Here is a 71,062-nt window from a genome sequence, read left to right on the forward strand (position 1 = left end):
GGCCACCAGGGACCGGCTCTACACTGGAGCCAGTAAGTGCCCCCCAAGACCAGGTCACGCAGCATCCCAGGAATCGATTTATTTGGCAAATCCGATTAAACAAGTCATTTTCCACTTAATTGGGCTAGCTTCATACATGCACATATGACAAGTGTGTCTCAGGTTTTTCCAGACTGGGAGGAAAAATAGGTCACATTTATGGCCAAATAACGTCCCCCAGCCTCCTTTGATGGCAGGAATTGCAGTGATTTCCACAACTAAGCTCAGCGTTCCCCAACTCGATACCACTTGCTGCAAGCGTGGGCCCTCGAATGCCTCAGCACCTGAGCCCTGACCCTGAACCTGACCTCTGTCCCTCCTGTGCCTGCTGGGCCTGACTGCTTGGCCTACAGTGTGGACCCTCCTGCAGAGCGGCCTGGTCTGAAGCGCTGGACCTGAGCCCACCCCTACAGACCCTGCTGAGTCCTCTGTGACTTGCAGACCAGGATGGGTCCCCATGGAGAGACAGAAGAGGCTCGTGGGCTCCTCCAGTGTGTTGGGATCAGTGGCGGGCGGGCGGGCGGGGGGGGGGTCTCCAAAGCTCACCCACAAGTCCACGGTTGCCATATCAACCTGAGCTCATAGGTCTAGCTTCCCCTCTCGCCTTCTCTATCACCCAGCTCGGGCAGGGTCATGCTGCCCCCGGGACAACATTTTATGTTTATGAACATCACAGCGCGTGATGGGTTGTCAGGGCCCTGCCATCAATTTTCTCTCAGGGAACCTGTCTGGCCCTATGTAAGTGGTAGATATAAGTGCCACATGTTGGACTCCCAGCTCCCAGTGCAAAGAGAGAAACTGAGGGAGAGGCGGTGACTGCACGTACCCATGGGCTCTGACCGCTCCCCGCCCCCCCCACCCCGCCACCAACCCCCGGCACCAATGTCCTGCTGGATGTAACAGCCTGGCTTTCTTAGAGCCTCTGTCCAGGATGGCCGCGAAACGGTGCAGGGTGTAGGCACCTCAGGGCAGCTTGGACTGCAGAGCCCCTGCCCCAGGCTACCGGTTCCTGGATGCCCAGTGTGTGTGTGTGGGGGGGGGGGAGAGCCTCTGGTCCTGGTCATGATCATTCCTCCACAGCTATTTCCACCCTTTCATTGACGCCGTGTTCTCACCCTTCCCTCCACCTGACTACTGAGTTGGCTGGGGCGGAAGCAGGAGGCAGAGGGGCTCCTGCCCTTGGATGCTCTCAGCCGAGCTGGCGATTCTCAAGCAGGAAGCAGCTCTGCCCTCCACGCTTCCTCTCCACCACCCCCCGCCGCCACCCCATCCCTTCACAGAGCCCTGTGGCTTCGGGCCTCACCTCGGTAATCACCCAGCCTCCGCCCCCGCCTCCTGGCAGGGTTTTATCAAAATCGCCCTCTTCTTCGGCCACAAGCCACCTACCTTCCATCCACCCTTTGGCAGTGGAAGCCCCTTTCCCTCCAAGTAGAAAGTGGTTCTTTTCTTCCTAAAGACCTCCCCCTTTCTCACATTAGGTCTCATCCCTTACATCTCGTCCCACTCACTCCGCCTCGCAAAACCACCCCACAACCCATCCTTCTAGTCATTTTGCTCTCTGGAGCGGCGGCTGTGTCCTCGCAAGGCTCACAGCCGCCACCGCTCCTCCTCCTCAGGGCCACTGGAGAGAGAAGCCCGGTCCAAACCGGGAGGCGGTTGTTTGGTCTTCGAGTAGGAACTGCCAGGGGCTCCATGCCATCGAGATGATTCCTCCCATTCCTGGCTGGCTCATTTGCCCCCTCCCGGCCACTGGAGAGGGACAGTTCTGTGGATAGTGGCTCCGAGCCAGCCGTCCTGCAGGATTCAGGTGGGCAAGACAAACACATGTTCCTTATTCTCCTCTGGCTGAACCAAATCAAGCCTGCATCCTTAGATCAGCCTCTTCTAGGCTACATCATGATGGCAACAGGGGGTCCTTGGCCTGTCACCTTCCTTCCCCAGGTGTATCCAATTCCCTTGTGGCTCTCAGGTGTCACCAGTGCCTTTCCCCTCTGTCCCCAATTCTTCCACAAAGCGTCCATAGCTTCACCATGGCCTGGTTCACACCGGCTCCCCTCATCCTTCTGCAGCCTTGGGAGGACACGGGAAGCTTTGGCTGGCTTCCCAGGCCCTTCTTTCCCATAGGAAACTTGGGGCTCTCTGTAGGTTCTTTCTCTGCCCCTCTCACCCCCACTTGCTATCATCTCTGTGAGGTTATTGGCCAACAAAGCCCCAGAAAGGATGGGGAGGTACAAATCTGCTCTACCCTGGGATCCCCAAACTAGAAAGGAGCTTGCTACATCCCTCCTGCTCCGTCTGTTCCCAGAGCATTTCCCACCATGACCAACCCTCTCGGGTCTCTCTCCTAACTCGTCTCTCTTCCTTTCCAGAACCTTCTAGTCTAACAGAAGGATGGGGAAGAGCTGGGAAACAGCCTTGCTCCGATGGTCTCCTCTATCTCAATTCTTCTGCCTCATGTTTTTGAGCTTAGAAATAAAGAATTCACCCGTTTCTCGGGTCCTTCAGAGATTCCCAAATACTGGGTGATTCATGTCCAGTTGTCTGCATGCTGGGGAAAGCTCTTTGGAGCATAATGAGCAATGACAGTGTTCAATGAGCATCACAAGGGAAAGCACAGAAGCAAATGTGCCACATCGGTCCACCACATCAGAAACGTCGGAACGCGATATCTGCTACTGGGATTTGGGGCCGGGGGTTCCTTCTTCTGTGTAGGTCTTTCCTTCCTTAGATCCTGCTGGTCATGGTATCCTGGCGGACGAGCTGGACCCTGGAAGGCCGGTGGGCCATGATGTCCGTGCGGAATTCTTTGATGACAAAATAGTAGCAGAAGACATCTAGGCAGCAGTTGATGTTGGAGAAACACATGGACAATTGCAAGAAAAAGCTGATGTTCTGCTTAGCTCTACACTCCACAATAAAGCCATTCCGTACCAGGAACTGCAAGAAGAAGCCCAAATGGACCGGAAGAAAGGAGACCACGAAGACAGCCAGGCTGGCTGCAATTGTCCAGATGCAGGCCTTCTGCTGGACCCAGTCCTCGGTGAGGCCCTGACGGCAGACCAGGATGTGAATGCTCCTGGAGGAACAGAAACCCATGACACCCAGGGGAAGAAGGAAGCCGAACACCTCAAGGGGGAAGAAGACCTGGGGACTCCAGGTGCCATCAGACATGTTGTGGAAGCATGTGTACTTTTCCACCTTCCCGTGGAAGCTGTAGATGGGAATACTCCCCACCCACACGAGGACCCAGATGGTGCAACAGATCCCAAAGATCTTCCTGGGGGACCGGAGGTGGCTGACCAGGAACGGGTACCGGATGACCAAGAATCTATCCAGACTAATGAAGGAGATAGTGAAGACACTCCCGTACATGCTAACGAAGTAGAAGCACTCCACGAAGGTACAAACGGAAGGATGGGGAGCCCATACGTTGGACATCGCCATCTTGAACGGAAGGGACAGCACCAGCAGCAGGTCAAAGACTGCCAGGTTGATCATGTAGATGGAAGTGGCAGCATAATTTGGCCACCTCTTCTTCAGGAACGTGCTAAAGCCTCGGATGGCCAGCACGTTGAGGAGGAGGCCCAGGAGGAAGGTGGGGATGTGGACCGTCAGCTGCACCGTCTTCATCAGCTCATCCACATCGCTGAAGGAGCAGCTCCAGCTTCTGTTTAGTTGCTGACTCATGTTCTTTCCTACAACACCAACAGCAGATTAGACGAAGTTCCTCTCGCTCTCTACAAGTGATGGATCCAAGTGACTTTGTCCCACCGCCATTCGTGCCCATTAAGTAACAATTAGAAAATGCAAGAAAACATTGCCTCTAATCCAGCTGCCCAGGTATAACCACTATTACCTTTTGCTGTGTATCATTCCAGACTCTCTCACACTCGCACACACACATGCACACGTGTGTGTCCCTTTTTTCTTTTACAAAAATGGAATTGTGTGTGAACATCTGTCCTTTCCTTCAATCGGAACTCTTTCTGTTGAAAGTAGTAATCACCAGGATGCCTGGGTGGCTCAGTTGGATGAGTGTCCAACTTCATCTCGGATCGTGATCTCTCACGGTTTGTGAGTTCCAGCCCCATATCAGGCTCTCTGCTATCAGTGCGGAGCTGGCTTTGGATCCTCTGCACCCCACCCCTCCCCTGGCCCCGCTGTCTGCACCTCCCCTGCTCACTCTCTCTCTTTCAAAAATCAAGAAGCATTTAAAAAGAAGAAGAAAATAGTAACAATGACATAAACCTGACCCAAACTGGCTTAAGCAAAGCGAGAATTTCACACAGCTGAGAACATGAGAACTAGGGCAGGGCTGACGAGCTACAGCTTGACCGGGAACTCAAATGCTGTTTCGGGGACCCAGACCCTCTTTGCATGCTGTCTGTCTGCTTCCCGCCACCCGCATCCCAGAAGGCTGGACAGAGCTGACCCCACCCCTGCCCGAAGGGCTGGTCACAGACACGGTGACTAGTTGTTCATTGGTTCAGGGATAGACATTTGACCCACCCAGAGAGGACAAAAAGCAACAGTAACTCTTACTTGGGTTTCTAGGAAGGGGGTTGGGGCTCTCTCTCAGTGGGACTTGACGTTGGAAAGACATAAAGTCTAGAGGTGCTGCCGCCCCTTGTTACATCAAGGAGAAAACCAGACAGGAAATGGAGAGACAAGGAAGAAAGGACATTCCCAGAGGGAATGTGACGGCTTGAGTTCTCCACGGGGCAAAGAAAGGCTTTTACACAGGTGGACAATTAGAGCTGGTCTCAAGGACAAGAGGACCAGGCTGCAGTGTGGCTGCACGGGGAAGCTGGTTGCCAACAGACAGAAGATCCCAAGTCAGGGCTTCCGATCAGGCCAAAGATGAGGGTCCAAGGCAGGCCCTGGCCAGGTCTCACTTAAGAGCTGGCCAAATTGGGGGGAGGGGGGCGGGTGCATGCCCTTGTGGACTTCTGTATTGTGGTAGGTGACTGCCTTGGTTCAGTGGGCTGTGTAGCTTATAAACAGCAGAAATCTGTATCTCACAGCTCTGGGGGCTGGAAGTCCGAGATCAGGGTGCCAGCACAGTTGGGTGAGGGCCCTCTTCCAGGGTGCAGACTGCCAACTCCTCTCTGTGTCCTCACGTGGTGGAAAGAGAACAAGAAGGCTCTTCGGGGTCTCTTTTCTAAGACCACTGATCCCACCCACGAGGGCTCCGCCCTCAGGATTTAATCACCTCCCCCAAAGCCCCACCTCCTAATGCCACCACCTTGGTGGTTAGATTTCTGCATTTGAATTTGGGAAAGGGAGGTTGGGACACAAAGGTCCGTAACGGTGGTCCTGGAGCAGATCAAAGTCAGGGCATGTGCAGCCCAGTGGACAGAGAATTCAAATATGAGCCCGATTCCACCCACCCTCCTTTCTCCCGCCCCCACCTCGTGAGCAGATGGGCGGGTGTGGCTGGTCTGAGGCGCTGGGCGTGCCAGGTCCTGGAGCACACAAGGTCGCTGCATGTGGGAGGTCAGTCGCTCTGGGCCACAGACTACTCATTAGGACTCTCCTGCCCTCAGTGACTTCCTGGCAGCAGGGGCTGAGGTCCAAAATGTCGATGTGGCAGGGAGAAGGTGCCAACATAGTCTGTGACCAAGAACCCTGTACTAGTGACCAATGTAGCTATCAGCTGAGCTTGTGTTGTTCTACTAGGTTTTTTTAAGTATATGTATTTATTTTGAGAGAGAGAGAGAATGTGCGCGCACATGCACACGAGCCAGTCAGGGAGGAGCAGAGGGAGGGAGAGACAGAGAATCCCAAGCAGAGTCCCCACTGTCAGCACAGAGACCAATGCGGGGCTTGAACCCATGAACCGTGAGATCATGACCTGAGCCCAAGTCAAGAGTCAGACACTTAACTGACTGAGCCACCCAGGCGACCCTAGTAGTTTTTTTTTTTAATTGAAAAAGTATTCCATGCATTCCATAAGATATTCAGACAATACAAAAAAAGAAAGCAAAGAAAAGAAAAAGAAAGAAACAGAAGCCTCTATTGTACCCCAGGGCCTCAGTTGTCTTTTCCAGAGGCAACCACGGTTAACAGTTCTGTGCATACTTTTTCCAGAAATTTTCCAAAGATAGGCATACACACACACACACACACACACGCATACACACACATATACATACATACATATGATGCTTCTTTAAATTTGGAAAATATTACACCCACAGCTGTGACCTTTGCTTTGTCACTTTGCAATGTTTCTTGGAAATTGTTCCACGTTAACATCGATGAATTGACTTTTTCTTCTTAATATGCACTGTTGTTTCTTGTTGTGAGGAGATACCACAACTCATTTAGCTAATAGCCTACTCACGGACATTTAGGTTTGCTAGGGGTTTTAGGGAACAAAAACTTCCACAACAAACATCTGTGTGACTTATTTCTTTGCTCCACAGATATGGGTAAGAGAATTCCCATTCTGCTATGGTCTCTTAGTATAATTCCCTTGTAAGCGTTTGGGAAGGAAGGATTTGGGAATTTTTGAGACCCTATATAGAATGCCATTTCCAGGGCACTGGGTGGCTCAGTCAGTTAAGCATCTGACTCTTGATTGAGGCCCAGGTCATGATCTCACGGTTCATGAGTTCGAGCCCCATGTCAGACTCCACACTGACAGCAGGGAGCCTGCTTGGGATTCTCTCTCTCTCTTTCTCTCTCTCTCTGCCCCTACCCCAATCTCTCTCTGTCTCTCTCAAAATAAATAAACATTAAAAAATATATAAAAGAATGCCATTCCCAAACCCTCTCTAACTGCTAGCAAAAAAGAATATATTTTTGTATCATCCATGGAGAACTATGTGTTAAACATTTAACATACGTTGCTTGATTTGGTGGTTTCCTTATGTGTTAACTATGCTTAGGGGTTTATATCACAAAAGATGTAGGAAAATGTATTTCCTCACATTTAAAGCTTCGTGCTCCGAGGTCTCTGCGAAGAGCGCCTCCTGGAGTTGTGCAGTGTGGAGCCCCCTGCGCACCTGCTCCCGCTGGAGGACACCTGTCAGAAACACAAGCTGGCAGGCTGCTTCCTCCTGGCTAAAAATGCCAAAATATCCCCAGGCCTATCTCAGAAAATAGCTAGAATAACTTAGAACCAGCAAGAGAAATTTCAAAAATGATGACAAAGGCAGGCCAGAAGAAAAAAAAACAAATCCCGGTCTCACCGGAAAGTGTTGCAACAGCAAACAGGAAGACTCGATTGGCTCAGAGAAGTCACCTTCAATAGCAGAAGCAGCAGTAAGCCAAGAACCACAAGAATAAGAGCAAATATAGGTTTGTGTTTAAAGAAATTCAACGAGGCTGCAAAAAAGAGGAACTCAGGCGTCCGTTTTTTGGCTGGGTCATGCTCAGGCGTCCTCCATGGAAGAATCTACTGCATCACCAGTGGTTCAATGACTACAACTAAAGCAGCCAAGAAAAAAAAGTCAGTGATGCTCAAAGGTAAAACCCAACCCAGCCCCAGCATGTGGCTGAGTCAAACAAACCAAAGAAAAACAAAGGGAGAAAAATGGTCTGACGGAGGCTGGGGCTTGTCTGACTCGATGGCACCAGGTGTATGTGTGGGAAAGAGACACAATTCAGCTATCTGTGTTCTCCGGGAGGACCATCCTAAAGGGCACATTTGAATTACTGACAGACTTCAAATGGCAACTTTTCAAATGGAAATCTTTGAAGTCAGAGAAAGCACTCTATGGACTGTCAAAAAGAAATTAGGTTGAAAAAAAAAAAAAAAACCTTCCAGCTAACGGCAGAGTAAGCAGAGCATCTGAAAAATTAATCCTCTGAATTCCCTCGGAAAGTTCAAGGAAACCATCTTTCTAAAAAAATCTTCTTTAAAAAAAAGATCAGGAACGTCTCTGGAAGAAGATAAAAAGGCTCCAGCCTGCAGCAAGAGATAAAGCAGTCATTTTTCTGGAAGATCAGCTGCCAACAATGGCCAGTCCATTTGTGCTAGGAGCCAGCAAGCTCCCCACACTTGACCTGTTGCCAGGGGCCCTCGATAGTTCCTGTTCCTGCCAACCCGGGGATCCGCACCAACCCACCTGTCCACCTGTTGCATTGAGGTGGGGGGTGGGGGGTTGGGACGCTGAGAAGCAGACATTGAGACAGGATTAGACATTTGAGAGATTTCTTGGGACAAATGTCTGTGTGTGTGATAAAGAGGAGAGGCAGGTCGGACACCTGTGGAAGGAGAGAGGGAAGGAAGCCTTCTGTGGGAGGAGAGTCAGCGCACGGTGAGGCTCTGAAAACCTGCTGGCCGGACCACTGGGGAGCCCCTAAGCTTGGGTGGCCTGGTGGAGGGGTCCCAGGTCAAGCGGAAGTCACCCAGGACTAGTGCCTCTGCTGGGCTCGGTGATTGGCTGGAAGCAACACAAGGACAGTGTGGCCCCAGGACCACTATCACTGTGGAGCTGAAGGGGCAGAGCTGGGCTGCAAGTCACCAGTGCTCCCATGGGGCAGCGGGGTCTCCTGAAGGGGGAGGCTGGAGCAGCCACCTGATAGCCACCCCCGAGGCTGTCGTAATGCTTCTATTTACGTCACAAGCTGGTTAGCGTGTGACGTGCAGTAGTGGGGACGTTCCCAATTCCCATTCCCATCAGGACCATCTATATGTGTTCTCTTTCTTCAGCAGGGATGGTGGGTCTGATGGCCTCACATGAAGCATTTGAACGGGCCCTGGTTCCAGCCTCAGACCAGGAAGGAAATAGAATTGAATGGGAAGAGGTCACGGGTCAAGCAAATCAGATGTGTGAAGAGACCTGAAGGGTCCAAGATGACCTTTGTTAGTCACCGACAGGCAGTGGGGTGCCTGAGAGATGGGGCTGAATCAGACAACAAAGAAGATGAGAACTTGGATCAGAGAAGCCATGTTTTGTGCAAAATTTATGGAAAGAGAGCCCCTCCCAGATGTTCCGCTCACATCTTTAGATGACATTAATATCGAGGCCTACAAACATCTGTGAATAAACAAAGCAAATTCCTTGGAAACCTCTCTGAAAAAGTAATTCACGACAGAAGAGGTTTGAGGGAGAAAATGTGGACACGAGTCTTTCCTACCCATCTGGGTTGCTGTGACGGTGTGAAGAACACAGAAAACTACCCTCAGAAATGTGTGGCTTCCAGAAAGAAATGGACTCCGAGACGCAAAAATTTAGACCTCCGTGAGGTAATGACAATGAAGAATGAAAATATCAAGGTGGAAAGCTTAGGGCAGAGCATTAAAAGCAGGGAACCACGAAGAGACTTCAGTTATGATGATTATGGTTACAAATGTAAACTTAAAAGAAAAGCGCTGTAAAAGAGGTCACTTAAAAAAGACAAGAGGTAGGGGCGTCTGGGTGGCTCCGTCAGTTAAGCATCCGACTCTTCATTTCAGCTCAGGTCATGATCTCGCTGTTTGTGAATTCGAGCCCCACCCTGGGCACAGAGACTACTTGGGATTCTCTCTTTCTTTCTGTCCCTCCCTCAAAATAAATAAATTAACTTAAAAAAAAAATAGTAACAGGGGCACCTAGGTGGTGCAGTCGGTTAAGTGACCGACTTCGGTTCGGGTCACGATCTCGCGGTCCGTGAATTCGAGCCCCGCGCCAGGCTCTTTGCTGACAGCTCGGAGCCTGGAACCTGCTTTGGATTCTGTGTCTCCCTCTCTCTCTGCCTGTCCCCAACTTGTGCTCTCACTCTCTCTCTCTCTCAATAATAAATAAACATTAAAAAAATTTTTTTAATTAAGGTAAAAAAAATAACAAATTTTTTAATTTTTATTTATTTTTTTTAATTTTTTTTCAACGTTTTTATTTATTTTTGGGACAGAGAGAGACAGAGCATGAACGGGGGAGGGGCAGAGAGAGAGGGAGACACAGAATCGGAAACAGGCCCCAGGCTCCGAGCCATCAGCCCAGAGCCCAACGCGGGGCTCGAACTCACGGACCGCGAGATCGTGACCTGGCTGAAGTCGGACGCTTAACCGACTGCGCCACCGAGGCGCCCCAATAACAAATTTTTTTAAAAGACAAGTGGTAATCCCTTAGATCAATTAATGAAGAAGGAAGAATGCCCTTGGGGTGATGGGGGCAGGGATGGTGGTAAGTAACAGGACATGGGCTAAGCAGATATTCCATAAAAGGAAATTAAAGTTATTGTTCCGGGGTTTTTTTCACTTTGATAATTACAGAGAATGTAAGAGGTTTTTTTTTAAACCCTGAAGTAACTAACCACGGACTATTAAAAACAGGATGCATATCTTCAAATCACCAAAGAAGATAGAAACAAACAAACAAATCAGACCATATAGCAAAGGAGTAAATAAACTGGAAAAAGAAACTGAGCAGAGGAATTACAATAAACATAAAAAAGTCATGCTTTCCTTATTAACTAACGTTTTTAGGTCAGCTATGAAATACAACTCTTTGTTGCTTATAAAGGACACACTTAATGACAGAGAAATGTTCAAAGTAAAAGTCCTATGATGGTATAGCAGACAAATCTGGATAAAAAGAAAGTCAGTGGTAACATTCACATCAAGCATTATAGAGTTTAATAAAGCCACGCATCAGAACCAAGGTTATTTAACATTAACAAAAGAAAAATTATGAAGGCCGATAGAGTTATCTTATGCACTGAATAATAGCCTATAAAAGTACATGAAGTCTAATCGCTAGAATCTGAAGGGCCATTGGCAAAGACACGGTGTAGCATCAGACTCTAATGTACTATAAACTTGAACAGATCAAGTAAGCAAGATATAAGTTGGGATGTAGAGTTATATAAACAATAGAATGAATACAATTTGATTAATAGCTCTTGAATTTGGTTTGAAACAGAAATGTAATCTACTCTTTTCTCAAGTATCCAAAAAAAAAAAAAAAAAAACAATTGCCAAAATGAATTATCTGCCTACCAAGAACAAAATCTTCTATTAAAAAAAAAAAAAGCAGAAATTATGTTGGCTATATTCTGACCACAATATATAGAAACCTAGGAGATTTTCTTTCTGTTAAAAAAGGTTAACATCAAGAAATATACTAGGGAAGGAAAATACACAAATAATGTCAGACAAATGATGTTCTTTCTTTATGAAGAGTACGAAAAACATATACATTATCAAGACCCTCAACAGACAAACAGGCAGAGGACACCAACAGTTCCCAGGGGAGGATTTACAAAAACATAAATTTTTGCTCATCATTTCAATAAAGAAGCTGGTAAGGGTTCTGTGAAACAGTCTTTGACATGCTGGTAAGTATACACAGCTTCTTGATCATTCACAGTACCAGTCAAAGAAATGTTACTAATCTCTCATCCGGTGATTAGAAATTTACCTCAAGTCAATTACGAAAACGAAGGAAAAGTTGTGTACGGAAACGTGTTTACTTTAGCATTTTTTTTCTGATGGCAAAAAACGCACAAACTTTTAAATAGAAACAGGAGCTTAATTTCAGGATGGTAAATCTACTCAATGGAAATTTTTTCTGTCTGATTATGTTATGTTTATGCTGACTATGCTAAGTAAAAAACCCACAAACTACAGAACTATACATTCAGAATGACTTCAACTATGATTTTAAAAGCCCACACACAGGGAAAAAAAACCTAGAAAAAACTTTCCATATGCCAAACATTGGTTGCGTTCTAACAGGTAGTGGGTACATAGTCAACCTTTTATCTCCTTCTCTTTTTCTCTCTGTATATATTTTTCTAAGTAATTAGCGGTGACACAAAAACAATTTTAATTTTTGTAAGGTGTAGTAAATGCTAGCTAGGAGAAAAGGAAGAAGAGGCTTTGACTTTCCCTTAAAAGAAGAAAAGTCTGGGTGTGTGTTTGAGGCACGGCAGGGGTGGGAGTGAGGCTCATACAAAATTTAAAGAAATGCTTTGAACTAACCGGTGCTCAGCTGATGAAGCGTAGATCTTGCCAGGTCAAAGATGAACATCTCAACATGCAACGTCTGAGAAACTTGGGAACAAAGCACGAAGTGACAGAGAGGATTGGAAGTCACAGGTGAGAGAGCAGATGCCACCTAAGAGAGGAGAAATGGCCACAGAAACCTGATGTGTGATTTAAAAAGGAAAAGTTTCGGGGTGCCTGGGTGGCTCAGTCAGTTGGGAGTCTGACTTCAGCTCGGGTCATGATCTCACAATCCATGGGTTTGAGCCCCTGCTGACAGCTCAGAGCCTAGAGCCCCTTTCGGATTCTGTGTCTCCCTCTCTCCCTCTCTCCCTGCCCCTCCCCTGTTCGTGCTCTGTCTCTCTCTCTCTCCTTCAAAAATAAATAAACATTAAAAAAAAAAAAAGTTTCATCTGTCCACAGGTCAGCCATTAGGAGTAAAGAGCGATACAAAAAAACATTCAAAATGCTGATCAGCAATGGAGAGAGGGGCAAGGGAAGGGAAGATATTTAAATAAATCCTCCCAAAGTCTGGACAGCTGTTAATAGAAACAAATGTGGGAGTTCAAACTTAAATAGTTTCTAAATTCGATATTCAGGTTAAATTATCTTGTCTATCGTAAAGAAACACAAGGAAGAGAAAATTCACAATAGAAACTAAACATGAAAAAACTGCCATGTCTCTACGTAGACAGTAACCCCGTGGAGGTTTACAGAAATGTAACATTTATAATAAAATTATAATACTCCTTAAAAATGATAATACTCATATAAAAAGGAGCACTCATTTAAAAAAAAAAAAAAAAAGCCCAAACCCAATCCTCTTTTGCCAGTAAGAAACAGAGAAAACAAAGAGACACAGACAGAGTAAAACGATGGGGTAATCTCTGGTTTATCAGGCACACAGAACTCTAGAAAAAAAGGGAGTATGACAAAGTCATTTTTTTTTTTTAGTAAAAATAGAGTAACACATAGACTTTCCAAAGGTAAAAGTTACAATAAATAATTAAAACATAAAACAATTTATGTTCCAATGTGCACAGCAAAGAAACACGTAACGGGAACGCACCAGAAATGCACAAAACAGTGGAAACGGAAATATAATTGTAGGTAGAGACCTTAATGCTCCCCTCTCAGAGTATCATCGATCAAGTGGACAGAGAACTTTTTAAGCTCTGAATAGCCCAATTAAAAAGGCAGATCGGTGAGGACTGAATCATAAATCAGGGGAATAGACTTTTCTTGCAAGAAGACGAGGATCTTTTGCCACATTTATCCCAGGAATGGGCCCCGCCGAGTATGCCCCGGTGGTGCCACCCTTTCTGTTCTCAGACCACAAAGAAGACAGCACTATTTGCTGAGCACCATGATATTAATAATATATAATAGGTACTTCTATGCATTCTCTTAAGTAGTCTCTTAAATAACGTGTGAGTCAGAGATAAAATCAGAACTATGCCACCGAAATATTGGGAAAGAACCAATGTTTATACACAAAACACAGAGGCGGCCACAGCGTAAGGGAAACCGGGGATTCGTAAGTATTCTTGCAAACACGAAAGCCAGCGAGGAATGATGGCAACCAGACCCACATTTAGAGAATCTAGAAGAGGAACACGGGGAGACAGAGGTCTTTGTGCTGTTTTGGTAACCTGGGCACTCTCGGCTGGGGCTGCACGTGGACAGGCAAGGAAGCCACAACCCAGGGGGATCGTGGAAAGGACTGGAGTTGCCCATGGTCTATAAAAGAATAGCCATTTTAGCACCCTCAACGCTCAAGGCACGCTTCCCTGTACGACTCTGCAGAATGGGCTCCAGGTGCCGTAGAAAGAGACCTGTCTCGTTACTGGAGCATCTGACAGCAGACAGAGTGGCCTTGCTGTGTACTGAGCTCTCTGTCACCAGGCGTATGTAAGGACAGGCAGGAGATCCATTTATCCAGAACGTTGTCAAGGGAATTCACGCTTAAGAAAGGTTTTTGGGGGGGGGGGGGGGGGGGTTGTTGTTGTTTTTTTTAACCCTGAACTAGAATCTTCTGTCAATATATTAATGTTTCCTAATGTTTAGTAAAGAGGAGAGAAAATTGTGTGTGAAGAGGGACTGGCCTAGGAGTCCAAAGGCTCCTAGCTGCTCTGGCTGTGTGGCCTCCGTCTGGGTTCTCTCATCCGAACGGCACCGCCTAGCTCTGCGAGCCAGGAGCCCGTGGCCTCACCTTGCCGGCTCTCTTACTAAAGCAGGCTGGCTCTGGGCTGTGATTCCTGTGGCCGCCTAGGCCAGTGTCACACTTGGGGCAGACCCCAGGCCTAGTATGCACAGCTGTGGCATCCAGACCGAGCTGTGTGGCTCAGACCAAGCCAGCCCTCCTCCCATCAACAGAAGAACTTTCCAGAAACACCAGCAACAGTGAGAATGGAACTTTGGGAGGTTTGTGGGCTGAAACGGTCCACCCTCCCCCCTTTTGCTGCCAAACTCCTCATCCTCACGGAGCACTGTGGTGTGAGCCACCTACAAGATGGGAGGGCCAGCCATGGCTGAGAAGAGTTGGTACAGCCTAAGAAATGTCGTTTGAGGAGGAACACGCCCCTGGACCAGTGTCATCCAAGTTCTCGCCTGAAATTCTTGTCTCCTCTGGGAGTGCAGTGTTGAATCCCACAGGCAGAATATAAATATTTATTTGGATGCCATTATCTGCCACTAACAACATAGCATAAATAAATTCATCTGTCTACACCTGAGCTGGGCTTCTGGGGGACACGATGTGAAAAGGAACAGGACACAGGCGGGACAGAGCACATACAATCTCCCTGACTCCAAAGTTTTGCCGAAGCTGCACCCCGAGCCTGGCAGGTTGGAGTGGGGTTCAGGGAGTCGGAGGAGTCAGAGAGGGGTCAGTTCAGGGACTTGAGATGTGGCTGTTCCTGTGCTAAGTGCTCTCCGATGGGAACTCAGTACATTCCTGGACCATTGTTATAATGATGCCCATTTGACAGGTGAGGACAGTGAGGCTCACAGAAGCTAGAGTCTACCCGAGGTCAAACAGATGGTGGGGGGCCTCTCTGACCCTCACGTTGAGTCTCTCCTTTATCTCCCCTCCCCCAACAGCATCACCAGTATCACCGGCAAGAGCCTCCGATATAGCCAGGAGCCCCCAGCTCCCCCTTCCTCACTTTTTGGGGTGCCTGATTCCACTCACCGCCTCCTATTTCCCCTCAGACTCTCGCCTCCCCTCTTAAAAACCTCATCCCTTCCTTCAAGTGTCCACCATCCTGATCCACCTGTATCACCTGACGTGATTTCCCTGCTGTGGCCAAGTGGGGCCGATCATCCGTGTGCACCGTAGGGGTACATATAGGGACCAATCCAGTTACGATATATAACAGCAGGCACAGCTTCCCAGTTGCTGACTGCATGGCCAAGCTCTTCCATCACTCACTGCTCTTAGGAGCCCCAGGAAGAAAAAACCATTATTGTTTCCATTCTCCAGAGGGGTCCACTCAGGCCGGGGAAGTTACTCACGGCCCTGGCCTGCCTGGAGCACCTTGCCCAGGGGCTAGAGGGTGATTCCTGACAACGTGTGGTCTTGGGCTCTTGGTGCTTTCCAGGGCCAGGTTCCGGGAGGCAGGCAGTAGGGCCGGCAGGAGGTAGTGACACGCAAGCCAAGCCCCCCTGGGGAAGGCTCCCGGGCTGCCTACGGTGAGGTTTCCCCACCCCAGCAAGATGCTACAACCCTGAGTCAAATCAGGAGGAAGTTGAGGGTTCGTAGGAAATGTCACTGATAGTCAAGAACAAACCAGCCCTCCGCCTGCTGCTGCTGTTGTCGTGGAGGCTGCTGGGGGCTGCGGCCACCCCTTCCAACTGGGACGCCGAGTCCGGGCAGGTGTGGACGGAGCCCAGACCACAAAGCACCAGCAGGCCTCAGGAAGTCACCCGCCATCCAGGAAAACGAGGTCAGTCCGTGGCCTCTGTGTCTCGATTTTTCTAAGTGGCCCGGGGGGCTGTTACCTGTTGGGGGTCCGGTGCAGCTGAGTGAGCCGTGAGATGTCACTTGTCGTCCCAGCTCGGTCACCAGCCTGCCCTGGAGAGAACCACTTCCCTCTCTGGGGTTCGGCTTCCTTATCAGTGAAATGAGGGGGTGGGACCAAGATGCTTTTCAAATGGCTCTAGCCCCAGCCTTGTCTGGCCGGGGTGGGGGGGTGGTGAGGGGGGGCTCTTTCCCTTGGCTCTGGAGAGGGGCTGTGTGGGAGTCCCTCCCCACCAAGCGAACGAGAATGGGGCATGAGAAACATGTTTCTAGGGGGACGGTCTCACTCTTAGGCCCTCTGATGTTCACTCAGCTTCCAAAAAAAACAGGGAGAAGGGGGTGCAAGAAGCACGGCACGCGCAGAGGTGAGACACAACTGAAGAAAGGCTGGGGGTCACACAGGGACAGCCAGCGTCTGAAGAAGGCTGTCCCGACTTCCAGCCCTTCTGGGGTTCAGGATTCAGAACTGCTGTCCACACAAGGAGTGCGATGGTGCACGCCTTCATGTTGAGGGGACTGGCGGGCCAGGAAGGCCCCAGCCCGGGGGACGCGTCAGCCCCTGTACATGCATCTTCAAGGGCCGGGCAGCAGGGTGGGTGTGGGCAGCCGTGCTGGGCCCTGGCTTCCCACGCCAGGGCCTCCACCGCAACATGGTTCGGCCTTGGGCCACACAGTCCCCGAGGGCCCTTCAGGCAGAGATTTCCCCCGCGCCTCCCACATGCAGGGCTGGGAGAGCTGAGACTCACTCATGGACCCTGGGTGGCTCTCAGCAGGGACCCCCTCAGAGATGGCAGCCGCTCAAGAGAATCTGGGCCGAAACACCCTGACGGATTCAGCTTCGATGCTGGGGAGGGACCGGGAGATCCCGTTAGAGACCAAAGCACGGGCTATTTTTACAGGCCGGGCACGCTGTGACTTTCGGGTGTCTACAGGAATAGAAACTCCCCATTCTGGGTAGTTCATCCCAGCATAGGGCCATCTCTGTAGAAACAACAGCTGTGTGTGACCGTGGGGAGGTCGCCTGGCCCTCCAGAGCATGGGGTCCCCATCCCTGGGAGAAGAGGTTCACAGAGCCAACCATGACATCCTTTTAGGTTGTCACTGTATGACTCTGATCCTGCCCGTGCCTGTGCTATGGGCAGAACAAAGTTCACTCCCTGACCTGGGCCGCAAGCTGGCCTGGGAGTGAAGACAGCAAGGCCCCCATAGGCCCCTGGCCCGATGTAAGCCCCCATGAGTCGGCCAGGCCTGGGCGTCGTGGGCGCAGCTTTGGAAGCTGGAAGCGTCCCGGGAAGGACAGGGAGGAGCCATGCAGGTGTCCAGGGCCTGCGGCGTCGGGAGCCCTGGGAAGGGGTCAGCACGTGGGGGCCCACGGCGGGGGACTCTCCACTCAGCCCCTCCTCAAAGGGAGCCTCGCCCCCTGGCTATCCTCTCTTTTGTAATTACTATTTCTGTTTTATTGCTGTTGCTTTTGATTTAGAATTTTGAGTACGTGCACATGATCCAAATACATACGTAAACACATACGGTAAGATGTCTCTGCCCAACCACTGGGCCCCCAAATCCAGTGCCCACCCACCACCCACCCTTCAGGGTACCCCTGATGACAGCTTCTTCCAGAGCTTCTACACCAACATATGTACATGTATGTTCTCATTTTCTCCCTCTTTTAACACAAAAAAACTGTGTATGACGTAAGCTGTGCTGCATACAAATCATCTCCCACCCTTACTTTTCTTTTTAATTTTTTAATGTGTGTTTATTTTTTTAATTTTTTTTAATGTTTTATTTATTCTTGAGAGAGAGAGAGAGAGAGAGAGAGAGAGAGCAAGGGAGGGGCAGAGAGAGAGAGAGAGACCCAGAATCCAAAGCAGGCTTCAGGCTCCGAGCTGTCAGCACAGAGCATGACACGGGGCTCGAACTCACAAGCGGTAAGATCATGACCTGAGCCAAAGTCCGACGCTCAACTGACTGAGCCACCCAGGCAACCCAATGTGTGTTTATTTTTGAGAGAGAGAGAGAGAACGAGAGGGGTAGGGGCAGAGAGAGAGGGAAACACAGAATCTGAAGGAGGCTCCAGGCTCTGAGCTGTCAGCACAGAGCCCGACGCAGGGCTTGTGGGGCTCGAGGGGCTTGAACTCATGAATCCTGAGATCACAACCTGAGCTGAAGTCATCATGAGCCAAAGATGGATGCTTAACTGACTGAGCCACCCAGGCGCCCCGTCTCCCACCCTTTTTTGAAGAGCTTTGCTAATGACCTTCATTGGGAGCGTGATGGGGGACCCCACCCGAGGCAGGAGCCTGTTTGGGCCAGAGAGACCCTCCTCAGGGGTAGGCCAGGCAGGGACTTGCCCAAGGCCCCACCCATGACTCCCGTCCCTCCATCTAGGTCCTCTCCTCCCCCTGCCCCCGCCCCAGGCCTGGGGAATCACAAATATGAAGACTTTTTTCTCAGAAGATTCCTTAAACCTCCCAGAAGCAGCCACCCTGCCCACCCTCTCACCTTCCCGAACAAATCAGAAGCTTTGGAAGCCTGGTGTGGGGGCAGAGGTGGGAGGTCCTGCCTGCCCACCAGCTGGCAAGCCCAGAGTAGGGGGCTCAGACCTCCAACCTTACCAGTGTCCTGGGGTAGCATCTGAGCTCCAGAGTCACTTGCGTGCAGGGTGAGAAAAGAGCCACTCTGGGTTTGGCAAAGGGCGGCTCCTCAGCACCTGGGGACTCACCACACCCTCTCCTGATGCTGCTTAAATTTCCTCCTTCAGCGACTGAAGTTCTCCCTGTACTCATGGAGCATCTCCTCCAGAGATGAAGACTTACCCACTGGGGGCATCACAGGGTGTAAGAGCTGGGCCAGAGCCATCAGGATGCCCCCCAATCCCACCTGGGGGAGTTGCCCCGGGACCGGGGACGGGGGACAAAGTAGGGACAGAAGATGCTAGAAGCACAGAGAATAGCCTAAGTGCAGACAAAAGGAGGAAGGAAATTGACATCTTGGGTGAGGCCAGGAGTCTCTGTGCAGCTGAAGCCTGGGGACATGGGGGGCTAGCTGGAGCCGAGACTGGGGGGGGGGGGGAGCTGGCCAGACAGGATAAAGGCAGGGGTGCTCAGAGGACCCGGGGAACAAATTCAGTGGACAGGAAACCATCCCATCAGAGAGAAAGCTCTGGCTTTATAGTATAGTGCCTTTCTTCCAACAGCCACCCAAATCCAGCTACGGTGCGATGGGCAGTTCGGGGACTGGACACAGGACAGACCAACTCGGGTGGCAGGGCCAGGGTGGGGTGAGGGCAACAGCAGTAACGGGAAAGGAGTCGGGAGGGGAAGGGGGTCGCCGTCATCTGAGGCAGCCTGGTTCCAGTGAGAGCCTCAGGCAGCCCCAGGTTCAAGTAGCCACAACCTCACATAGCTACTACGTCAGCTTGGCTCCTGGTCTAACTTCTGGAAACCGCACTCATACATTCATCTAGCCAACGAGGATCCATTGATCACGACTCTGAACCGGGCACTGGTGATCAAGACAGACAGTAGCACCTCTCTGAAAAACTGTTTTCAGGAGCTGGCCTGACAAGTGGGGTGCAGGGCTTGAGGCTGCTGAGACCCACCCCCAGCCCCCACTGCCATTATGTCAGCCTCAGTGGTCTCCGGGAAAAAGAACAACATAAAAAACTGAAGGCGGTGGGCAGGGGGTCCCAGAAATGAGGATGCCTCAGCAAAGAAGGGAGGGCAGGAGAAACTGAGGACCAAAAGGCAGGAAGAGGGGGATGGGTCCAGCCCCTCTGTGCCCTCCACCCTCTGATCCAAAATTTCAGGCTCTGCCACAGTTCTGTCCCCAAGCTTGTCCTATGCATTTAGCCTGACTCCACTGGAGCAGAAATGAGGCCCTTTCCTGGGGTCTGAACCCAGTCCCCAAGGACTGCCCCCACGCTGCCCCACCCCCCTAGTTGCTTGAAAAGACAGCTGGGCCGTCATAGCCACCCATACAGACGGAAAATGTTCGGCCTCCTTGGAAGTGGGCACCTGGTGGCTGGCAGCTTCAAGGTCACAACTCACAATGTCGAGGCAGGGTGGAGTAAAACACACAAGGGGGCAGCAACCCTTTAGAACTCACCCCTTCCCCTCCCACACGCCCCCTCCGGTTCTCACTGGAAATGTAGCATTGAGGTTGCAGGCCTGAAGTTCTGGACAACTGGGTGTGGGCTTTCCTTCCGTTTCTGCCACGGCTCTCGTAATTCTTTCAGAGCTCCCTGCTCCCTGCATCGTCCTGCCTGTAGCCATTTATGGCCCGAATTGGGGGTGGGGGGGCCAAGTCCCCCTGAGCAAAGGCTGTCCTCAAGCCAGAGACCGAAATTCCACATCAGGCAGAGAGGGCCCTTCACTGGGAAGGTTGTAAAGACCGTGGGGTTCTGGAAAAGACGGACACACAAAGCCTCCCCTCTGGTTGCACTCAGGGGAGGAGAGGTTCTGTGGTTTATACACGAGAGGCCGGCACTTCTAGGGAGCCTCGGAACATCTCAGGACCCGAAGTGGATGCCCCCAGGTTAACACAAGAGCTTCTAGTTCAGGCTCCCCAATGCCCTGTGGGGGTGCAGGACTTTCCAGGCCTTTCCTCTGCTCCCACCTGGCAATCGGGGCTCCCTGCCACTCCTGCCTGGGCCCTGGGGGCTTCTGGCCTATAGCCTCCCCCTGGCTTCTCAGAAGCCACAGCTATTGGGCTGCACTTGTATGTTTCCTAGGGACATGTTGGGGGTTGGAAAGGGTGGATCCTTTTGAAATCGTTTTCTCTTCATGTTTCCTTTTTTTAAACATTTTAAAAAATTTTTTATTATTTATTTTTGAGAGAGAGAGAATTAAATGTCTGTCTTATTTTTTTGTGACATGTTTTCTCCCCACACCACCCCTCCCGACCCCTCCCCATGGGCACACATTTTTATATTTGTTTTGCTGCATGGACATTGTCGATTTGGGTGTTAATAGTACTTTCTTCTGTTCCCGTAAACTGTCTTGGGCACTTCGATAATGTGTGTACCTTCACTCCTCCACAGTTAGAGTAAGTGTGGTATTCGTTTCCTTCTGGATATCTCTGAATTAATTTTTTTTTTTTTTTTTTTTTTTTTTTAGCCTAGGTTGGAGGATTAAAAACTTCTCCATTACCTAGTGCCCGGCAGGTCAGAGTTACAGGGGTCCCAGCACCCCCCCACCTCCCTGGGGTGAAGGAAACACTCTCACTCTCAGGCGAAAGCCCTTTGTCCCGAGTGCCGCTGGCCCCCCACATGGAGTCCTCCTTTCTGCTTACTTATTGTCATCAAATACCTGCCCGTCCCACCACCGCTATCACCCCAGCCCTGCAAGGAGACTTCATTAATGACAGAGACACAACCCTCCACCATTTATATCGGGAGTCCTAAGGGTCAGTGAGCGATGCACTTTATAAATAAACTCAGTACATTCTCCAAACCACCCATGAGGTGTAGACTATCACTAGCCTCATTTACAGGTGGGGAAACTGAGGTGCAGCAAGGCCGAGTCACGAGTCTACATGCGCCCCAAGAGCACAGAGCAGAGCTGGGGCTGGAAATGGCGGGCTTAGGGCTCCAGCAACCCTTCTTGGCCGAAGGTCAGCCCTTGTGCCAAGCTCCCCCAGCTCCCCACATCCATGACACCTTTGCCTCCAGCTTCACAGAGAAAATCTGGCGAGTCAGGCATGAACCTCAGGCTCTTTGTCCTCAAACCAGTGCTGTCTGCACCCAACCAACAACCTCAAGGTGCTTCTGCAGCTTAGAGGAACTCACCCCCACCTGCAGCCCATCCCACCTGTCTCCTCAGGGGACTCTACTCCCTCAAGCTGTCACTGTGGTTTCTGAGAGGTGGCCGCAGGGCACAGAAAACGTCAGCAGATGTCACAAGAACAAAAATTCATCCTCTCCTTGTTGATTTTGAAGGTAGAAAATTCTCCATGAACTGGGTGGATCCTCATTCTAAGGTGACCAGAAGTCTTAATTTATGCATTAAATAATTTTAAAACCATGGAGAGTTCTGTGAAAACACGTTAAACTCCATCATAGAAGCCATGTAATGTTACATGAAGAGAAAGCTATTATGGAAGGGGAAAATTTTCAGGATTCGTTACAATAACTGGACCCACACGTCTTCTACGAGAAGAGGACGTGATGAATGAGTGTGAATGAATACGAGTATGATGAGGTCCCGAGGCCTCGCCTAAACCACACCCTCAGAGTCCAACTTAAGAAGATGGTAAGACGAGGACAGTCTCCCCGGGCGGCTGAAGGTCTAGCATCTTCCAGCTGCCTGGATGTGTCTGCAGCCTGGCTCTCTTACTGAGTCCGGCCCTCCAGCCTGATCCGGGATTCTTCGCTCCATTCCCAGACCCCACCTCTTTCTGGTCCTTGACAAAAACACACCTATTTCCAGCCCAAGCGCTGCCTCTGAAGGCCTCCGTCAGGGCCTCGGTTTCCTCATCTCTGCAATGGGCACAGCTGTGCTGCAGGCAATTCTCTCTCAAGAATTCTCCGCCTCTGAGGTCACAAGGACAAATCCTAAAGCAACACAGGCCGATGGACCTTAGATTCCAGAACCCTGGGGTCAGGTTCTCACCTGCTCCCTGGCAGCAATGAAGAAAAAGCAGCCCTACCATTACCCTACCCCCCGGCACTCCCCCTTCCCCTGCCCCTTCCCTTGCCTCTTCCCCCCTACCTGCTGCCCTCCAGCCCTGCCTCCTGCAGGCCCCCACTCTGAGCCCTTGGCCCGGCCCTCCTCCTGCTGGCCCACCTTGCCTGGCCAAGCTCCTGCCTCTCACCAGCTGGCCCCCTCCTCACCTGGACGCCCACAAGGCCCACTGTCCCCACATGCTCCCTGGAGTCCCCTGCTGCCCCTGCTGCCCCTGCCCTGCCAGCCCCCCTTCCCCACCCTACCTCCCCTTTTGCTGCCTGGCCTCCCTCTCTGCTCTTCACTCCTCCTTTGCCCTGGACCCCCCTTCTGGCCCTTGTCTGGCCTCCAGCCACCCGGGCAGACTGCTCAGCCGCCCCTACTCCCCTCCCACCCGGTCACCTCCTCCCACCATCTCCCCACCCTCGGGCCACCCTGCAAACCGTCCCAGGGACCTGGCCCTCCTGCCAGTGGGCACCTGGACCTCTCGGGAATTCGTGAGTGGGGCACCTGCTGGGCACAGGGAGCAGCACAGGCCTGGCAGGTGTGGGGCAGCCTCGAGGGCCCTCCGGCGCTCCAGGAAGCCCCCATCTCCAGAGTGAGCTCTCAGCCACGTGGGGGTCTGGCCTGGGTCACCGGGTAGGTGCCCCTCCTCGGGATCGGTCTGCAGGCCAAGGAAGAGGTGACAAACAGCTTCGTGTCCACACTCGAGCCCCTCCAGGCTCTCAGAGTTACCACTGGGAGGGGGTGGCTGGGCTCAGTGGACTCGGGGGATCTTTCCCTGCAGGGCCGTTCCCTGCCCTGGGGCCAGGCGGGCTGGCCTCCCTCATTCAGAAGGGGCAACGGTGCCCTGTGCCTGGTACACACCCTGTTCTCCAAGCCAGCCTCCCCGGGAGACAGCGACCAGGGCTCCCTATGGCAGAGGGAGGCTGTGGCAGCGGGGGGAGCGGGGAGGCCTTGCTGCATGACATTAGGGCATGGGTGCTTACAGGGAGGAGTCAGGAAGGGATGTCTGGGTACTTCGGCCAAGGATTGCCAGGCCTTCCCTAGCCAAGCTTGGCCTCAGAAGTCCCTGGCTTTCGTTTCTGAGGTCATGTCTACAGTCACCTTAAAGCCTCCCGCCATACCAGAGGGGACTCTGGTCACCCCGTCCTGCCCCCACCCCCTTGCCTGACCAGATTGCCACCTGGGGTCAGACGCTTTCCTCGCCCACCTGATAAACTCCCTTTCACCGCTAACAGCTCATTGGCCTTCACGGGGCACGGGCCTGGGCACTTGTGCTGCCTGTCTGGGGGGACCCTTCACTGCCCTGGCTGTTTCTCCTCTGAACCTTTTTACCCAAAAGGCTGATTGATGGCCTTCCTCCTCAGATGACAGGACTTGGTGGCTTCTACCCCAGCCCTGGCTCTAGAATCACAAAACCTCAGTCTGCAAAAGGGGCAGGACCTCTCACACTTCTCTCACCAAAAGAAGTGCAACAATGTCAAAATCAATGCTTGGGTTCTGAACCCCTCTCTCAGCAGCAACCCCTTCCCTGCCCCAGCTCCATTGACTTTTTCTGCCCCAGGACCTTGGGGAGGTAGGTGTGGAAACCAAACTGAGGTGACTGACAGCTGTTACCAGCCTGAATCTCCCACTGAAAGCCCCAACCCCAAGTTCCTGGTGCCAGGGAAGCTGGACACAGGCCAGAAGCAGCAGGAAAACCCAGACTTGACCAATCTGAGCGTGCTGAGCAAAATCCCCAGACATGCCCCAACCCTTGGGCCCCACACAATGCAGTCAGTGAGGATACTTCCTGGGCAAGAGGCAGCTTCCTCTCGGGAGACCCCAGTGCTACCTGGGATGGGGTTGGTGTGACCAGCTATCCCAGGTGTCCGAGGCTGTGGGGACCCCTGGGATACTGGATCTCTAAGACAGCCCCTGACAAACACGGATGAGCTGGCCACCATGGGTCAGGGAGGAAGCTTTGGGGACCGGCCCTCTTTTCATTCTGTGAGTTTCTTGCCCTACCTCACCCCCAGGGAAGGACATTGTCCTGTTGGGGTTTTGGCCCCGGGGTCTCTGCTTCTAGCTGACTGTGCCCAGCATGCCCTGACCCTCTTTGGCTTCCAGAATGCACACGGGCCCCTCCTTTTCTCCACGCAGACAAGTGAGCACACACAGCAGCCTTCACTGCAGCGTCTCCGGGGTCTGAGAGCACACACTTGGGGGTGGAGCGGGTACTTTTCCCCTTGCCCTCACAGAGGGCTGGCAGGCACCCCGGCCTCAACACCGCAGTGAAACACATTTCCAAGAAAAGTCTCCCCGCACCACAGCGAGACAAAGGGGCTGTGAGTCACCTGGGCTGCATTTGGCTGTCAGCATGTGGGAAGGTCTGGAACCTATCAGAGAAGGGGGGCTTCAGGTTACACGAGGCAGCCCTGTGGAAAGGAGGGTGTGTGGTCCCCGGGCCGGCGGCCTCCCCCAGCCCCAGCCGGGCCTCCTGTGCGGATGAGGGGCCCGGGCAGCAAAGGATAATGGGACTCCATGTGTCTGCTCACTATTTTCTCCGTCAGGAAGTCTTTCCTTCTTCATGGCTCTTAGGGAGCCTCAAATGGGCAGCATCCCACTTTGCCATCAAGGGGGCTTTGCCCAATTAGTTCAGTCCCCGAGTCCAGAATCACTGTGCTACGTGTGGTGGTCTTCCCTCAGATCTTCACGGGCTTACAGCCAGAATCATGCACACCCACCCCTAGACACACACACACAGGGGCACGTACCCCCCCACACACGTATACACCCAGAGATACACCCAAACCTAGAAACGCGCACAGACGCACCCGAACATACATGTACAGAGGCACAGGGACCACCCCCACCTCACACACACACCTCCAAGGACGCGCACGCACACATTCTCCCACAGACACACTCGTATCCAAATACAGTAAGACTCTGGTTCGCGAGCATCCTTCGTGCCGGAAACACACTTGTGATCCAAAGCACCTGTACATCAAAGCGAATTTCCCCAGAAGAAATCATGGAAACGCAGATGATTCGTATGATTCGTTCCACACCCCAAAAATATTCATAGAAAAGTGATCGCAATGCTGTAATATAATACAAAATAATAAAGAAGATACAAAGAAAAATAAACAAATTAATCTGCACTTAGCTGTGAAAGCCTCTGTGGCTGGTTGTGAGGGAGATGAGACGAGAGTTGTTGTGTAGGACGACTTTCGCTATCACTAATTCAAGCACCGTTATCAGCTCGGTGGAATCTTTTCCTGCATGGGGGCCATCGTATCAACGGATGTTGACTACGGTACAGTGTTAATAAACTCTTGTCATGTATTTAATGTAACTGGCAATCAGGTAGCGGAGGAAAGGGTCTCTCTCTGCAGGCAGCCTGACCTAGAATGAAGCAAAGTATTCCTAAGCTCACTCTTGTCTGGAAAAGCAAAGGACTGTCCGTAGGTGCTTTGAAGTGACAAAAAATACACTAGTCCCAGTTGTGGGCACCTTCCAACGTTCTGAAAATCACTGATTTCTGCCAAACACCACAGCCTGAGACAGAGCATCCTAGTATGGGAGATGATCACCCACAATCCCTCAGGGAGAGAGAGAGAACCGTTGGCTCGGTTGTGATCATGCGACATTTGGCACCCCATACTACTTGTATCACAAGACGTGGCTTGTTCATCAAGTTAAGATGTATTATAAATGTTTGCTCGTCTTGTGGAACACTCGCAGAACAAGTCATTCGCAATCCAATGCTTTACTGTACATGTATTTATCACATCGCACCAAATCACACTCACACACATCACACAAATGTGTAAGGAGATCTGAAGTCAGAAAAAGTACGCATATGCACACACACACAGAGCTAGCACTCCCAGGGAAGTACACCCTGAACCCCCCTTAGATCCTATGCAGCTCCGTTATTGCACAGCTGACTCGTGGCCACCTGTCCATCCCCCATCGGCAGTCCCAGCATCCCAAGCACCCCATGCCCAGGGCCCTTAGCGGGAGAAAAGGTGACAGATCGTTCAGCAGACCCCCAGAGAGGACAGAGCCAGGGGACTTGCAAATTTGGCCTGAGCCAGCGACACTGACATAGTCACTTTTCCACCGTGTGGCATAATCCAATTACTCATGGCAGGGCCAAGCAAGGAGAAGTCCCCAGACCTCCCGGCTACCTCAGGACGCAGTTGAAAAATTTGAAAATATTCCTTCAGCCTTCATTCCAAGAGTCATTTGGTTTTCAAAGCGTCCCAAACCCAATAAAAACAAACAACTGAAGAATGAATCCTATGGAGAATTACCTATGAGCAATGAAAATCACAGTGCTTACAATAGTGAACATTTGGTTAATTATGGTGTACCTTGCATGAAATGAAATGTATTCGATTTGTAGCTAAATGGAATAATATATAAGCTATACCATAACTTGAAGGAAATACACTTGGATGGGATTTTTTATTATGATGACAACTATGCAAATAAACAAGCAGTTGACAATTTAATGGGAAACACACAGGAGAGAAAATGCAAGCGAGAAGAGGAAATAGTCTTTCCCTACACTTCTGTAAAATGGGCAAATAAACATTAAATCTAGTCACCCACAGAGAATAAAGTCACCATCCCAAGTGTTTACAGATATCTTCTTTGTAGAAGCAGAATGAGTCCTATTTCTTGAGTTTGACGCTGGGGGACACACTCCTGCCAATTTGCCATTTCAGAAAGATCCAACTTTAAGTATGATGTTTCCGGTTCACTGATAAAGCATTAAAGCATTTATGCGTGGCACTGGAGATACACAGATGAATAAAACTTGCTTTATACTCTAAGTCTTCTTGGAGGAGATGGTCCCTGAACTGAGGGTGAAGGACAGGTGGAAGGAAATGTGGATTCCAGTAGTGGTTAGGAGACCAGGGGACCAAAATGAACTAGGTGAGAGCAAGGAGGTTGTTTGTGGAGTCCACAATGACTCTGAGGTTTCTGACGTTGGGACTGGATGGGTCACGGGGGAATTCAAAAGGAGAAGCAGCATTGGGTTCCAGGATTAGACTGGGGAGAAAGTGGTTCCATTTTGGACCCAAGGATTTGGGGTATCCAAAGATGCCACCCACTCTCCATGGAGATATAGAAGAAGGAGTCATCAGGGTAAGGACAGTGGAGAAAGCTTGCAGGGTTGTAGAAAAGAATTCAGAGTGTAAGAAAATAATCTAGGAGCTAACTCTGGGGAAGAGAACTAGTAAAAGGCAGACAGATTGGAACACGGGAAGACAGAAAGGAGCTGGTCAGAGGTAGAAGGCAAGTCACAAAAGGCAAAGGAAGGTCAAGGCGAAGGGCTAGTCAATACATGAAGGAGCCTTGAAGTGAGGAGGGGCCAGTACTAAATCTCGGGAGGGGAAATCAAGAACATCTTACTGACAGCGATGCCTTTCGTGGTCCTACTCACTCAGAGCAGCAAGGAAAGCATCAAGAAGTAGGTTTCAGCTTACAGAAATCAATTGTCTATAAAAACTTTGAGTCCAGCATGATCCCTAAAGATAAATTGGTCAAAGCTTGTCATAACACAAAAATGAATTACCGGAATCTTCTTTAGCACCCAAGTTACCATAGGCTGATTAGGTGGTTTGCCTGGAGACTAAGTGGTAAGTAATATTTATGATGATTCTTCCTATATAACTCTTTGGTCTAAACGTGAGCCAGATCTCAGGTCTCCTAAGCTTGGTAAGAAATTGTAAAACAAGGGCGTCTGGGTGGCTCAGTTAAGTGTTCGACTTCAGCTCAGGTCATGATCTCACAGTTCGTGGGTTCGAGCCCCGCGTCGGGCTCTGTGCTAACAGCTCGGAGCCTGGAGCCTGCTTCGGATTCTGTGTCTCCCCCTCTCTCTCTCTGCCCCTCCCCAGCTCGCACTCTGTCTCTCTCTAAAATAAATAAACATTTTTAAAACCTTTAAATATAAAAAAAAAATAAATTGTAAAACACATGTTAACAAATTAAACACAAACTTAACAAGTTTTCAGTTGGTTTCCTTGGATAAGATGGCCCAGATTCTAGGTTGATATATATTGAAAAATATGACATATATTGGAAACACTAAATAAAAACATAGTATGTAACAATTTGTAATTGTTTGTGTGTGGATTCTGGGTAAAACTGTAACCCATTGAAAAGTCTTGCCCTGGCTTGTTAAAAAAAAAAAAATCACGTGGCAAGAGTCCTCATCCAGGAGAATATGAATGCTAAACTCTCAAAATCTATAAACTACGCAGTGTAGCTGCTGATGAAATCACCAAATAAAACAGAGAATTTATCCAGGAGAGCAAGATGTCTGAATCCTTTAAAATTTGGTTAGTTGTTCTCATATTAGGAATGGGGGGGCTCAGGTAAAACCTCACATAAAAAGCTAGCCAGGCAAGGACTGTCCGAGCTTCCTCTCGAAGGGAAGCTGTCAGGCTGGGCTTCAGACGGGATCGGTTTTCTTTATAAAAGACCATGTAATGCTGTTTACTACTCCTAAAATACACAAGAAGTACAATCAGGGTTCTCCTTCTATAACCAGATGACTGAAAAATGGTTGAGCCAGCCCTGCATACCTTGGCCTTTGGCCCCGTTTCTCGAGGAAATGGTTTTAACAAATATTTCATATCGCATTGAAAAACATTTGCTCGTTCCTGAGGGCGTCTCATCTGAAGGAAAGAAAGGCTGGGGTACTTTAACTGGTTGGTGCTGGGGATACTGGAATCCGGAGGAGAGTAAGTGAAGATTCCAGGTACTCTTTTGGCTTGATCCTCCCAGTTCCGGAAACTATGAAACTCTACAGAATCCCTAGCAGGAGGAGGCTTTGGGCCCTTGTACCCAGGCACCATCAAGGCACTGGGGCAGCCATAAGCTCTCCATGAAGTCTCATGGCCTTGTTTCTTTTTGCTCCTCTTGAGCCGTGAAGGACATCATTTTGGGTGAGAGGAAATAAGGCCTCAACGTCCAACCATTTGTTCATAAGAACTTTGATTCCAGCTGCCTCTCTTCCAGGTCTCCGTAAACAACTCCCAGTTAAAGCAGGAGAGCCTGGCCTTTCTTAAGAGCTCATTAAATGTTACCTCCAAATAGCCCTTGGGAAGGAAAGTCGGCTACGTGATTCCCATGTCCCCACCTGGGCTAGCAAGCAGCGTGCACCTTGGAAGCTTGTCCTAAGAGAACAAGCTTGCAAGATGGACAGCGATGGACCAGCGAACAATGAGCCCTTTTTAGCCCTGGGGCCCGGCTGAGCCTCTGAGAACCCAGCGCTTACATTGCTGGGAGGCTGGGGTGCTCTAGGTGACAGGAGTCCTTCCCCGTGGCTCCAAGGAGCTGGGTCATTGGTTTTCTTACAGGAGAGGACATTGCATAGTTCCTGTTGCACAGGAACTGGGAGGATCAAGTCAAAAGAGTACCTGGAATCTTCCACTTACTCTCCTCCGGATTCCAGTATCCCTGTTGCACAGTTCAGGCTGTGTGGCCCAGCCAGGCAGACAGGAGAGTACAAACACGGATGCCCCCATTTCTGGCTGGTCTAGCCTGTTCTTGCTTCTGTCCTGGGTGGAAAACAGGAATAGCTCTGGCTGTACTGGGGCCTGCAGGGAAGGGAGTTGAGCAGAGCACGGAGGCCAGGAGGCCCGGGAGGCTCAGAGAAGCCCCCGAAGACAGCCTTCACCGCCAGCTGGGATTCTCTCCCACAACACCCAGGAGCCTACAGCCGGCCCAGGGAGGCTGCAGGAGCACAGTCCTGACACAGCAGGACACTGATGGCCGGTCACAACCACAAAGCTAAGCAGCTGCCCTCTGAGGGGCCAGGACCCTCAGTGAGCAGGGTGCTTTGCTCAGTGAAGGGTCCCAACCCAGCACTCAGCACCATACACCCCTCCCCCCCGCTGCCACAGCCTCCCTCTGCCATAGGGAGCCCTGGTCGCTGTCTCCCGGGGAGGCTGGCTTGGAGAACAGGGTGTGTACCAGGCACAGGGCACCGTTGCCCCTTCTGAATGAGGGAGGCCAGCCCGCCTGGCCCCAGGGCAGGGAACGGCCCTGCAGGGAAAGATCCCCCGAGTCCACTGAGCCCAGCCACCCCCTCCCAGTGGTAACTCTGAGAGCCTGGAGGGGCTCGAGTGTGGACACGAAGCTGTTTGTCACCTCTTCCTTGGCCTGCAGACCGATCCCGAGGAGGGGCACCTACCCGGTGACCCAGGCCAGACCCCCACGTGGCTGAGAGCTCACTCTGGAGATGGGGGCTTCCTGGAGCGCCGGAGGGCCCTCGAGGCTGCCCCACACCTGCCAGGCCTGTGCTGCTCCCTGTGCCCAGCAGGTGCCCCACTCACGAATTCCCGAGAGGTCCAGGTGCCCACTGGCAGGAGGGCCAGGTCCCTGGGACGGTTTGCAGGGTGGCCCGAGGGTGGGGAGATGGTGGGAGGAGGTGACTGGGTGGGAGGGGAGTAGGGGCGGCTGAGCAGTCTGCCCGGGTGGCTGGAGGCCAGACAAGGGCCAGAAGGGGGGTCCAGGGCAAAGGAGGAGTGAAGAGCAGAGAGGGAGGCCAGGCAGCAAAAGGGGAGGTAGGGTGGGGAAGGGGGGCTGGCAGGGCAGGGGCAGCAGGGGCAGCAGGGGACTCCAGGGAGCATGTGGGGACAGTGGGCCTTGTGGGCGTCCAGGTGAGGAGGGGGCCAGCTGGTGAGAGGCAGGAGCTTGGCCAGGCAAGGTGGGCCAGCAGGAGGAGGGCCGGGCCAAGGGCTCAGAGTGGGGGCCTGCAGGAGGCAGGGCTGGAGGGCAGCAGGTAGGGGGGAAGAGGCAAGGGAAGGGGCAGGGGAAGGGGGAGTGCCGGGGGGTAGGGTAATGGTAGGGCTGCTTTTTCTTCATTGCTGCCAGGGAGCAGGTGAGAACCTGACCCCAGGGTTCTGGAATCTAAGGTCCATCGGCCTGTGTTGCTTTAGGATTTGTCCTTGTGACCTCAGAGGCGGAGAATTCTTGAGAGAGAATTGCCTGCAGCACAGCTGTGCCCATTGCAGAGATGAGGAAACCGAGGCCCTGACGGAGGCCTTCAGAGGCAGCGCTTGGGCTGGAAATAGGTGTGTTTTTCCCAGGGCAAAGCCTCTCTACAACCTAAGCCAGCCCAGTAGGCCCCATCCAGGGGCCTGGGGGGCACAGCATCCTGGCTGGTTCCCTCCAGGGACATTGCTGAGACCTGCCTAGCTGGTGCTCTGGCGTGGCCCCACCTTCCTGTGCACATTCTCCCTCCCCCAGGAGTCCCTCCGCGGGGGAATCAAGAGGCTCAGCCAGTCTCTGAGCTTGGGTGGACTCAGGAACTGAGATGTCTGAACTCTGGAATTTTCTGGAATGGACAGGGGTCCCATGTTTGTCTCTGGGCATCCCCGGCCCAGGGAGCTGGGGGTCAAGACAACAGAGGTAATGATGGAGTCAAGAAGCAAGAGCCTGGAGAGCTGAGTCCTCCTCGGGCTCTGGGCTGGGACGTGGTGAGCCCGGCATGGGGTGCCCCAGGCCAGCCCTGTTCTGCCTGCCTTCCCCCCCACCCAGGCCCAGTAGTAAGGACAAGTGAGAAGAGTCAGGCAAGAAACCTCTCCGCTATGACACCTTCATCATTTGTCACTCACATAGCAACATCCCTGGGCTACTGGGGTTCCAGGAAGGACCTGGAGAAGACTGCCCAGGGCAGTGATGAAAGTTACCTAAGATTGGACACCAGACGGGGCAAACCTCATGTGGAAAGGGGTGAATCAACATCCCTCCCACATGTGACTTTATGGTTTTTCCTAGAACTGTGAGCTTAACAACCGGGACTAGGAAACCTTGTTTGGGGGTTGGGGGGGGGGGGCAGCTAGTGGACTCACCTCCCAAGAGCAGCTGACCCTCAAGACTCTCCTCTAGATCCTTCATTGTCCCCTAGCAAATGCCCGAGGAATCCTGAACCCCATCGGGCCACCCCTGGGTCATGGCCACTCTGGCCCCACAGGGCACAGAGCTTCTGTCCAACAGTTGTCAAGGCCCCAAGGCCACTGTCGGTCTTCTGCCTGCTCTTTGCTGACCTCCACGCCCCTCCTGGCCTCACTTGCCTCACGGTAATGGCTCCCTTGCAAACACCCCGAGATGCTGGCAGGTCGTTGAGAGGGAGCCCCGTGCCTGCCTCTTCTGTGCCCACAAAGGGAGCAGAGCCCCAGGGGGTTGGTTTGACCGAGCCCCAAGTGGAGTGTGGGGATCCGAAAGCGAGGACGGTGGGGATGCTCCCCCTGCCCAGGTAGAGACCGGGGCAGTGTGTCAAGCCTCCCAGGGACCCCAGCGGCCCAGCCCGGCATGGGAGCACCTGTCTGACCTCTGTGCACCCAAAGGTGGGTGGAAAACCATGAGGTGCCTCATCCAGTCAGCTCTGGGGTTTTTCATCAGGGGCCATAGCTGAACCCTGAGCTTGTGAAGGGGCAGGAAGCCACTGAGCATCCAAGCTGGGAGGAATGGGGACGGGTTAACACAGCCTGTGGGACCTGATGGCCCAGGCCACCTCTGTGGATGTCACTCAGCATGGATCCAAGAAGTCTCAAGGACTGGAGTCTGACCGGCCCCGCACTCCCTACACAGCCTCACCCCCGCACTCATGCAATCCTGGGGAAAGAGGAGAAATCCTGACTTAACCAAGCCCGGGGTCCTCAGAACAGAAGTTAGATCCTGGAAAAACTGAAGGCGCCTGTGGTCCCATCACACCTGAGTCTGGGGACTGGGAGGTGTGCCGGCCTCATGAGCGTGACTCGAATCCCCGGGGAAACCCCCCAAGTTTAGAGATGAAGGGGAGAAAACTCGCGGAGGGGACTGGAGGGGACATGGTTCCAGTAACCACTGCGGTTAGTTCAGAGGGAAACATCCACAGCCCACAGCCGAGATGACTGTGCCACAGCACGAGGGCTCCTCCTCAGGGCGAGAGTGAGGATGCCGGCGTGAGTGGGAGCCCCGAGAATGACTCAGCACTGAATGATGTCAGCCAGGAGATGCAGACTTTCTCAGGAGCGGGAAGAATATAACCGAATGCTCTGTCACAAATTTACATCGGGCTCGCTCATCACGACCCCTCAGGCACAGGCCACTGGCCCAGCGTCGCCACAGAAGGCCCCCCGGCCCATGCTCACGCCAGGAATCCTTCTAGAGGCCCTGCGGGCAACAGGTGCCCCACTAGGCCCCGCCGATGCAGTGCGGTGCTGAATTAAGGCTCCGTCCCAACCGCAGGTGCTGCCTGGTGCAGAAGGGAGATACCTGAACAGATAAGATGCCCCCATATCCTCCTCTGCCAAACGAGGCCTACGTTCTCACCATGCTGCGGGAGCCCGCACCGCTTCCTTCCTCCCCTGGCCTCCAAGGGAAGGACGGACGGTGCCTGCTGCCCCGGCCCCGGGCTCTTCTCCGTGCTAGCCGATCCTGGTCACCAACAAAGCACAGAGAACAACTGAAGAGCCGGAGGCTCAGGGGATCTGTGCAGAAACACGGTGGAGGGCGGGGGGATCAGGAAAGCCCCGCGTTAGGGGGAGGTGGGGTTGCGTGGCTGGGATTTGAGAGACACAGAGCGGGAGCGAGTGTCAGGGAGGTCAGGGAGGCAGCTGCCTGAGGACGCGGCAGGTTTCCAGGAGGCTGGGGGCGGGAGGGGGGGGGGTGGATATCTGAGTATGGATTGAGTGGTAGATGATATTAAAGTGACTTTCAACTTTCTTTCCTATGATGCTGGCGCATGATGGTTGCATTAAAAAGGGTCCTTGGGGCTCCTGGGTGGCTCAGTCGGTTAAGCGTCTGACTTCAGCTCAGGTCATGATCTCATGGTTTGTGGGTTCGAGCCCCACAGCGGGCTCGGCTGCTGGCAGCATGGAACCTGCTTGCGATTCTCTGTCTCCCTCTCTCTCTGGCCCTCCTCCACGCATTCTCTCCCCCCTCCCTCTCTCTCAATAAATAAACTTTAATAAACTAAAAAAGTGTCCTTCACAGAAGAGAGGCATCCTAAAGTACTGGGCTGAGATGTCACGAGGTCAGTGGGAGCGGGCAAAGAGAAGAAATCCATGAAAGAAGGTTGGTAGGAGTTGACTGTGGTGGCAGCTGGTCCCTCGGAGGCAGGGTGAGGTCCTGCAGCAAACCACACCCGGGTCCAGCTGCAGCCCGGGCAGAGTTTCTGCTCTGGCAGAGACACAAGCAAACAGGACTGGCCCGTTAGACCCTCGGGGACGTCCTGGGCCAGTCAGCACCACGCCAGGTGGGAGCTCAGTGTGGTCCTTTCAGGACTCTACCAGGGTTGAGACATGCTTCCAAACTAAACCCCTCCGTCACATACGTGAATGAGCCCCACAAAGTAAATGAGAATCATCATAGGTTAATGATGCTTAACCGTGGTTGACCTAATCTGCTTTCAACTTCACCATATTTGATTTTGGTAGACTCAACTTGCCAACAGCCCTATCACCCTTGTCCGCAACACAGACCCACGCCCTCCACCCCTTTCCAACACCCAATCCAGAGACAAATCTGCGTTTTGAACTACGGCCTGGAGCACCTGCGTGGCGTCCAACAGCTGGCAGTGCACCTGCCCCTCTTGGCCTGTACCACCGTGGTTTTGCCAGTCACGGGACTATTTCACAGAGGCACGTCTTTACGGTTTTATGACTGTGAATGGAAAATGGCAAAGTGAAAGCATTGACACCGGCAGTGGGAAACAACCACGCAGGGAGATGGAAATTGTGAGGTGTGCAGAAGCGGCCAACCTTGAACCTGAGTCAGCTGTACCTGGGACGTAAGCCAGCCAGCCATGCTCCAGTGTGAAGGATAAGAGCACAGTCACAGAGCTCGTGCTGGACTTGACATCTCCAAGGCTTCTTTTTTCTTTCTTTCTTTCTTTTTTTTTTTCTTTTAGCTCATTGCACTGCTTACAATTTATTTGAAGAAGCCCATGGAAAGAGCAATTTGTACAGTTTTTTTTTTCCTGCTCTTCCTTTTCTGAACTCCATTTAAAAAGAGAAACCCCTTTTTTTTTGTCAATTCTGAGGTTTTGCCTTTTTACCTCTTCTTTCCCACTTTTATTTCTTCTGCTCTTCTCATTCCTCTTCCTTGCTTTCCTCTTGTTTTTCTCCTTTCCCTCCCCCAGCCCAAACTCTCAAAACAAAAGTTGTACAGATAACAGCACCTTCCCTTCTTCATATGAATTGAAATTTTGTCTCATATCTAAATAGAGGCTTAATGACATTTGAAATAGGCTTTTCATTATTACTCATCCCATTCAAAAGAGATAGTGTGTATATTTCTTCGCATGTAAGCAAAGGACTGAAAATGAAAATGAGATTTTTTTTTTCATATCAAATTGGCAGAGATTTGTTCAATGGCAGTCCTTAGTGCCGGCAAAACTGTAGGGAGGACATTCTCAGGTGATTTCTGAAGGCAATTTGGCAACATGTATCAAGAGCCTTAAAAATAGCCTACCTACTCTTTGACCCCAAGGAACACAAACATCTGTCAGTTCCATTTTGTACTAGATGTAGTTTGGAGTGGCCTGGAATCTAAGAAGGGAGAGTTAGAAAGAACGTTTCTCCCTTTTGTTGGACCCTGAGAAGATTACACTGGGGACAGAGGGGGTTACTGGACTTCAGGTAGAGACCACATGGTCAAAGGTGAGTCCTCTAGGGGACTGTTAGGCTACAGAGAGGGGGAAGCCTGATGTAGAGTAGCTTGGGCACAGGGAGCCTGAAAACCTGGTGACCACCTTGAGAGTTCTTCACATTGGAATGCCCTCCTGTTATCCCCATACCTTCAGAAATGTATGGCTGAAGGGTACAGCCTGGCTTTAGCTGTGAGATCTCAAAGTCAGCTGGATTCTAGCCATCCCTTGAGCTCTAGGTGAGATTGGCTCCTGGACCTCAAGGGTCTGGGGAAGGAAAGCCCTCCGTGGGATGTTCTGTTCCAGGGACTACAGATGGCCAAAGCCCTCCCAGATTTTCTGCAAGTTCCCAGGGCAGGGGTGGCTGACACCTCCATGAACCCCTCTGGCCACCATGCTTGTTAGCCTCTCCCCAACGTTCTGCCAAGACTCCCCGTCCACAGGCAGTCATCAGTGTTCTGGGCATTTCTGAAGTTTGGGGGCTACAGAGAGATGGGGAGGATTCATGTCCCAGAAACACAAACTTGGCTTCTCAGTCCAGCATGTCCCCAGCTAAAATGGCCACGGCCACTCTGTCCCTAGGGGACAGCCTCAGGCCGGCTTCCACATGGGCCCCAGCCTCTTTCTGGCAGGATTCTCTCACCCCACTGCTTTCCTGACCCTCCTCTCTCTCTCTCTCTCTCTCTCTCTCTCTCTCTCTCTCTCTATCTCTCCCTCCCTCCGTCTCGAGCCCCTGAGTTGTGACCCAGGGTCACACTGACACCTCCACCCTCAGGTCCCACCTTCTACCCTCACAGTTGTCAAGATGCTTCCCTGGCTAAGAGGACACTTGGTGCCAGTTGTTATGGTGATCTTTTCATCCTGTTTTAACTGAGCCTTGGGGAATCGGGGTGATGCCTGCGCCCACCCTTGAGTTCTCAAGGAGAATGGACACTCCAGAGAAGCTAGTTCTGAGGTGGCCAGAGGTGAGGAAGGAGAGACACCAGCTGAAGTGACCAGCAGCAACCAGGAAGATTTTGTGGACCGTGGGGCATTCCTCAGGGTTTCTGAGGTGGGCAGGATAACACCCTCCCCACAAAGATATCCGCATACCCATTCCCAGAACCTGTGAATGTGTTATGTTTCACGGCAGGGGGAATCAAGGACACTGATGAAATTAAGGTTGCTAATCAGCGGGCCCTAAAAATAGGGAGAGTAGCCTGTATTATCCAGGTGGACCAAATATAACCACAAGAGTCCTTAAAGGTGGAAGAGAGGGAGAAGAGAAAGTCAGAGGGGTACAGTGTGAGAAGGACCCAACCCTTTGCTGCTGGCTTTGAAGATGGATGGAGGGGCCAAGAGCCAAGGACCACGAACAGAGCATTCTCTGGACGCCTCAAGAGCCACGAAAATAGGTTCTCCCCTGGAGAAAGCTCCAGAAGGAATGCAGTTCTGCCAACCTCTTGATTTTCACCCAGTGTGACCTATGTCAGAAAATAAATTTGTGGTGTTTTAAGCCACTGAATATGTGGTCATTTGTTACAGCAGCCAAAGAAAACTGATACAGCTTCACAGATGCTATCAGGGAAGAGAACCTGGTAAAAGTCTGTGTATCTTGGGTCCCTGGGACTGTAATGAGAGCATTGAAGGCAAGATGGATCACCCGGGACGCTGTAGAGGTAAGAAACATTCAGGCCACATACACCCCGTGTAGACCTCATCAAAGACCATGAGGTGAATAAGTTTGAATCTACACATGACCAGGTCTCCCAGGTCTCCTGGAGCCACCTGCCCTGGGGGGATTCCCAAGGGAGGTCCTGCAGGCCTGGAGGCTCAGAGATCTGATGGGTAGGCCTCATGGAGCTCACATTAGCCAAGCTCATTCTGAGAACCACAGCTCCCAAGGCTGCAGGACCTTCTGATGAGAAGGCCTTGTTCCACTTGAGCCGAGATCCCCAGGAAGTGAAATCATAACCAGAAGGCGTCTGAGCAAGTTCTGTGATTTGACTATTTCCAACCATGGCTACACAGCCTGACAATCGCGTCCACAAGAGCCTCCCCTGGCATCAGATAGGCTACGGATACCCATGGGCCTGGTCTCCCCCAGCCCACCCCCGACAGAGTGTAGATGGGGCTGCCAGTGGCCCATCCGTGACAATTGTCCTTTTTCAGTGTTCTCACAATGACAGCCAAGCCCTTGTTCTGGCCCAGGAGCCATTCGGTCTCCTGAAGGAAACTTAACTTAGGGCTCTTAGATGCCATTATCTGTTGATTTTAACCCCTAGCTTTCGGACAACAGTCTTATTTCCCTTCTTTCCACGTCATTGGCAGAAGCCTCCTAGTAGCTTCTGTGCACTGTCAACATCTCCCAATTTATTTGTTCTTGAGACAAAAAACAAAATCCTCGGAGAGAGGAGTGTGAGTGTGAACAGCCTGGGCACCCACATGGCCCCAGGTGTCCCCACCCAGGAAGCCTCCTTTGTCTCCATCCCAGCAGGCTGCAATTTCCAGCCTCGCCTCTCTTCAGTGGAAGCCCCCCCAGTGTGGACAACCTAGCGCCTCATACCCAAGATGCTCCTGCTCTGTCAGTCCGGAAGCCTCTTTGGCTGGAAGACCAGCCCCTTCCTCTCCAATTTCCTCTCAAAATCTGTAAACCTCATATTCTCTGTGGTCTCTGGGGCTCTTTGCCATATTTGGTATTCTTTTCAACTGCCCAACAGAAAGCCAACCATGAGATTCTCCCCTGCCCCCTCACCTGTCACACTAAGTGGCTATATAACCTTCGGGGTAAGGTATTTAACTACTCTAAGCCTCATTCTTTAATTCCACAATGATTTATTGAGCACCTATAAAGTGCCAGGCAGTGACTTAGAAAAGGTGCCAGAAGGGCACCTGGGTGGCTCAGTCAGTTAAGCGTCCAACTTTTGGCTTTGGCTCAGGTCATGATTTCGCAGGACGTGAGTTAGAGCCCCGCATCGGGTTCTGTGCTGACAGTGCAGAGCCTGCTTGAGATTCTCTGTCTCTCTCTCTCTCTCTCCCCCTTTCTCTCTGCCCCTCCCCTACTCACACTGCCTCTGTTTATTTCTAAATAAATAAATAAACTTAAAACAAATATTTTTAAAGGAAGAAATTTTGCTAGAAATATAGCAGTAGGCAAACCCAACCAAATCATCCAACCAACAAAAATCCCAGCCCTCCAGGAGCTTACATTCCAAGGAGAGAAGACAGACAATAACTAACTAACATATATACAAGGTCAGGAGGGTGGCAGGTGCCAAGGAGACAACTAAAGCAGAGAAGGGTGATGGGGGTTGAAATGTGAAATACAATAACCAGAAAAAGCTTACTGACAAAGTGAGCAAAGACCTGAGGAAGCCGGCTTCAGTTCCTTGGTTGCAACGCGAGCATCAGAATGGCGTTTACCTCATCAATCGTGGTGAGGATCGATTAAGTTAATCCATGCACAACATTTAGGTTACTGCCCGGCCCACTGCAAATGTTTCACAAATATTAGATATTGTTATGATCCATTACTTTAATAAATGCTTTTTTGAAGGCTTCAGTGTTTCTCAAGCATTCAATGTAGTCTGTGTTGGGAACTCAAAGATGGCGAGCGTGACACGCAAACCAAGGTAGTCTTTCAAAAATCATACACAGGGGCACCCGCGTGGCTCAGTCAGTTAAGTGTCCGACTCTTGATCAGCTCGGGTCTCGATCTCATGGTTGTGGAATTGAGCCCCGAGCCGGGCTCCGCGTTGAGTGTGGAGCCTGCTTGGGATTCTCTCTCTCTCTCTCTCTCTCTCTCTCTCTCTCTCTGCCCCTCCCCTGCTCAAGCTCCCTCTCCCATGCCCCCCTCTCTGTGTCTCAAAATAAATAAATAAATATATATTTTTTAATCGTAACACAAACATCACTAGTCAGCTACCGCACTCTGCCTGCCTGAGCCAGGAGTCCTTCTTAACCTAGTCCTCCAAGACCAGTCGTCAGCAAATAATTGGAACTGGCAAGTAAAAAGAACCTAATACGCCAGTCCCTGATGCAGTTGCAGTTAGCGACAGATTCATCTTTTGAACTCCCTCCACTATCCTTCTCCATGTACTACGTGACAGTAATTTCCTCTGTCACCAAGAGCTGACATTCCATCTCAGTCATGCTTCCTGTGAAATGATAATCTCCATCTGCTTTGAGGGGCAAAGAAAAGAATAATTCGGAATCCGCTACTGACATCGTGTAAGACAATACAAACCAGCCTACGTGGCTAGTCGTCTAGCTGTTATGTGTTATTTCTTCAGGCATTACCCACTAGAAAGATCTTAACCTCCCACTTGCTGCGTTTCCTTGATGTGACAACAGGTCTGAGTCATTGTTAGGAGCACGTATGACAGGGGATCCGATGTTCTTGGGAAGGAAAGCGGCTGTCACACAGACGCCTTGTTCTTCCCACATAATTGTGAAATTTCCACAATATAAACACAGGCTTCTTCTCACTGCACCCTCTCCTGAGCCTGTTTGAGACAGTCCCAGTGCCCAAATATAGCGACACATTAGTAGTATCACTACCTGGGGGCCTTTGAAACATTAGCTCAATGGAAATCTTCTTGGAACTGTAAAGCAAGACCAAACACAATTCAAGTGTAGAGAATGATTACACTTCACCTTTTATGGACCAGATGTTCATAAAGAAGACACACAGAAAAAGAACACCAGGCTCGGTCAGTTGAACGTCCGACTTTGGCTCAGGTCATGATCTCACGGTTCATGAGTTCAAGCCCCACGTCGGGTTCTGTGCCGACAGCTCAGAGCCTGGAGCCTGCTTCAGACTCTGTGTCTCCCTCTCTCTCTGTCCCTCCCCCGCTCGTGCTCTATCTCTCAAAAATAAAATAAACATTTTAAAAAGAAGAAGAGGAAGGAGACACACAGGAAAATGCAACCAGAAAAAATTATGCCTCAGCATTTACACCAAATGCTCTCTAATTTTCCTTAGGAGGGACACCCAATGCCTAGGCCAGTGGGAAGTCTTGTCCTAGCATTCATCTGGAAGCTAGGTTTTATTATGAACTTTTAGTTTTTGTAAATATCAAACTTGCAAAAAACTTGAAAGACACAAATACTTGGTTACCTGTCACCAATTTTATATATATACACATATATGTGTATACCCACACCTTTTTTTGCTGAACACTTTGGAAGTAAATTGCAGACACAAGCTCGCTTTCACCCTTAAATACTTGACTTGCTTCTACAAAAAGAAGGACATTCTGTTATATAACCAAAATACCATCACCACACCCGATAATAGCAGGAACACAATAATATTATTTAATAGTCAGTCCTTATTCAAATTTCCCCAATCATCTCCTAAATGTCATTTATATCCTTTTTGGAAAAAAAATACCATGTGGCAGCCAGTCAAGGTTCCCACACTGTTTAATGGGTTTTCACGTAGAGCTGTCCCTCCACCTCTTTTGGTCTTTCACGACATTGACATTCTTTAAGAGTCTCGTGGACTATCCCTCAATCTCAGTTTACCCAGTGGCTTCCTCATGATATAATTCAGATTAACTATTTGGGGCAAGATGCTACCGAGGTGAGGTTGTGCCCTTTCCTAATAGATCACATCAGGAGGCACATAATGTTAGTCTGTCCCGTTATTTATGAAGCTCATTTTGCACGTCTAGTTAAGGCGAGGTCTGACAGAACTCTCCACTGTTACCAAAACGTAACCTGCCAAGAGATACTTTCATGCCACGTGAACATCCCGTACCCAACGGTGCTTTGCTCAATGGCTTTGGCAAAGGTTGATGATGTTGACTGAATCTGTCATTATGGGAGTCTTTGCAGAATGGTGATTACCCAATTCTATTATTCCTCCTTTATTTATTAGCTGGCATTCCTCTGTGAAGACGCGCTGGAACCTGGGAACCTGGGGCTCTAATTGCCATAAATCCCATTTAAAACGGCAGGAAATCGTCGGCTGGAAGTATGATCAGGCACCATGTCGGTACACGCTTCTTTCCCTCCAATAGATCCATTTATTGAGTACTTTGCTCCCAGCACTGTACAAAGCAGTTTAGGTACACGAGATCATTTAATTAACTCCAACCCCCCGGGGGCTAGCTGGTGTTAGTCTCGTTTTGCAGATGAGGACACTGAAACACCGAGAGGCAGCTTGCCCAAGGTCATCCAGTAAGTGACAGACCTGAGATCTGGAACCCGGACACAACTGACCAAAAAGGCTGTGTTCCTGCCCGGCCACTTTCCTAAACCACTGTGTTATCCTCTTTTGTATATAGATACAACAATTCGGGTAGTAGCTGTCCTTGATTTTTTTGCTGATTCCTAGAGAACTCCTCATCCTTTCCCCCTGAGTATTAGCCATGCATAGTAAAAAGGCCAAAGGACTAAAAATAGTGACTGTGGGATCATGGATCATTTTTATGTTCCCCTTTATACTTGTCTGTATTTCCCAAGGTTTCTACAATGAACACGCATCGACAGTGTGGGCAAATTTCTAGTTGACAGAGTCAGAAAAGCTCTTCTTCAGAGCCATCTGTCCCTGTTAGAGCCAGGCCCAGAGGAGCAACACGTGGACACATGCCTGGGCTTATGTGCTGGTAAGTGGCCTTTTAGTGACATAGGTGATTCGTTCTACACCGAACCAACTGGGGGAAAGAATGCAGTTCAACCGACGGTCCATTTTCCCAGAGTCCGAATCACAGCCTGGCTTTGTGCAAGACTGCAGGTGGCTCTCAAGGACAGAGACTGAGCCTGGGGCCTCAAACTTTACAAGGTAACAGCGAGACAAGGAAACACACAAGAAACACTTTTTGAGAAAGCCGAGCTAAGAAATGCCCTGTCAGCAGAGCAAGAGAAGTGGCCACCTTCCCTAAGGCCAGATACACAAGAAGTTACTGACGCTTCGACAAATTTCCAGAAGGGGAAGTCAGAATCACAGACCACAAAGTCCTTACTCTGAGACAGTTTATAAGATTCTGGGCCTTTATAACTTTCTCACGCTTCTGACGCTTGTTACTGCATGTCTGTTTCCCTATAGTCTTCGGCAGAAGGGGGGAAATGCCTTTAAAAAGGAAACAAAGAAGAATTAGTAGGAAGACGGAACTGCAGGGCAAAACTGTATACTTCGGAATAACAAAAAGCCACCGCAAGACAACTCTTACATGTGGAGCGCTGGGAGGTCAACTACTTCCAACCTCAAGAGAAAAAAACCGCGAACAGGCTGCAAGTCAACAGCTTTTCTTAGATGCATGGGAGAAATGAGGTCATAGGGTGAAGCACCAGCCCGAAATCCGGAGAGAGGGGGGAATACAGAGAAGCGAGACTCACCGGGAACAGAAGTCACCATGGGAGCCGGCAATCCGTAGGACCCCTCAAGCAGTCTGATGAATTGCTAGAGGCTGGGTGCAGACTAGCCTGAAGGTTACAAGCCCCTGGAATACTTTCCCGGGTTTATTTACTTCCAGGAGCCCCACCAGGCTCTCACTGTGAAAGTAGGGAAACTTCTCCAGGCGTCAAGCACGGGGAGGGAAAAGTAACCATTTTCAAACACACTCAGGGAGAATGTAACGGTTTTGAAAGAGCAGAGCATCTTGTTCTCCTTAACAAAGGCCTGAATCCAGGCGAACTGCTTTACCAGAGCCTTATCTGCCCTGGGAGAGGGGCAAGGAGACATTCCAACGCCTCCAGGCTTTCAATCCGCTTTCTTTCGGGCTGTCTCCCCCTCCCTTTAGAGCCCTTAACCCATTAATCACAGTTATTTCAGATTGCCTACCTGGTAATTCCAAAACCATTGTCATTCTGAGTCTGGTTCTGATGCTTGCTTAACCGACTGAGCCCCCCAGGCGCCCCAGTCATAATCTACTTTTATTATACTGGAGCTTGTTGATGTGGTAAATGTAGTGGGTTGAATAATGTCCCCTCCAAATTCATGCTCACCTGGAACTTCAGAATGGGACCTTATCTGGAAATAACATTTTTTGTAGATGTAATTAGCTGTACTAATATGAGGTCATACAGGGTTAGGGTGGACCCTAAATCCAATGATTGATGTCCTCATAAGAAGAGAACACACAGGATACACACAGACACACGGAAAGAAAAATAATAAAGCTATCGTTGAACTGAACAGCACCATCAATCAATTGAATCTAATTAGCATTTACAGAATACTTCACCCAACAACAGCATAATATACATTCTCGCCAAGCTCACATGGAACATTCACCAAGATAGACCACATTCTGAGCCATAAAGCAGATCTAAATGAGTTGAAAAGAATAGAAATCATGTAAGTTATGTTATCAGGCCACAGTGAAATTAAACTAGAAATCGATAACAAAAAGATAGCTGCAAAATCCCAAAATATTTGGAAATTAAACAACACATTTTTCTTTTTTTTAATTCGTTTTTGACAGAGACAGAGAGAGAGAGACCGAGCACGAGCAGGGGAGGGACAGAGAGAGATGGAGACACAGAATACGAAGCGGGCTCCAGGCTCCGAGCTGTCAGCACAGAGCCCCACGTGGGGCTCGAACTCATCAATCGTGAGATCATGACCTGGGCCAAAGTCAGCAGCTTAACTGACTGAGCCACACAGGTGCCCCTAAACAACGCATTTTTAAACAACATATGGATCAAAAAAAGTCTCCAGAACTTATTTTGAAAATACTGTAAATGAAAATGGAACTAAAACTTATCAAAATTTGTGGGATGCAGTAAATGCAGTGCTTAGAGGAAAATTTATAGCATTGAATACACATATTAGAAAAGAAGAAATATCTAAAATTAATAATATAAGCTTCTACCTGGGTAAACTAGAAAAAGAAGAGTAATAGAAACCCAAAACCAGCAGAAGAAAAAAAAATGGCAAAAATTGGAGCAGAATTCAATAAAACTGAAAATAGGAAATTAATAGAGAAAATCACCAAAACCAAAAACTGGTTCTTTGAAAAAAAAAATCAATAAAATTGATAAGCCTCTAGCCAGACTTATCTTAAAATTGATAAGCCTCTGAATTACTAATACCAGAAAAGAAACAGGGGCAGTCAATGCTGAACCCACGAACATCAAAAGGATAATATAGGAATATGATGAACAACTCTATGCCCACAAATTTGATCATTTAGATGAGATGACCCAATTCTTAAAAAGCACAATCTACCAAAACCCAAGTAAGGAGAAACAGATAATATGAATAAGTCTATTCAAAGAAATTGAATCAAAAGCCTTTCAAAAAAAGAAAGCCCAGATGATTTCACTGGTGAATTCTACCGAACATTTAAGGAAAAAAATGATCTAACAGACGAAACTCTGCAAGAATTAGTGATGACTGGGAGGCATTTATTTTATAAACCAAAACAGTTATCAAGAGCTTTCCAATGGATACATCAGAAAGCAGACTGATAGTTGAGAGAATGTGTTAGCTAGATAACTTCTGAAAAAAAACAACTTATCTTTTATAGTGTGACACATAACGCAGATCTAAATGACAATATTAAGCAGAATAACAGATTAGATTGTATTACAATTTTAATCTTTATAAAATCGTTTGGTGTATTTGCATTTGTAACATTAAACTAAATAACCATTAAGATGGGCTGTCAAATTTTTAGTTATACAATTCAATTATACATTTAGACTATGAGTCATTCAAGTAAAAAGCCTCGCTTGGGGATTCTTTATAGCTCAAAATTTTGCAAGGTTGAAAAGTTCCAAAATCATACAAAACAATATCCATGACGTGTTTGATAAGGGATTAATATTCAGAGTATATACAAACCTCCTAAAACTCAAAAAAAAAGAAGAAAAATTAAACAACCTGATTCAAAAATGAGCAAACAACTTGAATAGACATTTCCCCAAGAAAGATATGGCCACTGAGTACATGGAAAGATGCTCCACATGACTAATCATCAAAGAAATGCAATCAAAACCACAGTGAGTCCAGGGGCACCTGGCTGGTTCAGTAAGTAGAGCCTGTGACTCTTGATCTTGGGGTTGGGAGTTCAAGCCACAGGTTGGCTGTAGAAATTACTTAAAAATAAAATCTTAAAAAAAAAAAAACCCGCACTGAGTTCACAGAAGGCATACAGAGGGCTAACAGACCATGAAAAGATGCTCCACATCACTTATCATCAGGGAAATGCAAATCAAAAACACAATGAGATATCACCTCACGCCTGTCAGAATGGCTAAAATCAAAAACACAAGACACAAGTGTTGGTGACAATGTGGGAAAAAAGCTACCTTTGTGCCCTGCTGGTGGGAATGCAAACTGGTACAGCTACTGTGGAAAACAGTATGGAGGTTCCTCAAAAAATTACAAATAGAACTACCCTACAATCCAGCAATTGCTCCACTGGGTATTTACCCAAAGAATACAAAAACACTAATTCGAAAGGCTATATGCACCCCTGTGTTTACTGCAGCATTGTTTACAATGGCTAAATTATGGAAGCAGTCCAAGTGCCCATCAATGGATGAATGGATAAAGAAGATGTGGAATATATAATATACATACAATGGAATGTTACTCAGCCACAATAAAGAATGAAATGATGCCATTTGCAACACTATGGATGGAGCTAGAGAGTATAATGCTAAACGGAGTAAGTCGGTGAGACAAATACCATAGGACTTCACTCATAGTGAAATGTAAGAAACAAAACAAGAGGCTCCTGGGTGGCTCAGTCGGTTAAGCATCTGCCTCTTGATACTGGCTCAGGTTATGGTCTCATGGTTTGTGGGATCCATCCCCATGCTGTCAGCACGGAACCTGCTTGGGATTCTTTCTCTCCTTCTCTCTCTCTCCGCCCCTCTGCTGCATGCTCTCTCTATATATTTATTAAATACATAAACATTTTTTAAAAAGAAACAAAACAAATGTGCAAAGGGAAAAAAAGAGAGACAGAGAGACAAACCAAGAAACAGACTCTTAACTATAGAGAACAATCAGATGGTTAGCAGAGGGGAGGTGGGTGGGGGGAGGAGTGAAGTAGGTGAGGGGAATTAAGAGCACATTTATCATGATGAGCACAGAATAATGTATAGAATTGTTGAATCACTATATTGTACACCTGAAGCTAATATACCACTGCATGTTAACTATACTAGAATTACAATTTTAAAACTTTTTGAAAAGAGAAAAAAAACCACAGTGAGAAAAATTAGAATGGCTACTATAAATTGATTAGCAGAAAAAAACAAGCGTTGAAGAGGAGGAGGAGAAACGGGAACCCTCGTGTGCTACCGGTGGGAAGGAAAGTGGAACCACCCCTGTCGGAAACAGGATGGCAGTTCCTCCAAGAATCAAAAGTAGAATTTCCATATGACCCAGCAATCCCATTTCTGGAAGTGGAAAGACTTGAGGGGGGCCGGGGTGGCTCAGTCCCAGCTGAGCATCAGACTCTTGATCTCAGCTCAGGTCACAACTCCAGGATCGTGGGTTTGAGCCCCGCATCAGGCTCCACACTGAGCATGGGGTCTGCTTGGGATTCCCTCCCTGTCCCTAACCCCCACTCATGCTCTAAAAAAAGAAATAAAATAAAATAAATCTTTAATAAAACAAAAGGAAAGAATTGAAAGCAGAGACACAAGAGATATTTGCACACCCAAGTTTATAGCAGCATTATTCACAGTAGCCAAAAGGTAAAAGCAACCTGATTGTCCATCTATAGATGAATGCTTAAAAACATCATGCTAAGTGAAATAAGGCAGTCACAAAAAAACAAATACGGCACGATTACAGTTATATGGAGTCCCTAGAGTAGTCAGAGTCATAGGCACAGGATGTAGAATGGTGGTTGCCAGGGCCTGGGCTTGGAGGAAGGAATGGGAATCAATGCGTAATGAGCACAGAGCTTGCAAGGTGAAAGTGGTTCTGGACATGGATGGTCGTGATGGTTCACAACAACGAAAATGTATTTAATGCCATCGAACTATACCCTTAAAAATGGTTCCAAGGGTAAATTTTTATGTTATGTATATTCTACCACAATTTTTCAAATAAATAATAACAATAATTCGTGATAAATCCGGCAACCATGTGAACTATTGTCCAAACTGAGACACTTTGGATTGTGGAAGTCGACGCTTTTAACAACTAGACCTGGCCCCCAAAGGGAAACCTGACTGTCTTGGGTAGCCCAAGTGCCCCCCAAATATCCTGCTCTGACCTCAGCTGAAAAATACCCACTTATCTCAGTTGAAAGTGAGTGTCTTTCTTCATTAGAGTAACTAGGGATCTCACAACTAACAATGCCAAGAAATAATTATTCCTGTTTTATAACCTCACGCTTTTAAAATTTGGCCATGAAACTTTTATTTTTTATTTCTCTTTTAGAGACAGAGAACTTGCGAGTGGGGCGAGAGGGGCAGAGGAAGACAGAATCCCAAGCAGGCTTTGCACTCAGGGAGACCCCGACACGGGGCTCGATCCCAATACTCTGGTATGATGACCTGAGCTGAAATCAAGAGTCAGATGCTTTCCCGACTGAGCTACCCAAGTGCCCCATGGCCATGAAACTTTTAAAATAAAATTGCCATAATAATTTTTAGATGTATTTCAGATTTATGGTTTTATCCTAGAAATCCCTTGTACTTTGTGACTCTGACTTTGGTTTTCAGGCTCCGCTGTCAGTATGTGCATGTGGGACACACCTTTCCTTCCTGCCTCTATCCTATCCTTCCTCTTCCCTTTTCCATCTCAATCGCATCTGTCCTTCGAGGTAGGTCCCCCCCAAAAGTCCAGCCTGTCCCGACCCACTAGGTAGAGTTCCTCCACTTTCACACTTCACTGGTCCTTTATTTGGCATGAGGATTACATAAGACCTCGATTACTGAATGAATGTTATTAACATCTGCTTGGCTGCCAACACTGAAACATAACCATAATTAAAATCATTAATCGCCATAAGGAAAATTACCCGAGGCCTCCTCTCTTTAAACCCTTTGGATTTTCAGGAGTTTGGGGGTGCTTGAGGCTGAGGCTTGGAGAAAGAATCTGATCTGGTTCTTGGCCATGGTGGGAACTGACATTCCTCTTAGTGTTTTTCATGTACAGGAAGTGGTAATTCTCACCCTCCCTGGTCTCAGAGCTCTGACTCATTGGGGTCCCCCAGCCCCCAGGGCCTGGCCTCCATGCCGCTAAGGCCCTAAACAGTAAGGTGCCTAGCTGAAAAATTCCCCTGGTGGGGAGGGGACACTGGTCCTGAGAGGTGTTACTCTCCACATTCATGTGGTTTTGTCAGGATGCCTGGACCCCACAAGCCTGGGCCGGGTTACCTTGATCACACAGGTCATTGTAGGTTGAGAAACAGTCCGAGAGGTCGCCTGTCTCATTAAGCATTTCACAGCCCTCCCCCGAAGTTAATAATATCACCCCTGTGTTTCTGTACTCCCAGAGTACATTGTGAGTATGACTTCGTGCAGTAAAAATTTGGTTTATTTGAGGTTTCTTGCAAACGTCCAGCTACCGTCACGCTTAGTATGTACCTAGATTCCTCTCGTATGGCCGTGGATCCCCAGGATCACCAGCTTAAAAGACAACAAGGACTAATCCCACAGGAAATGGAAGCCTCAGGTAGCCCCACGAAACCAAAGGGCAGCATTATGAGAACATGTAGTCATGGGAGGGAATGGAACACTGATACATTTGCAACACGGACGAACCCTGAAAACATTAAGGCAAGTGAAAGAAGCCAGACATAAAGGGCACATCCGTATGATTCCCCTTATACGAAATGTCAAGAATAGGCAAATGCATAAAGGCAGAAAGCAGCTTACGATTGTCAGGGGCTGGGGCGGGGAGAGAAAATGGCAAGCAACCTGCTTAACGGGTGTGAGGTTTCCTTTGGGGGTGATGAAAATGTGGTCACACAACTTTGTGAATGTACCGAAAGCCACTAAATAGACCCTTCAGAATAGTGTTGAGTTCTATGTAATGTGAATTTTATCTCAATTTTTTTTTTAAGTGTGTACTTTGACGGAGGCAAGAGTTTGTCGCAGGAACTGTTTCTCTCTTTGCAATATTTCTTAATCCTCCGGGGTCACCCGTCCTCTTCTCCAAAGCCACCCACATCCCAGAGACGCCTGAGGACTGGAGGCGGGGACAGGAGAGGTCAGCCTGCTGTGTGACCTTCACCCCAATTTGTGCCTTTTGCTTTCCCGCCATTCTCAGAATCTGGAGGTCATCCGAGCCCCAAGAGGACCTAGATATTCCAAATGCCCTGGCGTCAGACATCACAGGGGCCTCCCTAACACCCAGCATCAACTGACAAAAGTCAGCACTGAACAGGTTCCATGTGAAGTCAGAACATTCTAAAACAGGAGGAAATGAAAGTGAGCCCCAGAGGTCTATTTAAGTGGGTAACAAAGTTCCGGGTAATGTGAAAAAGAGGAAATAGACCCTACTGTCTTTGTATAAGAAACCAGAGAAAATGAGAATACGTGTGTGTTATTTTCATGAAAAGAAACACAGGAAGTGTAAGAGAAACTAATGAAAAGGGTTAACTGTGTTGGTGGGAGGGAACAATGTAGAAGGTACAGAGAGGGTGGTGAGACTTCTCTTATACACCTTTCTCTATCGTTTTAACTTTGAACCATATAAATGTCTTATGTAGGCAAAAACCAAAATTAAAGTTTGCAAGGATGGGATAAGGCAAACCCTACCGCAGAGTGTGAACAGGAACAGAACAAAGTGATACTATGTCAGACTGATAACCGCACAGAGCAAGGACTGAAGTCGAGTACTCGGTACATCCCTAATGGGATCTGTTCTAAGAACAAAATCAACTGCAAAAAAAAAAAAATCTTATGCTTTACTTAGTAGGCGTTCTGTTAGTAATGACATTGGTCTTGTAATTCTGAAACTCTCTTATGCATAATATCGTATCAAGAAAATACATATTTGACTGTAAGAGAAAAAAACACTAGTAATAAGTAAAAGAAGTTAAAGAAAAACCCTACAATGTCAAATTTGAGGTGGAAATATCAGTTTGAACTCATGATTGTTTTAAAAATGAATTTCCAGGTTCTGTTCCCTGACAGACACTGCTGTAGCAATGAACACATTATATATTCAATAGAGCCCTGCGCTCTTGTGATCTAGCTAGCTGTCATTCACCACGAATGGAGCCAGGACTCCCTGAAGAAACAGTTAGCTCTAGGTCTAGGGCTAAACACGTACAGCGTGAGCCCAGAATATCCTGCGGTGCCAAAGATGAATGCGATCGTGTCAAAGGGATGACCTACGTGACTCCCCACTGCTCAGTGTGGGATTATATTAATGCCAAAATGGATAACGATAGTAGCAGGTTATAACACATTTTTTTAGTAGGCTCCATGCCCAACGTCGGGCTCGAACTCACGACCCTGAGATTAAAAGTCACGTGTGTGCTCTACCGACTGAGCCAGCCAACCGCCCCATAGAACACATTTTTAAAAATCCATGAATCCACTGTGATTTTTAAGGGGGGGGGGAGGGAGATGGAGTAAATTCCAGCTACTAAATGTGGAAGGAAAAACCCCCACTTTGCAACCTCCGTTGTGGTACTTGCTTTGGGCAAGCCTCATCCGTGATTGCCAGGAACTATTGGGTGAACGGGATACTCCCTTGATGTCGGGACCGTGTGAGGATCCCATGAATTACTGATTAATCGCAAAGGAGAGAATGGAGAACGTCACTCAGCGTCACCACGAAGGCACCACCCGACGTCACGTGATACAAGTGGCAATAATGACATCACCTAGGGAGTACTCTTGCCAAACACATTAAGCCTGAATCTAGCCATGAGAAAATAACCAGACGAATCCAGCAGGTGGGATGTCCTACAAACCCAAGTGGCCGGGACTCTTCAAAAAAGCCTATGTCACCAAAAAAACCAAACAAACAGCAATAGCAACAACCAAAAGGTGACAGACTGTGTTAGATCCCAAGAGACTAAAGAGACATAACCAAGTCTCATGGGCGAACCTCGACTGGATTCCGGAGAGCAGGAAAAACCTCCAGCTTTAAGAGACAGGTGGGGGACAATTGGAGAGATTTGAATACAGATGGTGTCCTGGATGCTATTATGGTTGTGAAAATAGCGTTGTGGTTTTGTGGCAGAACATCCTTGGTAGGAGATGCTGAGATATTTGGAAGTGAAGCATCGAGCTGTCAGCAACTAATTGTTCAGCAAAATAAAAGTAACACAGAAAGGGGGAGAGAAAGAGAAAGCAAACGTGACAAAACATTAACAGTTGGAGAATCTAGGGGAAGGTGGAGGGGCATTTGATGTACCCCTTTTTTCAACTTTTCTGTGGGTTTCACAAAGTCAGACTAAAATGTTGGGGTGGGGCCAACTGCACGGTGAGCAGAGCGTGCCAACAGGCCTGCTGCCAGGGCAAGGCCGGCTGCCCCCCACGCGGGAAGCTCGAACAGCTCCCTGAATTGCACTAGACTAACCTTCCTTTTTTTTTTTTTTTTATTTTTTTTAACGTTTATTTATTTTTGAGACAGAGAGAGACAGAGCATGAACGGGGGAGGATCAGAGAGAGAGGGAGACACAGAATCGGAAGCAGGCTCCAGGCTCTGAGCCGTCAGCCCAGAGCCTGACGCGCGGCTCGAACCCACGGACCGCGAGATCGTGACCTGAGCCGAAGTCGGACGCTCAACCGACTGAGCCACCCAGGCGCCCCTAGACTAACCCTCCTTTTAAGTCTTCCTGAAGGCAGCGGGAAGGGTGTACATTTCACTTTCCTTGAACCCCCTTCCCGCGCTCACCACCTGGCAAAACTCCCACCATTTGCAGATGCTCTGAACGCAACGCCCTTTGGGAGAGTTTAGTGAATGGCAAACGCACCTGGCAAACACATACGGGGGGAGAGAGGAGTCTTCCAGAGTCCCGGGATGAGGACTCCACGTTCCAGGACCTGTGAGGCTTCTGGCTGGTTGCAGCCCTGTGCTCAGATGGGGGGAGGGGGTCTACCTGCCAAGTCTCCCCCCCCTTATCTTCTAGGACACCTGGGGCTATTCCTAAGTGGACCTCGGACTCTGCTGGGGAAGCCTTTCTATTTCTTTCCAGCACCACCCTGGCTCAAATATAGCATTTGTCCACTCACTCGCTCATTTATTCAACCATTTGACAAGTATTTCTTTTTTTTTTTTTAATTTTTTTTTTCAACGTTTATTTATTTTTGGGACAGAGAGAGACAGAGCATGAACGGGGGAGGGGCAGAGAGAGAGGGAGACACAGAATCGGAAACAGGCTCCAGGCTCTGAGCCATCAGCCCAGAGCCTGCCACGGGGCTCGAACTCCCGGACCGCGAGATCGTGACCTGGCTGAAGTCGGACGCTTAACCGACTGCGCCACCCAGGTGCCCCTTGACAAGTATTTCTTGAGCATCAGGCACTGTTTGGGGCCGGAGGGATGCCCTGAAGAACAGGTAGCCGTGGTTTCTGTTCTCAAAGCAAATCGCAACCGTGAAAAGAGCCACGAAGGGGAGGAACAAGGTGCCAACAGAGCTGGTAAGGGGAAGAACTGCTGAGGTGACATTTCAGTGACAAGCAGGAAATACAATCTGGGGCTCTGGGGCTGGGATGGATTTGGGTGACGATAAGGAGGAGGGTGTGGAGGGACACTCCCAGGGTTCTGACCTGTATAACTGCCTAGATGATGATGGTGGCCTCAAAAGGACATCCTGGAAAAGGCCTGCAGTGAAGGGGAGTGACAGACATCCACGCAGGCCACTGCACGGCAGAAAGGCACACGGAGAAGCATGGGCTGCGCTGGGGACCTGTGAGTCATTACAGGGGCTATGTGTGGCCGGAGCAGGGCAAGGTGGCTCTGGCTGGCTGGCTGGAAGGATGCCTTCCCTTCCGCCCCTGACAGCAAGGGTGGCCGGGATGTGGGGGAGGGGAACCGCTTGGGGACATACGCACAAACACCCTCTCTGTCACACACACACACACACACACACACACACACACACACACACACTTCTGTTTCTCAGGATTTGCTATCCCGCACGTGTCTGATTAACTATGCAAAAGTTGGGCATCATTTTATTTGCCCAAATTCCGTTGAGGGAAAAGCCAGTATCAGCACTAGAGAATGGAGCCCCTCTCTGCCACACTCCTGCCCCATGGTTTCCCAAGAACAAGAAACTCGGGGTGAGCACGTCCCACACGCAGCAAGCCCAGGGGACTGTCTCACTTCTGGGTGGACCTAGAGCAAAATGGGGCAAAATAGGGCACGTGTGGAAGAAGAAAGAGTCATAGGGGTGCAAACCCCCAGGGATGAGTAGAAAATGTGGGTTGGGATGTGCATTCATTTCCTGGGGCTCCTGCAACAAATTAGCATAAACTTGTTGGCTGGAAACAACAGAAACTTATTGTCTTGCCGCTCCGATGGCTGCAAGTCCAAAATCAAGGTGTCAGCGGGGCCACACTCCCTCCGGAGGCTCTAGGGAAGATTCTGTTCCTGCGTCTCCCAGTTTCTGGTGGCTCTGGGCGTTTCCTGGCTTGTGACTACATCACTCCAATCTCTGTTTCCATGCTCACATGGCGTTCTCTTCTGTCTGTGTGTCTCTTCCCTGTGCGTCTCTTGTAAGGACACTTGTCATGGGATACAGGGCCCATCCAGATAATGATCCCATAGATCTCTTCATTTCAAGATCCTCAACTATGTCTACAAAGACCCTTTTTCCAAATAAGGTCACATTCACAGGTCCCATGAATTACTACGTGGACGTATATTTTGGGGGCCACCATTCAACCCACTACAGGATGAGGCTCTCACAGAACATGGGGGTTAGGAGGCAGCGGTTAAGATCTCTCTCTTTCTAGCGTGGTACTAGCAGCTTGTGGGCGGGGCCACTCATACTAGAACTGCACTGAGAAACCCATCACTCCCTTGGGCTCTCACCACTTCTCAAGAAGAAAACAGAAGGCATTCTGGGAAATGCTGATAGGCCCCAAAGCCCTTCCCAGCTATGCAAATGATACCTCCTCTTCTGGGCCTATTTCCAAGCCCCCCCACCACCTTTGCTGGCCACCCCAGGACCTTGCTATCTCATCTTCCAGTGGACTCTATGACTCTGGGCTTCGATCTTGTTGAACCCCTGGACAAGCATTTGCCAGCTGCCCACTTTATGCCGGACCCAGGCTTCTGAGAAAACCCATTTGGCAATTAACCCTGCTAATGGCTCTGGCGTGCTAGCCTTGGACCTGTACTGTGAAGTCCCAGATTTCCTCGAGGGGGAGGGGAGGGTTAGCAAGAGGTTCAAAGGTCAGTACAAGACGCTAAAATTCCTTTAGCCAAAATCACTCTCGGAGACCACCTTTAAACCACCAAGAACCAGACCCTGAAGTTCTAAAGCAAAAATTTGTTCCCTTGCTCGGTAGGTAAGCTATTCCTTACCCTGGGGCAGATCTAGTTTGAAAACGGAGGTGGGAAGAGGGTAGAGGGATTTTTCTCTTTTATTTTTTCATTTCCAGATTTCACAGTTGGCTTTCCTAAATTATGGGCATGTTGGTGGCAATTCACTGTGTGTTATTCTTCTCATGGATGAGCCACGCTGACCCAAGCTCCCTGAGAGCAGAAGGAAACCACTTCATCTCCCCCTGGAATGGGCCAAAGAGCAGCCCGTACAAGGCTGGACAGAGCAGGTGCCAGATAAAGTCACTGAGGCAACGTAGGGAGGAAGGAGGAGGATGTGAGCATCCTGTGGGTCTCACTAATCCAAGTGGCTCTCAGATACTTTCCCAAACGGAGATTGTTCCCATCAAGAGGAATTCTGGGGTGAGCTGTTAATAGATGGCTTTCTCACCTCAATCCCCAGGTTCAGTGCCTTTCCTCGGGGCCAAATACCCATCCAAAGCCACGACAAGGACAGACAAAGGCCCACCCAGCCAGCTCTGGAGTTATAGGCGGCCGCCATGAAAGAGAGCCACTGTGCCCGGTGCCTGAGACAGAGCTCAGCACATAGTGGAGGCTTAACAAATGTTGACTGTCTCAGAGATTCTCGGTCTGCCAATCTCAGCCAGGGCCCTGGGGCTCCCTGTATCAGTCAGCGTTCTCCAGAGAAACAGAACCAACAGGACGCATAGAAAGAAAGAGATTTGTTTTAAGGGATTAGCTCACATGATTCTGGAGGCTGGCAAATCCAAAATCTGCTGGGTGCGCTGGAGACCCAGGGAAGACCTGATGCTGCCGTTGGAGTCCGAAGGCATTCTCCTGGTGAATTCCCCCTCTCTTGAGGGAGGTCAGTCGTAAGGCCTTCAACTGATTGGATGAGGCCCACCCACATTATGGAGAACAGTCTGCTTTACTCGAGTCCACTGATTTAAATGTTAAGCCAATATTTAAAATACACTCACAGAGGGGCACCTGGGTGGCTCAGTTGATTGAGCGTCCGACTTCGGCTCAGGTCACGATCTCACAGTCCGTGAGTTCGAGCCCCGCGTTGGGCTCTATGCTGACAGCTCAGAGCCTGGAGCCTGCTTCGGATTCTGTGTCTCCCTCTCTCTGCCCCTTCCCTACTCGTGCTCTGTCTCTGTCTCTCAAAAATGAATAAATGTTAAAAAAAATAAAAAATAAAATACATTCACAGAAACATCTAGAATATTTGACCAAACATATGGGTGCTATGGCCCAGCCAAATTGACACATAAAATTAATTAACCATCACACTCCCCAACGCCTGTCCCACCAAGGCCTTCTGGGGATCGCTGAGGATTCTGGTTCTCCCTCTCATTCTCTCTGCCTCTCCCTCTCAGGCTGGGCTGACCCTGAAGCTCTCCCTTGCCCTGTTCTACCCAAAGAGGTCCAGGCACTTAAACTCCTCTTTCCTGGACCTTTCTTTTTCCAGCCAAGCAGTTCCCAATACTTTGGCAGCTCCCAGAATTCTATTCGCCTCAAGACCTCTAGATGGAATCAAGGGTTGTTGGCTGTGCAGGTGGCTCTCCCTGCCCCCTCTTCCTGCTCCTCCCTCCCCACTGCATCACTGCCAGCCCGAACCAGCAGGAAACAGGATTAGGATTAATTGGGATCAATTACCTTGCTTACTTTTCTTCTAGAGTTTAACATCATGTGAAACAATAGTATTGTTCTACCTGTTTGTTGTTTGTCTCTCTCCTACGAAAATATAAGCTCCGGGCGGGCGGAGATCTCATCCCCAGAGCCCAGCCCAGCAACGGGCACAAAGAGCGTCTCAGAATATTTGTTGATTGAATGAAAAACATTTACTAAACTTTTTTGTTCAACATATGCTATGCTTAAGTGTGGACTTAAGCTCCGCTAGTCAGCAATTTACCATCTCTGAGCATCTCCACACACGTGCCAAACAGCCTTCCTTTCTCTCTGCCTGGGAACTAGACCCTGCCTTCTCTGAGCCGTGGATTCGCCTCCCCGCCTCTCTCCTGGAGTCCGCCCCCAGTTGAGCGTCCCATGGCAAGGACTGCGTCCCCAGAGGCATAGGAGCTGAGTCAGTGAGAGATGCGTGGGGTCAGTTGGAGGAAAGGGAGCAGGGCACACAGGAGGAGGCAGGTGGCGGCTAGCTCTGTTCAGCCCGCGGATCCGTCCACACAGTCACTTCCGGGGCGAAAGAGGCGAGGGGTGTGCTTTGGCGGGAGAGCTCCAACTTTGCACCCAGCTCTTCCTGAAACCCCTCCTGGCCCTGCCCCTGGGGACGCCTCAGGGCCACCTGGATCCGAAAGGCACCTGGATCAGAGGAAGCACATTGAGCTTTCCCCCTCCCGGGACTCTGCGAGCCCAGGCCGCCGGGACCGCGGCCCGGCAGCGCCACCTGGTGGGCGGAGTCGCTCCGCCCGCGCTGGGAGTCGCCGGTCCAGCCGGGGACCCGGTGTGGGAGGGCAGTTTCTACCGCAGATGACTTGGCCCTTGGGAATGCAGGAATCCCCGCGCGCCTCTAACTAATCCTTACCAAGGCAGGACTCCGATTGATTCCCCTTTTTATTTCAAAAGTAATGTATATTTAATATGAAACACACTAGTAAACAAACAAAATCCCACCCATAGGGTTGCCAGATTAAAAAAAAAAAGAAAAGAAAAAAAAAAGGACATCCCGTTAAATTTGGATTTCGGATAAACAATGAATAATTGCGTGGGCCTTGCTTGTTCTAAAAATTTTCAATTTATCTGAAATGCAAATTTAGCTGGATGTCCTTTTTTTTATTTGCTAAACCTGGCACCTCTATATTCATAACCTAGTTACACTCTAGTCAACACATTGAAGTATATTTATACAGCTTTTTAAAATCCATATATGTACATTTTTTTACCCAGAAAAGCAGAAAGAGGCTCATAAGGTAGACTGTTTTGCAACCTCATTTTTCCACTTAACAATATCCCATGAACGTTTTTTTAATAGCATCAAAGTTTCTCTTATAGCCTAGTTTTCCGTGCTGGCATAATATAAGACTCTGACATCTGGACGTAATTATACTTTCCTGACCTTCTTCTTGTTTTCAAGGGCCCAACTGCCCTGGGCCTTCTCTGGTTTCCGGTACTCCACTACCAGGCTCGCTTTCCTCCGCCCTTGCTGCAGGTACCAGCCGGAATTCTGCAACCCAAGAAAGCAACAAGTGGGCCTTTCCTCAGAGAACCACTGAGGCCCGGGCTCAGGAATTAGACTGTGGGGTCAAAACCCTCCCTGCCACTCCTCACCCAGCAGTACCAAGGCCTTGGACATGGCCCGTAACCTCTTGGCAACAGCCTCCTTGATTGCAAAGTGGGGCTGGTGATCATGGTAGGGTTACTGGGAAGATTAGCTTTCCACTTCCTCACCAGATGGCAACCTCCACGTGGGCAAGAAACTTTCATGCCCATCATGGCCACCATTATATTCTCATAGAATATACTTAATGCTTGCACATCACAGGCACTCAGGAAATGTATGCTGACCGGGGTACCTGCGTGGCTCAGTCAGTTGAGTATCCAACTCTTGAGCTCAGCTCAGATCATGATCTCAGGGTTGTGAGTTCAAGCCCTGCACTGGGCTCCACAATGGGCGTGAGGCCTACTTAAAATACACGCGCGCACACACACACACACACACGTATATATATGTATATACCAAATGAGCAAATTTCAGATGCTTTTCCACAGGAGGAAAAAGTGTGACCGTCCACTTTGAGGGAGATAGTACAATGTTATTAGGATCTGTTATAAGATAAACTGAGGCCTTTTAAGATTTTTGAGTTTATTTGAGCAAAACTCAAGTCAGATTGGGAAGCACCAAACTGGAACTGGTTGGGAGCACTTCGCTGGTCGGAGCCATGGGAAAGACAAATAGAGAAAGTGTAGAAGCAAAGAAAGGAAATTCTTTGAGTGTAGCTTAAAGCCTCGTTGGCTATCTGTGATTGGTTGTTCTTAGCATTTTGATTTCTTAATCCCGAGGCATTTACAGGCTTAGATTTTGGTTTGCCTCCACAGACCGCCACAGCATTAGAGACACATGAGTCTAATGGCTTCCTTGTTGAATTAATTTAACAGATCTGACCTGTGTTGTAGCTACAGGTTCCTGAACAGCCAGATTAGCCTGCGTGGCCTCTTCCCACAGTAAGACAGCTGCCACACTTCCGGCTCAAGTAATTCAGTCATCAGGTTTGTGAGCTCCTTCTGTGGCAGAAAAGGTAAGTCTGTCTAGTATATGGGTGGGCTTCAGGTTAGACAGACCGGACTTGAATCCTGGCTCTGCCACTTTCTGGCTATGTGGCTTTGTTTTTTTAATGTTTATTTATTTTTGAGAGACGCAGAGTGAGCTCATGAGCAGGGGAGGGGCAGAGAGAGCCGGAGACACAGAATCGGAAGCAAGCTCCAGGCTCTGAGCTGTCAGCACAGAGCCCGATGAGGGGCTTGAACCCACAAACTGTGAGATCATGACCTGAGCCCAAGTCAGATGCTTAACTGACTGAGCCACCCAGGTGCCCCCTGGCTATGTGATTTTGTAGTAGTTTCTTACGGCTGCAAATGACCACACCTTAGCAGCTTAGAACAACACACATTTGCTGTCTTACAGTTCTGTGGGTTGGAAGTCCCAACACGGGTCTCACTGGACTAAAATGCAGATGTTGGCAGTGCTGTGTTCCTTCCTGGAAGCTCAAAGGAAAATCCATTTCTGCCATACACCGAACGCTTGTGTTCCCCCCAAATTCACATGTTGAAATCCCAACCACTGATGTGATGGTATTGGGGGTGGGGGGGTCTTTGGAGGTGACTTGATTAGGTCTTGAGGGTGGAGCCGTCTGGCCCACCCCTTCCATACAGCAAGATGACGACTGTCTATGAACCAGGAAATGGGTTCTCACCAGACACGGAATGCGCTGGCAGCTCGATCTTGGACTTTCCAGCCTCCAAAAGTAGGAGAAATACATTTCTGTTGTTTATGAGCACCCCTGGACTATGATATTTTTGTTATAGCAGCCGAAGATGACTAAGACTGTTCTCTTGCCTTTTCCAGCTTCCGCATGCTGCCCACATTCCTTGGCACATGGCCCCTCTCCTCCGTCCTTAAAGCCAAAGCTCTGGCATTCTTCTACAGTCACATCTTCCTCTGACTCATCCCTCCTCCTTCCCTTTTAGGACCTTTTAATTATATCAGGCCTACCTGGGTAATCCAAAATAACCTTCCTATTTTAAAGTGAGGGACTAGCAACCACAATTCCATCTGAAACTTTAATTCACCTTTACCAGGTAACCTAACAAAGTCACCGGTTGTAGGGATTAGGACACGGGCAACTTTGGGGGAACCATTATGCTGCCTACCACAGACCTAGAGTAATTACATAACCTCCAAGAGTTCACTTCGTCATAAAGTTCCTAAAGTTCATAAAGGTGGCTGGAGCAGGGATTAAGGGTGGTGATTACACGAGTCATTTATCGCTGTGTAACAAGCTACCACAAAACTTAGCGGCATAGAACAATATTATCTCGCCCCCTTCTGAGGGTCAGCTATCAGTGAGGAGGTTAGCTGGGTAGTCTAGTGTGGGTCTTTCACAAGGCTGAAGTCAAGGTATCAGCCAAGGGTCCACTCATCTGAAAGGTTGCCTAGGGCCGAAAGCTTCCAAGATGGCTCCCCGTGTGGCTGTTAGCAGGACGCCTCAGTGACTCACCCGTGGACCCCTCCACAGGCTGTTTGAGTGTCCTCACAAGGTGGCAGCTGGCTCCCCTAGAAAAAGCAATCCGGGAGAGCCAAACAGAAGCCACAATGTCTTTTTACCTATTTAAAATAATTAAATGATTTTTCAAAATAAATAAGAATCACCCACATCACTCTATTTGATCTATTTCAGGGGTCTCTAAGCATTATCAGCAGAATCCTTCCTCAAATGAAATGTCATAGGGCATCTCAATTTGGCGACCGGCCATAAAGGCAAGGGACCCCAATGAGTGCAAGGCGTGGGACCGTCTACACACCTCTCACACTTCAGTTTACAAACCTCTGGATTCAACCTTTTACCTGGGCGGGAACTTCCTGACTTTTCAAAGTTAGAAATGAGAGCTTTTATGAGATTTGAAATAGTCAATCCTTTCTTCTCAATATCTTATTATGAAAATATTGTATTTTATAAATATTTTAGTCAGAAAACCCCCCACCTTAGGGGAGCCTGAGTGGCTCAGTCGGTTAAGCATCCGCCCCTTGACTTCGGCTCAGGTTACGATCTCACGGTTTGTGGGTTCAAGCCCCACATTGTGCTCTGCGCTGGCCGTGAGGAGCCTGCTTGAGATTCTCTCTCTCTCTCCCTCTCTCTTTGCCCCTCCCCTGCTCACATGCTCTATCTCCCTCTCTCTCTCAAATAAAAATTCTTTAAAAAGGAAAACGTCTTAAAGAAAAAAAAAAAAAAGGAAAGAAAACTGTCACCTTCAAACGAAGGAAGGAAGGGTTAATCATTTGGTTAGAACAGAAATTTCCAACCTGTTCTCACTGGGCCCTTAAAACTGTGTACCCAGGAGGCTTTATAACCTGAGAGCCTAAAGTAAGTAGAGGAAGGGTTTTTTTCCTCTCCCCCTTCCTCAACCAGCCTTCCCCTTCCCTCCCTATCTCCCCGCCCTATATCAGTCAAGATTAGCCTCCAGAAGCCAGTAGGACAGACGGTTAGCCCCACCTCAGCCTCAGGATGCCATGGGACTCACTAGGTCCTGGAAGGTACCTATGATTTGCAGCCCGTCCGGTCTGGGTTTAGATTCCAGACCTAACTCACTAGCTAGTTGAATTTCTCCAAGTTACTTAATCCCTCTGAACCTTGGTTTCTGCATCTATAACTTGGAGACAAGTGCCCTATCCATTGCCAATTCGCAGTAAAGATGACATATGTTTATACCCAGCACATGGAAGGACCTCGGTCAATGGGGGCAATTATTACCAGACGCAAAGGAGAGTCTGTTAAATGTCCCTCAATATCTTCTCACCCTTTCTTCCTTTTTGTAATAGAAGGGTTAACTGGGTGCCTGGCCACTCAAGCAGAAGCCACATCTCCCAGCCTTTCCTGCCACCAACATGGTCACACAGCTAATTCTGGCCAATGGCATATGAGTAGAAATGATTCACCCAACTTTCTAATCATGCCCTAGAAAGGATGCTTCCTTCCTCTCCCTCCTGTCTTTGTATGTCTCACTGTCCGGGAGATGAAGGGTCCCGGGCCAGCTGTCCTAGAGGCAGGAAAGGAAGCCGCCTCTTGAAGGGACAGAGAGCCTCTCCACCACCTCTAGATCACTGAGCTCAGTAGAAATAAATGTCATTTCTAAGCCAATATATCCTTGGATCTATTTGTTACATCAACTTCTAGATGAGTCATGAAGGAGTTCAAAGTTGTTGAGGAGGAAACTTTTTCCCTTCTTCCCTTCTGGGTTCTTTAGGTGGTCTAGGAATTAAACTGACATGCAACAGATTAACAGGAGGAAAACATTTAATTCTGTACACACGGGAGCCCCATAAAAACATGAGACTCAAAGGCAGTCGGGCAATTGAGGCTTAAGTGCCATCATGAGCTAAGAAAAGGGACAGGGGCCCTGGGTCTCCAAAGGGGAGGAAGACACTTCACAGGACGATGAGAAGAGCAGACGTTTAGTAATCAGATGTTGAGCTCACCATGCGGGTAAGTCTATCAGATAAATTATCTCTGGTAATATCTCTCTTTCTGGGCCGGACCCCCATGTAAATTCTTTTAGGCAGTTAAGAGAGGTAAAAAGCTTTTCCTGAGTCTTTGAGTCTTGACTGCCTTCAGCTCAAAATAATCCACATGCCCAAGTAATGCATTTTGGGTCGTATATTCTGCCTCCCTTCAGAGCGTATGCTCAGGAGTCTTAGAATCCACTTTTTAACACTAGCACATACAGCACCTGCTTTTAGTGCCACTTCCTGCCAGATCTCTCCCTCCCAGGGGGAAGAAAAAAGGCCCCAAGAAGGGCTGTTAGGGATGGCTGGGCTCCGGCCTCATCCTCCTGCTCTCTAAGGTCACACAGAGTCCTGCCACCTCCCTGCTCCTCTCTCCATGCTGTGTCTTCACTCTGCCCAGGGATGTGGCCTAGGTGGGGACCCTTTGGCAGTGGCCCTTGAGTCTTAACCTTGCGCTGAAGGGCAGTACTCCGTGTCAGACAGGTGAATGCAAAGGTCCTCTGACACCTCTGTCCGACTCTTTGAACTGATGTCGGGGAACACAACATTGGGCCCCACCCCCCACCCCTGCAGCCCGGGGCTGCCTTTGCCCCTAGGCATGGGGACAGAGCAGGAGAGTGAAGCACCCTACCCTCCTGACAGTTCAGTTCAACTCTAGCCCTTCCTAACTGGTACTCCCCAGTTCGGGACTTGATAAAAGCGGGTTTAGAAAGGGCGAGTCAAGTCCTGGCCCAGGTAAGGGCCTCCTCCCTCGCAGCGTGATCCAAATCCTAAGACTCCCAGCTCAGCCTAAGACTGCTCAGCCCAGAGCTGGGATCCTGCTTCAGATTCTGTCTGTCTGTCTGTCTGTCTCTCTCTCTCTCTCTCTCTGACCATCACCCACTCTCACTGTCTTCTCAATCTCAAAAATAAACATTAAAAAAAATTTTTTTTAAGATTCACACACTCAGGTTAACCTGTGCAATAGCAGACACCTGGGTGTCACGGCCACAGGTATGATGCATCCTGGAAGAAACTCGTATCAATTTATAATACAGCGGCCCAGCACCCTAGGGAAGGGTCACCCATGAGTCCCCAATTCTGACCTTTTCCATTTGCTGAGGGGAAGGGAGGGGGCTGGAGATGTTCTTACCAACACTGTCCAGATGTTCTTACCAACACAGGTGAGCTGAGTGTCTGGTCCAAGGCTGAAAAACCAGGACCCCAACAATGTCCATCCTGCTTCTGCAAAGCTGCGGGGGCCTTCTGCCATTACCTGGTCTTCCCCAGTTCCCAGGCCTGAGGGGTCCTGCAGCTTTCGGCAGGATTCCAGCTGGGGTTTTCTGGTTGACAGGTTGCTTTTCAGAGTCTTCAACTTACATATATTTAAAAATAATTCTAAACAACCTAAAAAAGCTCATTTAAACATTTTTTTCATTTAATTTTTTTTTAATGTTTTATTCATTCTTGCGAGAGAGAGAGACAGAGCATGAGCAGGGGAGGAGCAGAGCGAGAGAGGGACACAGGATCCGAAGGAGGCTCCAGGCTCCCAGCCGTCAGCACAGAGCCCGACGTGGGGCTCGAACACACAAGCTGCGAGGTCATGACCTGAGCCGAAGTCGGACGCTCAAGCGACTGAGCCACCCAGGTGCCCCTCATCTAATTCATTTTAGAGAGAGAGAGATCGTGCACGCCAGCAGGGGAGAGGGGCAGAGAGAGAGAAAGAGAGAATCTCAAGTAGGCTCCACGCTCAGCACAGAGCCTGAAATGGAGCTTGATCCCACGACCCTGGGATTGTGACCTGAGCCGAAATCAAGAGTTGGACACTCAGGGGCGCCTTCAGCTCAGGTCATGATCTTCGTGGTCTATGGGTTCAAGCCCCATGTCGGGCTCTGTGCTGACAGCTCGGAGCCTGGAACCTGTTTCAGATTCTGTGTCTCCCTCTCTCTCTCTCTGCCCTTCCCCCAATCATTCTCTCTCTCTCTCTCTCTCTCTCTCTCTCTCTCTCTCAAAAATAAATAAAACACTTTAAAACAAAAAATTTTAAAGAGTCGGGTGCTCAACTGACTGAGCCACCCAAAGCTCATTAAAAAAAAAAAAAAAATCAACAAAGGGAAAAGTCTTCCCCACCATTGAACTCTAGTCACTGTGGCCATCTTGACTGCCTTTGTCCCACCTCCCCAGGGCAGGGAAGGAGGTTTTATGCTTTTTGTTTTGGTTTTGCTAAAGATTTTTCTGGCGCTTTGACAAACCTCTGATGCCCTGTGAGATACATATTGGTCTCTGCCTCTAGTTCCTGAAACCCTTGCGATGTCTTAAGTCATAAGGGCACTAAGAGCATTTTTTTGTTCTAACATTTGGTCATTGACCCTGTCCCTGACACTGAGCTCCTAAATCCCTTGGAATTTCCTAGGTAATAGGAGTGGCTTTTGTTCTAATGGAGTGACTCTGGGTAGGCTCCTGGAAGGAGGCAGGCCACCGGAAAGACCAAGTCATGATTAAAAGCTTGGGATTTCCAGATTCTTCGCCTCCAGAGAGGGAAAAGGGCTAGGGATGGAGTTCATCATTGATCGTGCCTACATGAAATCCCAATAGGGTTGGGGTTTAGAGAACTTTCAGGTTGAGAAACACGTGGGAGTTCAGGGAGAGCGGTGTGCCCCGAAGTGGCAGGGAGGCTCCGTGCCCCTTCCCACGCCCCTTGCCCTTCACATCCCTTCCCTCTGGATACTCATCTGTGTCTTTTATCAAGTCCTTTTATAATAAACTGGTAAACATTGAGTAAACTGTTTTCCCGAGTTCTCTGAGCCATTCTAACAAATCAATCACACCAGAGGAGGGGACAGTGGGAAACTCAGATTTACAGCCAACTGGTCAGAAGCACAGGTAACGACTGGCAGCTAGAGGTGGGGGCAGTCTCGTGGAATTAATCTATGGGATCTGATACCATCTCCAGGAAGATAGCGTCAGAATTTACTTAAATTGGGGCGCCTGGGTGGCTCAGCTCAGGTCACGATCTCACGGTTGGTAAGTTCCAGCCCCACATGGGGTTCACTGCTGTCAGCATAAAGTCTGCTTTGGATCTTCCGTCTCCCTCCCTCTCTGCCCCTCCCCAACTCATGCGCTCACGCTCCCTCTCTCTCTTTCAAAAGAAGTAAACATTGAAAAAATAAAAAAAGAACTGAGTTAAATTGTAGGACTCCCAGCTGGTGTCACAGAATTGCTCAGTGTAGGGAAAACAAAAAAGCAAAAACAAAAACATGTATTTGGTGACCAGAAGTGTCAGAATGCGGTTTGGTGTGAGTAGCAAAGGAGAAATACAGGGGGGAAAGGCTAGATTTTTCTAATACATACACATAGAAGACTGGATGGAAGCGGACCCCAAACCATCTCCTGTAGCCCCAGTAGTTCAGGCTTGGACCGGGACCCTGGCTCCCAGTTCATCCAGAGAGCAGCTGGGCCCAGCCACCTTAGGGCGCGCCTCCCAGGCTCAGCCATCTAGAACCAGCCTCTTTGTTCCTCACTGTTTTTCAAATATCACAGATGCAGTGAGCACCCAGGTCCACTGCTTTTTAAATGTCCACCAGGTGCACAAAAAGCTGTTTTACTTGGAGGCTGGGGCATAATGGTGCATCCGCGAGGTAAAAGGCTTTTGCCCTTTTGACACCGAAGTCATACGAAGTGACAGAAACTAAACACAGCTGGCGTTTGAGTAGCCAGCAACAGCAATTTCCCTGTGTTGAAAGATTTCCAAAAAGTAGAGAGCGCAGGCCCTTGGTCAGGACAGGGAGAGGCAGGACCCCGGGGTATTGTGGCCTGCTCCAGGGAAGGGCAGCTTGTCCCGTGACCAACAGAGGCCCCGGGCCCGGAGGGGCAAGAGAGCCGGACTGGACATGGAGCCTGGGGACGCGCCCTCCAGGGCCCCGCACGACGGGACGGATGAGTCACCGCAGCCGGCTGCGGCCCAGTGCATCGAGGGCCACCGCCTGATACTGCTGTTGGGCGAGCTTTGGAAGAGCGACCAGTGCTGCCTGACCCTGCAGGACATTCCGGAGCAGGCCCCTGCCCATCAGTCCTCCCGGCCCTCGTCCACCCGAGCCACGAGCGGGCACAGCAGCTCCAGCAACTGCGCCGCGCGGCGGCCCAAGCGCTCCGGCGACAGCTTGTGGAAGCCCGCCGACTGCCCCGCCGCCAAGTGCAAGCGCCCCACCCAGGAGAGGCCACGCCACAGGTGCAAGACTGCAGACCCGTGAGAGCCCGTGACGGCTCCGGCTCTGGCCGGGACCTGTGGTTCCGAGGCGGTGGAGGAGCCGGCGCCGGGATGCCGGGAGCCTTGCCAGCCGCCGGAGGCGCGGGAGCCGGGAGCGCCGCTGCTCCTGGCGCTGTGCTGCGCGTCGGCCGCGGCGCTCCAACCTGCGGCGGCTGCGGCTGCTCCTGCAGCAGGTGCACGCGCGGGATCGCCAGCCGCTCGCCGCGCTCGTCGGAATCGTCGTGCAGCCGCGGCCCAAAGAGGAGGAAGAGGCGCGCCGCCCCGTGGAGACCCTGCTTTGCAGCGCCTTCGCGCCGCACCGCCCCACCGTGGAGGTGCACACGGCGGTGTTCAGCCCGAGCCGCCCCGAGGGCAGCCTGGACGTCCCGCGCGTCGGCAGCCGAGCGCGGGGCTGCGTCCCCCTAGCGCATCCGGAGACCCAGACGGATGGTGAAGGGCCCGAAAGCGGGGGTGTGGGAAACTGCAAGGACGGAGGGAGTGCTGTGCTGGTCCAGTGTGGTGGACAAATCCCCGATGTCACCGTCCCTCTCCTCGTGGCCCTACCTGCACCACTCTGGGTGCAGATTAATTAGATTTCTCACCCCAGGTGTGCTCACGGGGCGATCTCCGGTCAAAAATGTTCGAATTTATTTAATTTGTAGAGTTACACTTGCACCCACCCACCCGACCCCTTGCCCCCTTGCCCCGTACTCCAAATCACACTTTTTTGCAAGGTACAGGTTTGGGAGTTTGTAGGACCTGGGCCCACACCTTCCTCTTCACATCCACTTATTCCTTGCTTGGTTCTGTAGGCTTCTCCTCCAAAGAAATCACAATTTACAGTAAAAACTGCCTACTGTGAACCAGGCACTGTACTAAGGGCTTTTTGGGTCTTAGCCTCGCAATTGTGTTCCAGAAGAGGTGCTATGTCGGAGTAGCTGGCCGACTGCGCGATTCTTATTCAGCCGTTGAGAGCTTTCCTATCAAGGAATCCAGGCCTGTGGGCCCAGAGGGTCAATCTGTGGGTCTAGGGCCCTAGACAGGGGGCTCAGAAACGAGCACCAAGTGCCTTCTGTCTCTGAAGTCCCCTCCAGAGGCAGCAGCAGGGAAGAAAGAAGTGCTCTGGGCAGGGTGGTCCAATGTCCAGTTGCTCAAGGCTCTGCCACCCTCCCACTTGGTGACCAGAGCAAGCTGTCTCCTCTGAGGACGAGTTGCCCTCCTGACATGTGGGGGCCAAGGGTCAGTTGGTGTCTGAGGTCTCATCCAACTCTACGACACTAGCTTCAGGACAAATATTGACACGCTTGCTCTCGTGCCCTGGACACAGCCAGAGGGCCAGGATCACTGGGTGTGGATTTTAACACCCTCGGAACTGTATCCTGACTGCCTGACCTCGCATCCCCCATAGACTCCATCTTTCTCACTTTCCTGAATAGTCCATGAGGTTGCCCCATGGCTGCCATGTCCGGGAGGAGAGCTCAGACTGTTGGGTGGTCCTCAGCCAAGGCCAGAAAGCCCCAGTCCGTCCTTGAAAAGAACCCCATGGTGATGCAGTCTGTGAGTGCCTTGTCCCCCATCGTCCATGCCCACCCTGCTTGCAATGATTTCCTGCTTTCTTCTTCCTCCTACCGTCGCCTTCAAGCGGCTTGTGTTGAGTTTCTTCTCTGGTCTTTGGCCCTCCAGGGCATTCACTGCCTGTGAGCAGGGACCACGTGAAAAGACAGGAGAAACATCATCCTAACTCCACGCAGTATATGAATGATCTGGGGCTTGGAAAGGGAGGGGTCACTTCCAGGCAGGGATCTCGAGAAAGGCTGTAGGAGGAGAGGAGTCCACTTGGGATGGATCTGGAAGATGGGACAGAAAAGGAGAGAGGTCTGATGGAGGGGAAGGGCTTTCATACATGCAGGGAAGCAGGCCTCCGCGCTCACGGCTGCCAAGGCCTGGACAAGGTCAATGAGCCTGGGACACTGGTCTGTGACTGTGTTCTAGAGGAGTCAGACTCCTGCCAGGACCTTGTGCTCCAGCCAGAAGGCAGAGGGGGCCACGGAAGACCTTCTAGCAAAGTCCTGCAATGCCATTCTTCCTCGCCCCTCTGGGCCAGCCTCACTCTACAGGCACTGTCTCCCTGCTTCTTGCTTAAAGAACGCACCCGTATTTTCTCCACTGCCGTAAACCTCTCACTCCTCTGTGTTTCCTCCATCACTCTCCCCGGGAACAGGGACTTCTTTTCTGTGCCACTTGGCCCCTCGGTATGACATGGCACGTTTCTTTCATCTACCAGGAAATACTACCCACATGAGTTTGCCTTATCTAATTCATTTAAACCAGTGGTTCTCAACCAGGGGCAATTTTCACACACACACGCACACACCGGAGACATTTAGCATTGTCTGTAGACATTTTGGTGGCCACAACTTGGGGCGGGGAGGGCAGGGGGACATGTTACTGGCATCTCTTGGCAGAGGCCAAGGATGCTGCTAAACTTCTCCAACACACAAGAGAATTATCTGAGCCAAAATATCAGTAGAGCTGAGGTTGAGAAACCCCGGGTTAAGCCAGGTGGAAACCCCAGGCAAAAGCCCACTGGTGTCTGAAAATTGAATACTGCAGAGATGAATGCTTTAGGAGTTCTTGACCTGTCTGCTTTATCTGGACGGGGTCCCTGACCCGGGTTTCCAGTCTCTGATTCTAAGTTGAATCCCCCAGAGGGATCCATCGCTCTTGACTTCAGGGAATTACTCACCTGCTCCCCGAACCTTCTCATGCTAAGAGTCAACCAAGTTCGATGCAACTTTATCGATCTGAGCCATCTTCCACTTCTAATCCCTGGTGCCTTTTTTTTTTTTCTTCAATCTTCTCAAGACCTTTTTTAGTTCATTAACGTTAAGGCCTATATAATGATCCGATTCCCTATTGCCTTCTGAAATCATGAAAGAGCTCTGAATGGGAATTTGGCCTTGTCGATGCTTCCAACCAGCTGTGTCACCTTGGAAGGTGATTTAACTTCCCTAAACCTCAGTTTCTCTTCTTTAAGTTCTTTTCAGGCTCTAGGATCCCTAAACTACTTTCTGTCATTTCATATTTCATATTGGCTCTGGCCTTGCGTGGAGGTGCCTTCTGGCTATGTCTGCCCTTAACCTTGTCCTGGAGCAAGGGCATCACCTCCTAGGAACATGCAGTTAACAGCTGAATATTCACCCACCTGGTGATGCATCAGTAGTGGAGATAGGGTCTTCTAATCTGAACACATCCTGTTGTTGCAGTCAGTGTGACGTTTCAGGTTGTCTTTTAAAAATGCTTTATCCGCGCCCATCCTAAAAGGAAAATCATATTTTCACCTTCAGGAAAGATTCAGGGTCCCCTGATCGACCCGACGACTTTGGGGTTTAAGAGGTAGTCAGTTGTTGCCAGCGTAATGAGTTCGAACAAAGCT

General features: G+C 49.8%; 1 protein-coding gene across 4 annotated transcripts; it reads right to left on the bottom strand.

The window, feature by feature from the left end:
* Positions 1 to 306: 306 nt before the first annotated feature.
* GPR55 (G protein-coupled receptor 55) lies at positions 307 to 43,870 on the bottom strand. Of its 4 annotated transcripts, XR_008295606.1 has the most exons (3): positions 30,846 to 32,041; positions 30,088 to 30,210; positions 25,559 to 26,035 (listed from the first exon to the last, which is right to left on the bottom strand). XR_008295606.1 is itself a non-coding variant. In XM_053215939.1 (2 exons), the coding sequence occupies exons 1-2, from the start codon at positions 43,627 to 43,629 to the stop codon at positions 2,764 to 2,766; spliced, it is 990 nt and encodes a 329-aa protein (XP_053071914.1). In that variant the 5' UTR covers positions 43,630 to 43,818; the 3' UTR covers positions 307 to 2,763. The 4 variants fall into 4 exon arrangements, 2 of the variants coding, with proteins under 2 accessions (XP_053071914.1, XP_053071915.1); XM_053215939.1 differs by lacking the exons at positions 25,559 to 26,035; positions 30,088 to 30,210; positions 30,846 to 32,041 and adding exons at positions 307 to 3,734; positions 43,611 to 43,818; XM_053215940.1 differs by lacking the exons at positions 25,559 to 26,035; positions 30,088 to 30,210; positions 30,846 to 32,041 and adding exons at positions 307 to 3,734; positions 6,975 to 8,111.
* Between the last annotated feature and the right edge of the window lie 27,192 nt (positions 43,871 to 71,062).

The sequence above is a fragment of the Acinonyx jubatus genome, chromosome C1 (assembly GCF_027475565.1).
Source record: "Acinonyx jubatus isolate Ajub_Pintada_27869175 chromosome C1, VMU_Ajub_asm_v1.0, whole genome shotgun sequence".
In the NCBI taxonomy this organism is placed as follows: Eukaryota; Metazoa; Chordata; class Mammalia; order Carnivora; family Felidae; genus Acinonyx; species Acinonyx jubatus.